General features: G+C 34.4%; 2 protein-coding genes across 2 annotated transcripts; one reads left to right on the top strand and one right to left on the bottom strand.

Annotated features, from left to right (window-relative positions):
• Nucleotides 1–2,185: 2,185 nt before the first annotated feature.
• LOC125656177 (NF-kappa-B inhibitor alpha-like) lies at nucleotides 2,186–5,145 on the bottom strand. Its single transcript, XM_048886771.2, has 2 exons — nucleotides 5,060–5,145; nucleotides 2,186–4,956 (listed from the first exon to the last, which is right to left on the bottom strand). Exon 2 carries the CDS (start codon nucleotides 4,951–4,953, stop codon nucleotides 4,018–4,020), a length of 936 nt encoding a protein of 311 aa, XP_048742728.1. The 5' UTR covers nucleotides 4,954–4,956; nucleotides 5,060–5,145; the 3' UTR covers nucleotides 2,186–4,017.
• Nucleotides 5,146–19,658: 14,513 nt separating this feature from the next.
• LOC125655982 (NACHT domain- and WD repeat-containing protein 1-like) lies at nucleotides 19,659–57,800 on the top strand. The gene is given in 28 exon segments (XM_048886533.2): nucleotides 19,659–19,837; nucleotides 20,106–20,461; nucleotides 20,935–21,137; nucleotides 21,885–22,000; nucleotides 22,244–22,455; nucleotides 22,593–22,718; nucleotides 24,127–24,252; nucleotides 24,494–24,708; nucleotides 25,798–25,940; nucleotides 28,769–28,871; nucleotides 29,130–29,348; nucleotides 29,911–30,238; nucleotides 30,581–30,733; nucleotides 34,864–35,013; nucleotides 36,968–37,181; nucleotides 38,264–38,420; nucleotides 38,709–38,886; nucleotides 39,486–39,836; nucleotides 41,019–41,240; nucleotides 41,749–42,010; nucleotides 43,772–43,892; nucleotides 50,337–50,508; nucleotides 50,592–50,713; nucleotides 53,277–53,511; nucleotides 53,751–53,912; nucleotides 54,384–54,550; nucleotides 56,552–56,684; nucleotides 57,063–57,800. Coding segments are annotated over 28 exon segments (5,172 nt in total). The 5' UTR covers nucleotides 19,659–19,775; the 3' UTR covers nucleotides 57,227–57,800.
• Nucleotides 57,801–72,089: the final 14,289 nt, after the last annotated feature.

Raw genomic sequence — 72,089 nt, 5'->3', positions numbered from 1 at the left:
ACGTTACAGTTCTTTTTAAATAATAAAATTCTATGGTATACCGTTTACCTTCGTAAAAGGTTGTCGCGCGGAATCCCCCTTTAAATAAAAGTAGAAGACCTCACTAAATAAATAGCCCTCAGATGTCTATATTTCGCATTCTTTAGTGGACCTGAAACAGAACTATAATCCCCCCCCCCCTGATGTAAAACGTATAGTGGGGGAACTTAACAATTTGTATAATAATCACAGTTTCTTTAAAATCATCCGTAGCTTTTTTCATTTTTACACAAACTGCTAAAAAATTTACAATTCTCCCTAATTATCTTTCTCGAAAATTGATGTGATTTTCATTGTTGCATACAGAAATTTTAACCGTCCCCAAAGTTGGGTTTCCATGTTGAAATAAAAAATGTAAATGTAATATTACCAAGACTCGTAATATCAATACATGTTTTCCCTGGTAGGTTAGCTAAATTATTATTTCAAATATATCGATTTTTTAAATTATTCAATTACACTGAATATTTATTATATGCTAGATAAGTAGGTTATAGTTGGTAATGATGGAAGAAACACTGACAAACAGACAGCAATACGAGGAAAGGAGAAATTCGCTCCAATTTCACCTGATAATTTCGCTGTAACGAAACAATTTCTTCCAGATATTGTACATTCATGCAGTGTAGTGCATCGAAGTTAGCTCTTTTTTAAAATTCTGAATTAAAACATTACTATTTGACTTCTGATAATTGTGAAAAGAATATACGAGGGCTGTTCGATATGTAATGTGTATTGTACCACAGCGTGATAACGCGTTGCACGATTTCGTGGATGATGATACTCTTGCATAGCTCTATTCAATACCTTTTCAAAGGTATAAACACGAGTCTTCAACCCCAAAAAGTTTTAAACTTATAGTCATTTCAATAGAGTCAGTCGTTGACCACTGTTGTAAAAATGGTTGGGGAACGGGTTGAGAATATTGAAGAAATTAGAGCTTATATAAAAGTTCGCACAAAACACGGTCATTCGGTAATGCAGATTTATACTGAATTTGGGGAAGTTTATGGATCTGATAAGGTATCTTATGAGACAGTTCGGAGGTGGAGAAAGAAAATTCTGACTGGCACAGTGTCTGTCAAAGATGCAGCAAAATCTGGCCGACCTGTGACTGTAACAGACAAGGCAAATGTCTCAAAAGTCAGGGAAATAATTCAAAGTGATGGCAGATACACGATTCGTGATATTGCCAAAGTTGTTGGCATATCGTTATCGAGGGTGCATTTCATTTTGAAGCGTATTTTGAAAGTACGAAATATTTCTGCCATATGGATACCACATATATTGATGGATGATCAAAAACGGGTACGAGTACAAACCGCTAAGCAATTGCTCAAATGTTTCCCAAATTCAATCAAAGACAATTTGCAAACATTGTTACTTGTGACGAAACATGGGTTTACTATTTTGAACCAGTACGAAAATGGGTAACAAAATATGGCTAACTAAACACGGTAGAAGGCCTGTAGTTGCCAAAAGAACCACAAGCACAAAGGAGGTTCTTTATTGCATATTCTTCTCATGTGATGGTATAGCCGTACAAATTCCGATGCCGAATGGCAAAAGTGTTTCAGGTCGGTATTATCGAGATGTTATACTAAAAAAGCTCAAGAAATATTATCATAAATGACGCCCTGTGTCAGGATTTAGGCGTCTCGTCTACTTCATGATAATGTTCCATCACATACATCTCAGCTTGTGAAGCAATTTTTGAATTCGGAGAAGGTTACCGTCTTACCACACACACACCATACTCTCCAGATCTAGCCCCATGCGACTTTTTCCTTTTTCCAAAGTTTAAAGTTCATCTGGTTGTCGTTACAAGTCCCGACAAGCCCTTGGCTCAGCCATCAGTCAGTACCTTAGCGGTCCACCGAAATCAGCGTGCCGTGACGCATTTCAGAAATGGATTCAGAGTTTGAAAATATGTATTTCAAACCGCGGAGAATACTTTGAAGGGATGTAATGTTTATTTCACTATTTGAATCGAATGCTTTTGATATATCGTGGGAACAACCCTTGTATATGATATTTCTACCCTTTGTACAGGTTGTCACAATTTACATTACATTGTATATGATACCATTCCGTGCATCGTTAAAACGTAGTCTAAAGAATATTGAATAACAACAACAACTGAATAGTAAATGTTACATACACTGCCCCATGTTATACACAGAATTTGACAGATGTCAACATGAAAAGAACAAAATGAGTTCACTTTAAAATATGCTACAAGTTTTACATGATATGCGGGTGTGATCGGTCGACAGAAGATGTTTACTCCTCCTAGGCGCCTGATCCTACCTCTGGTATATCCAGGGGTCCGTGTTTGCTCACTTCTCTATTTTGTATTGCTTATAGGAGTTATGAGATTGATTACTGTTCGTTATCTTCAACTTTCATATTCTTAATGACGTCCTTTCTGGGTATAATGATGATGTCAAAACGTTGAGTATAAAATCCTTCTGACAGCTGGGCTTGTCTTGGCAGTTATCCTGTGGATTTCCCTCCGAAGTATAAGTTTTGAATTTGCTAAGAATTCAGGTTGGGATTTGTACACAATGTCGTTGAGAAATCCCCATGAAAAGAAATTTAGGGATTCGGATCAGGGAAATGAGAAGGCCAAGAGATGAAATTTCCATTGCATCTTTCATGTAGCCAATCTGTGGTTTTAGGATTTAAACCTCTTCTTATCAAACATGGCAAAAATCCTTTTATTAAAAATATATATATATCAAAGTACCCAGTACTATTTACATTCTAAGTTTCTCCTGCTTCATCTTGAAAACACAAAGGTTCAATTATCCCTCTAGAATTCATGGCGGCCAAAGCAAATATTTTTCTTAAGAATAAGATTGGTTTTCACTCCGCGAGTATCGAGAATTTCCCTCGTTCACTATCTCTTGTAGGTGCTGCTTCATCGGAAAATCAAATGTCACTGACAATTGCATCATGTTCCTTCATCCATTTTGCAAATGTAAGGCGACTGTCAACTTCACTTTGCTTCAATCGCTACCTCACAGTTATTCGATATGTAGACAAAATATTCAAATTCCGCGAATATTAGATATACTATACGACACACTGATACTCGCATCACTTATGACTTTCCTAATAAATCTATGCAGTGTTTCTTTTATGGCCCTTTGTACTTGATGGATTGCACCCCCCCCCCTCCCGATTTCTCACCGACCTTCGCCTGCCTCCATTGTTCTGTTTCTTTGAATATGGATTTTGTTTCCTCATACTTCTTCACTATCCTTAAAATTTTATGCTTGGTGATTCGACTTTAAAAAAAAAATCAATCTTTTTTCAATATTCTTGTAACAGCAATTAAAGACTGTGTTTGGTAATACAGTTTTAAGATAAGGGTAGCTCGCTCCTTTGATAAATCTAGTTTGAAAGGCATTTCTTAGCAATATTACGATGTAATTTTGTAACGTGACAATTCCAATTATGCGGGCCATTTTCTCGCACTACTCTGTTGCTATAAAATCGTATTTATCCAACTATTAAATACAAGATCAAAGAAATTGGTCAAAGCATGTGTTTCTGGCGGCTATATAAAATGGTATATTTTTGCGACAACCCGTATGTTGTAATTTACTCCTTTAGTTTATGTTGAGATGCATCATTGTCTTGATATCTTTACACGAGGTAGTTTGGATTCAAACTTCTGATAAATAAGTAATAACATTAGGAACACTCTGAGATGAACAGTAACACTGAATTTCAAATTCTTGTACACTGCACGCATAATTATTTTGAATCAAATACAAATCTGTGTATTTTTAATTAATTAATCTATGTGGATGCACTCTGTGATTTTTAAGCCCGTGTACTTTAATATCTTTACGTATTTTTCTACTTTTCTTATTTCTTGATAAAAGCACACAGAATACATGTATAACAAAAACCGGGGAATAATGAAAATTAAAAGGAAATTTTTAATAGAATATGATAAATCATTTACTATATAAATGAAATGTCGTATTCCCTTAACGCTTTAGTCATTTCATCATATCGGTTTTGTTCGGCTAATTGCAAGGCAGTCTCTCCAGCATATGAAGTAACAGTCAAGCAAACATTTTCTAAGCGCAGCACACAGTGCAGCAAATCGGAACTGTGTTTATCGACAGCATAATGAAGAATGGTTTTGTTGTACATGCCGTCCGTAGCATTTACATCAGCCCCATTGGATACCAAAAGTCTAACTATCTCAAAACGTAGATTGAAAGCAGCTAAATGTAGACAATTCTGACCATTGTAGTTACGTGTCTCTATACATTCCAGAATAGATTGTCTGTTCGCTGTTCTTAGAATTATTTCCACTATGTCCTCAAACCCTTCCCTGCTAGCAATATGTAATGGTGTTTCTCCATGAATATCACATTGACATATGTTTGCCCCCTTTTCAATAAGGAGGGCGGTGATATCCACCATTCTTTTCAATGTGGCAGCGTGTAATGGTGTCTGTAAATGTAGATTTGGAGAATTCAGCCACTCCTTGTCACACGTGGGTGTACGCTTGATGACGTAGTCAGCCGTTTGTGGTTTATTCTGCCAGATGGCGTTATGTAACTGCGTGTCACCATCCTTATCGCGGTGTGAAAATTGTGACGTTTCCTCTTTGTGATGTACTAAAGATGTAGGACTTGGAGAAATCTGAAGACCTTTTAAGGGCTGGCTAATTCCAGGACTTTGGGGCGTTTGTTTAGAATTCACTAGGTCTAGAGAAGAGAAAATGTCTTGGTCCGCACTTGCATGAGGAACGCCAGAGAAGTACCCCGACTCAAAGATAGTGGGTACACTGGATAGAGATGGGTTCCCGCAGCCGTCCTCCTCTAAACTGGTACACGCCGGGTCATCCTCACTGGGGGCGCTATTTAGCGTACATTTATCCTCCATGATCTATCATACATATATATGAAATTTAACCAATACTCAACAAAGAAATATTAAATTATCTATGAAAATCTTAAAATATATATGATTGTAAGAAAATTTGCTATACCAGTTTGTTTTGTTTACTTCTCCAAACAACGAATATGACAGTTAAAAAAAAAATTGAAAATTTTCAGCGATAAATATAGAACTTGGTAATTCTATTTGCGCTTTCTATTTAATCGTGTTGTATGCATTTTAGTACATTGTTTATGACTACACACCGGGGTTTACATAGTATGAATCTTTTCTTGGTATACAGAATATTTTCTCGCGTAATTAGATTTTCTTTTCTCTTAAAATTCAGTAAAACGTGTAGAACTTTGCCTACTTTCGTTTCCGCATATAAACCAATGCTAAATACTTAACATTCCTTTCAGGGTCGTGTCGAGAGACTTCGCTCTTGTACGCAAATTGTACCAAGGACGGAGAACATTTTATTTGTAAAATTGTATTACATCTACCTCAGAATCAAGCATTCAATGGGTTTCATTCTTTCAAGGATTATTAACGTTTTGTCTATTTCCCCGTAATGACACCTATAACGATACATACAAGATCTAAATTGCATGCAAGATTCGCGCTACATGTGCTTCGTTAACTAGATCAAATAGAAGATAATGTTATCTGGTTTGTCTTTTGTTAAAGAACCTCTAGTTTTTTGTGTGTGTTTTTTTTCTCATCTTCATTTTGTCTAAATGGTGAATTTTTCATTGCTATTTTTTCATAGTATTTATTATTATTCAAAGTATTCAGTGAAATCTCAACTGAATCCCGTGATGCATGTATGTAGTGTAAACGATTATCACGTGGGTTCATTTTCTCTCGTTTTTAGTAAACTAATATAAAGTTGCTTCTTTAATTCACAATTTTGAGTAAATTTTCTTAGTTTTCAACATATGAGATATACTAATTTGAAGAGCAACGATTTAACATCATATTGGAAGACGTATTGCGACAATACATGGTCATGTACCGTAACTGATACACATTTGGTTTGTTTTAAACATGTAATTGTGTCTCCTGACACCATCTCTCTCTCTCTCTCTCTCTCTCTCTCTCTCTCTCTCTCTCTCTCTCTCCATCTATCTATCGTCTATCCATCTATCTCTACATCTATCTATCCATCCATTTATCTATCTGCCTATCTATCTCTCTACATGTATCTACATGTATCTATCTATCTGTCTATCTATCTATCTATCTATCTATCTATCTATCTATCTATCTATCTATCTATCTATTTATCTGTCTATCTCCACTTACTAGAATTTTTTCATAAATGTCTTGTCTCGTAATCATTTCACTCAAAATTATCTCTTTAGAAAAGCGAAGTTCAGTTCAGAAAAATTAAATATATGTTTTGAAAACAATTTCCCATATTCTTGAGTACCTGGTACATCGTGTTCATTTAGTAATATGTGTACAGCAAATAAAATCATTATCTAGCTAATATGCTAACTCCACATGATATTTTTTTAACATCAAAAGATCAATGATACACCTAAGCCAATAATGAAAATTGGTATATAAATTACATGTGATTAATTGTACCCTTGTAAATCATCATTGACGGAGATTGTGTTAAATCCACCCCTCTTTATTAACTTATCGGGTGTAAATCTTTGACGGTTCATCTTTCATATCTAAGCAGACAATTTAATCCAAGTTTAATTTGTACCATTGAAAAAAAATCACTATTGAATCTGGAAGGAACTCATTAAATTCCCATCAGTTTAAGAGTTTCAAATGACTAATTAGCTCACAGATTTTTAGCAATCAATGGGGGCTGTACTTTTGCGCCACCCGTAAACCTTGTTTTCACCTCAGTAAGGCCTTTTCATATTTAATTCTTATAGTTTATCACCTCGAATTTGAAGTTTGCGACACCCATTCAAATAAAACTTAAATTCTAACGAGTCTCTCTCTAATCATAATGAATTAATAACCTGTACAGGAATGATGTGGCGTCAATTTTATCAAATCTTGTTTAAAATGACAAGGAGTTTTCTTTTGCCTACTCGACGGACATTTATACAATACATCGACAAAACAAACATTATTTAGTTGTTATCATTTCACATACATCGTCCATGACGGTTTGATTTCTTCCAAAATACACGCATTATATAAAAATAGTTGTACACAGTTTTTAATATAAAATAAATAATTGTAATAGAACCAGAAGCCAAATTGCAATCAAGCAGGTGTTAAGTACAATCAGGCAAGGGGTCAGTTGTATATTCATATCATAAGTAGGACATAAAACAGACTGTTTAATGCTTTTCCAGATAAAGAAATTTTTGTAGAATTATATTTATACAATTCAATGAAAAGATTTGAAGCGAAAGGGAAATATGAACAGATTAGAGTAACTAGTCTTAAAATAGTCACTCATAAATAGCTATACAAAGAGAACGCTTTAGCTCGCAGACCTATGGCGAGAAAGATTTGATGAAATAAAAACAAAAACAGAAAACAACTGTAGCACAATACATGTGATTTAAATCGCATTATGGGTTACATGCATATTTATGGATATGTGAACATTTTTATAACAATGGATGTCATGATTGATATTACTGATCTAGATTAAACTAGTTGAATCAGATGCAATTCATGTTGCATTGTGTTCCGAAACAAAACAAGCCTATAATTTTATTTACATTAGTTTACTTCGTTACAATCTTATCTTCCATACCTTACCACAGCGAGTTAGTTTTCTCGTTACGAGTTAACAATCTCGTTATAACAAAACAGTATCTCGCTATAGCGAGTTAGTATCAATGGAAATCATAAAGGGTCTCTTCTTTCCATACACTCAACATAACGATGAGAAATCATTGAAATCGCCAAAAGTTAAGTAAAAAAAGTATCTGGTTATAGACGATTATTTTACGATGACTATGGTGTAAGGCTATTAGTCGGCGTAAAAATGACGAAATAACATTCATTTCCTGCGCAATACAAATGAATAGGTGACGTTATATTTTCTTGAATTTAACAAACAGATTAAGTTAAGAATGAATGTAATTTTTATATACATGTATCGTTTTAATAACGAATTGAATTGTGCAACAATGGTTTGTAAACATGTCATAGCTACATCGATGTTTGAGCGAAATATCAGCCAGACTAGAATACTACATGTAATTCAATCTATCGAGAATACATTTATTTATACTACTTATTCCACCAATAAGTGATATACCTCATCATTCATGAAGTCATACCAGGCAGCAGGTAGATAACTGTCTGTCACAGAAAATTATTACTACATGTGCACCATTACTACACTGTATACGCACCTTATTTAAAGACAACCCAAGCACCATTTATTTCCAAATCTAAAAGACAATTATTTTCCGCTAATCTCCGTACCGCGAAAAATATTTTTAAAGTCTATATGATAAATTTCTAATAAGATTAATTTCAAGCTCTTCGATCTAACATATTATGATTGTTGTTTACTAATATAATGCAGCAGGTAAGCGCTCATTTTGTAAGATAAATGTCTCCTTTTGCCTCACGTTCAGTTCCTTCTCGTGATCGGCAAAATGTCAACTGCAATTTTTTAATAAATAGATTACCCTCACAATATATATAGATAGCAACAGTTCAGATAATATTTGCTTTTTAGTGCACGGTTGCCTTTGTACAAGGAGTTAGAGAAACCGGGGAATGTTACATTACATAACTTGGTATAAAAGTACTATCATACCAAGACAGTAACCATTTCACTGCAGTAGCCCAAGGGCTCCATCTACAGTTGTAGGTCACCTCTGAAAAGTAAACAGGAAACGTTCTTTCTGATACATGGTTTCATCACATTTTGTTGTTCGGATGTCAAGTACATGTACATGTAAGACCTGGTTCCCATATACATGTACAAAGACCACACTATCGTCACCCCCCACGCGATGCATACATTGTAGATGTATTCTAACCAGGGGGAAGTTATTCTATACCATTAGGATGTGAGCTACAATTAATCTCGATCACGAGAGTTTATATCCACATCCCTAACATTAGCGAGACAAATGACATATAGCTCTGCATGTTGAACTAATGTTACACTTAGACACATATAGACCATTGACAAATAACAGAATTATAAATATCACCAAGTCCCAAATCTGGGTCAATACATGTGTATTATTATCTTTTTCGTGTCTGACTGAGTGTACTAAAACCCAGATCTCCTTACACAATCAAATTCACACCATCTGTCAGGTTTGAAAGAAGTGAATGTATATACTTGTAACTCAGGAAGAAGTCGTTATTGTTTTTAATACTGTCTTGACATTTACGTTAAATCAGTCGTGTGACGCCCAGAAGTCGTATACATCGATGCACTGCTACATGTGAAAAGACGACGTGTGTAGAGCTGAATTCTTGTCACAAAATAGTCAAAAGAACTAAACTTGTACTCCCTGTATTATAGAAATGAACAATGGTGCCATTTAGTTATTCAGCAGATCTTATCTGAAAGATGCATACATGTACATATAAATATTGCAATTTCAAAACGCCAGACCCTAAAATCATAAGCTTATAATTAAGGTCTAGGAGAAACGACGTAATCGTGTTTATTTCATAGGCATAGTGACTATGTACAGTGTTTATTCGTACTTATATGACGAGATACATTTTTATAATTAAGGGCTTCGTTGTCTATCTAAAGATAATTCAAAACGCCATGCACGTATCACAAAGACCTGGTACCAAGAGATAAAAAGTGTTCTTTTGAAAACTGAAAAACGAAATATACAATATATTGATAGTTCATAGCCGAACAATTGAAAACTTCTTACATATGTTTTATTTCACCAAGGGAACAGGTTCGTTGAACTTATTTGACTTCATTTTCTTTCCGTTTCGTTACAATCATATCTAATTTTAAATATTCGGTTAAGAATGCATCCTTGAATTTGGTATCGATTAAACTCATGATTCTATTGTGCAAAATGAAACATTGTGTAATGAAAAATAAACCTTGGTCTATTTCATTGTGTATGAAGTGATGCACAATGTTAGATATCGAATTGCAATATCACGTCGCCTAACTTTTCTTTCTTTCCTTTTTTCCTTTAAAAACCGAGTCCAAGTGGTTATTAATCTCCTCTCATTTTATATCAAATCCAATTACATGAAATTTAACAAACCTCTAAACTTCGGCACTCCAGTTTTATGTTTTGTTTGAAATTTCGACTGGAGTATTATGGTTTGTTTAAAGTTTCATAATGTTAAAGTACTTTTATTTCAAGACGTTTAGAAAGACTGATCGATCGTCCCCCCGTAACTATTACCGAAGTCGAGACGAGAATTAAAGCTGAAGGTGACATATCAAACTGCACATAGTGCACGGACTAGTTTCCCCCCATTAGATATTTAATCGAAATAAAATCCACATATAGGCTGTCTTGTGTAATTCTGTGGATGCAATGATGTATAAGTGATCATCAAAATAAAAAAAATCTCTCAAACTACCATTTATTTTTCAAATTCAGTACATTTTTTATGTATTTCAAAAACATCAGTTTTGTCTTGCACCTAGAATTCAATTTTCACAAGATACGTATATTTACAATGACAATGAACTTTATTCACGTGCACATAACCGCGTAACATTGTAGAGGAAAGACACATGTACATGCAGAAATGTACAAAATATATGATATACGGAAAACATTTCGTGCATGGGGAAGGAATATGACACCTTGTTTTGAAAGCAAATTATCTTCTTTTTCTCATTAATACATTGTAAGTTGCTATTAAAGCCTGGTAAGGTCATATTAAGAGCATGATTTTAACTATGTCGTATTAACGAGGTAACATGTCTTTTTGAAAGTCCCAATACCGAAATAAAAAGTTTTAATAACGACTTTTTATCTCGTTAATACGACTACCTACATCGTGATTAGAAGTTTTCTTTTTTTTCTCCATGTTCCTAATTTGACATCAACGGGAAGCTCTAGGTCATTGGAAATGGAGAATCTCAACCTAACAATCGAAAACAAGTTTTGAAGCTATCTGATACTGCATCTTCTGATTCAGATGAGATTATGCGTCATTCCCGGTAGATTTTGTTTGCTGCCTTAGGGTTTTTTCTTCTTCAGACAAATAAAGTTTATAAATGTAACTGTAGTGAACACAAAATGTGGGATGGACAGATTTTCAATATTCATAGATTTTTTTTATTGCCTGTGTGCGAATAACAGTACATGAATATATAATTAAATCTACCTACCCTTACCTGAATCAATAATACTGTGAAATCACACCTACACCAAAACACACAGACAAACACGCACGCACACAACACAATATAGACGGCAAAGACATATCATAATGTAGCTCACAAAATATCACGACACAATGTAAAACTGCATTATAGTCTAGGGTGTTAGATTTTGTCCGTAAAATCTGTAAAACAAAATCCATATCCGTAAAAACAAAAAACTTCAAACGTTCCAAACGTTAGTTAATGTATGAATTTATGAAATAAAAAATAGAATATTGTATGATAAGCTTTTATAACTAAGGTTTATGTAATCATTCATATCAGAAGAATATCATTCATATTACGAGAATCTGTATCCGTTGTCGGGTTTTAACAATATGATATAATTATACATGTACATTTGAAACAAAAACAACGATTTCCAAAAAGTTAAATTCTTTCAAGAACTTTAAAAATTTGTGTCCGTATATAGTGAGATTTCCGCATGAAATCAGAAATGAGGAAAAAGCTGAATTACAATGTTTCACCAGTGATCTAAATATAACCGAATTTCCATTTCCTTCCTTAGTTATAAATTTTTACGATGTAAAAATAAAATAAAACAAAAACAAAAACAAAAAACAAAAAAACAAAAAACAAAAAGAAGAAAAGAAAAGAAATTACATGTATCACTTTAATAGTGAATGGTAATGATATCGTGTAAGGCGTGTCCTATATATTACATGTATCACTTTTAGTGAATGGTAATGATGCATGTATCGTGTGTGGCGTATCCTATGTACGGCATGCATACTCTCATCGTACACTTGAGATCGCAACACGTGTACAGAGAAACTCCGAAACTTCGGAGTTCTCCAACGTTATCAGCGTTCTTGAATGATCGGAATCGACATCTCGACACTCGTAGACGAGGTGATCAACGCCGCATGCCCCCCTATCCGTTATTATACAGCAAAGGAACATTGTTTGGGCATACTTCATGCGATATCGTAAAGTTTTTACTACTCCCTACCCCCGACTTCATATTTCAATACTTATATTGATTCAAATACAAATATTTAACATCAAGTAGGAATACGATCAAGACTGCGTAGTATTTTTCCTGTTGACAATGCGCTATATTCTGGACCAGAGTGGGATAAGATTGCCCTGGTGGTGGTCAAGACATTGTTCCATGAGGAATTGAATGGGAGATCTTGTTGAAAAGTTATGATTTCTGTGAGCAAATGTATTATACACAGGTACGCAGTAAATACTTGTTTATTATCACAACCAACATTAACTGATAATAGTTTCTTTATTCTTTATATTAGGAGCTCTCATCCCATCAAAATTTATGAAAGACATACACCAACGATTTTTTCAATTTCTTTTTTCAAAATGAACAAAAAAAAAAAAAAAAAAAAAAAAAAGCAGCACAAGTATTGAATATCAAAGTCTGGTTAACCTGTCTATGCCTAAGTAAAATAATAATATCTCCTGCTGAGGGTGTCTGGCGACAGGGTCGTGGGCAATCTCACGGGCGGATACGCCTAATTAACGAAAATCACGAGAACTTTTGTGAAACGTGTCAAGAGTTAGTCCACGGTCTACGTACGTGCTGTATAGGTACATTGTTTTTAAATCAGTCAAAGACCGCATGAAGGTAACTTTGTAGAAATTAACACATCACAAAAACAATGCATGATTGGAGTATTTAAAAGTCTTTTTTTTTAATTGCATAGTACTGTATATAAGTAATTCAATGTACTTATTGTAAGTAGTGATACAAAACAAACAGGACTATCAAATAGCTTATTTTGCATATTTAACAGACATAGCTAATTTTACATATCTTAGAGTCAAATACAGGTAATAAAAGGGTAATGAATGTTAAGCGTAAAAATAAATATTATGAAATTCTGTGATAATTCCAACCTCTTTCTTCAGTAGCTTCGTTACATTGACGCGAATGAATTTAAAAAAGATAACCAAAAAATCAATCGAGAAGCAGAATGTTTATGGTGTATTGATATGTCCATAAGAAATATATATAGCACATGGAATTGTTATGCATTTAGAATTTAAATTGAATGTGGATTATGTGCTGAAACGTTCTGTGTGTGCACGTGGATCTTCGGCTAAGTAATGTTTAATCGTCTTCGAAATCAAGACGGAAACGAGTTATTTATCAGAGATAATTCTGTATCGAAAGCGAAATAGTATACATATTTTTTTGCTAGATTTTGTTTCATGATAAACTTTTAAAAGATAGCTGTTTACAAACCACATTGATGGAGGTTTCGATTTTTCTGAGTGGTTTTTATTGCACGCGGATTAACGTTGTCATCACGGTTAAGATTTTTTTGAATAAGTTCCGTTAAACGCCAGCTTCGTGACAACCTGAAAGTCATTCAAATTTTGCAGTAAATCAATCAAATTTGAATTTTACAAAATGGAACTTATCATTTAATTTCAAGTTCAAGTGGAATGTTACTTATTATAAGCTTAACAAGGGCAATGTATTTGAACAATCGTACTGATCTATTTTGGTGACACACAATATACAATAAGAACCCTCGCCATGAAATCTAGGTCAGGTTAAAGGAAGAACTTATTTTGATCAATTTTGATAATGATTAGAACGTGTTTTTATTACGTTAAAAGTTATAATGTGGATATGAAGTAGATTTGAGTGTGATTTTAGGAGTGAAGTGTTGAGTTGATTCTCTTGAATTTTAATTTGCAGAATAAAATTCAATAAAACTCAGAATGCTTCTTGTTTTGTGTGTATATGTATGTAGTCAGTTTGCAACAATGATTTATTGATGAAACGGCATTCAGTTTTGTTCAGTGAGTTTGCTAGTATACGGATAATGTTCGGTATCATTTACATGTAAGAGCAGAATCCCTTTGATAATATACACTTTGCAACTTCTGGTTCACGTAAACTCGACCCAAGTGTTAATATGTCACCTTCAGCTAAATCAAAGTACTGAGGGAGTAGCAGCGCACTTTAGTGATGTGATGGTAATATCTGATTGCTAACGAAACCCGTTATTTTATTGTGTGTACTAAAAGTACCTTAAACATTTCCGTGCATGAGAACTGTGTGTGAAAGGGTCGTTGTGCAGGTTCCAAGTGGGCTCTTGATAAGATTTGTTGCCTCTCGAGAAACGCCCGAAGTTCATTTTATGCACACACTAATAAATACCGATTATAAAAATCTAATTCAACGATACACCTGTACCTACATAAAGGCAGTATATTACTGTTATTCCCCTCAAGGATAAACACATGAAAGGTTATGTAATGCTCTGAACTGCGCAATTATTCGCTAAAATAAAATAAATCTTATGTTACCTAATACAGAATGATGTATGCAAATCCTTTGTTCATGGGTCCACAATCCACGTTTAAATTCATCAAGCTATCTTATCTTAATCTTGGCACAATATTAAAACTCCGAAGATTCATTCATACTAATTGCCTATCAGACTGAAAATTCAGATAAACTGCGAGTAGAGATAGCATCGAATATTTAAACAGGACATCAAGGTTTCTGATAGTGTTTGAGAATCAAATACATGTATAACAAAATTATGTCATGAAATAATTGTATGAAAATCCGAGATTCTTGAGAAATATTTCTGAGAATGGGTTCTATAAAAATAACACACAAATGGAGAGACTCGATACGTAAAGTGCAAATTACCCGACAACGCCACAGGACACATCTATTCCGAGTCTTTACCAAAAGAGGGAAAGATACACATAAATATAGATAGATAGATAGAAAGAGAGAGAAATTAGTAGACCCTACAAACTTGGAGAAGAATTCTCGGGACAGAGAGAGAACATCCATAGATCCATACAGGTTGGAAGAAAAAAATTCCAAAGACAGAGAAATTGGCAGACCATTTCAGACGTGGTAAAGAATGCGCCCACTAAAGAGAGTTACTACATGTCTGTAGTTTTAAGAAGATAGTCAGCGGCGGAGTCTGGCCACGACACTATTATGCTCCTCCACGAACTGTTTTGGATAATATTACAGGGGAAAAACAAAGTCAAGATATTGAGAGAGCTTTTTGCCATGAATAAAACTTTTCTGGATAGTGTTGAAAAGGATGGCCACAATGAATATAATTTCAGATTACATCTGCCTATATGAGCGGTGGAACGAAAATTTAGAAATTGAAAAAAAAAACCAACCCTGTTTTCTAGAAGACGTGGAAAAATAAAGATTAAAACACGTAAATCTTTACAGAAAAGTACAGCTTGTCATTAGAAGACGGTCGATATCAATTTTATATCCAAACAAGTCATGTAACAAACACAAGCATATAGCAGATATTATTAGCAGCTTTCAGAAGATGAAATTATGATTTCTGTAAAAATGGATTTATTCACAAACCAGTGATTCCGTGTAAAATTAAAATGTTTGTTTCAGCGTAAAAGGATCGATCTAAACCTATGTGTGATATTTCAAATGCTAGTAATCCAGTGGTAAATCTGGACGGGTAGGAGCGAATGGGATAGATTTTCCACTGCCATTCATTGGTGGCCCGTGGATAACAGACGATTAAGAAAGTGTATAAATTTAATTTATTTTAGTTGCTTCTATTTTGTGACCACCCCTTTCCAATTCCAATATTTAGGCCAGCTAATATGCTTAGAATTATTGAGATTTCATGACAGAAATTAACCACAAATGAGAGAGAGAGAGAGAGAGAGAGAGAGAGAGAGAGAGAGAGAGAGAGAGTCGCATAAGGTAAACAAGGTGGGTGTATTTAATTTGAATGCAGACTCTTTACTTAAACTTTCGAAAAGTGAAATCAAAGATGTCTGTTGTTATATCGTATGTAAGCAACATTGTAACGTTCGTGAACTAATTATGCACTTCGATGAACTCTCGGAATAAAGCCATTCAAAAGAAAAAAAAGAATGAAAGAAAGAAAAAGAAAAGCGCCGTGCATTTATATCGCTGCCTTGTACATCAGAGAAGTATTAGTTTAGAATCAATTGACATCGGAAAGAAAATTATATACCATTGTTCACTTTAATAACGAGCGAGTCCAATTATCGCTAAACAGTTATTAGTACAAAATGAAAATCATGACTGAAAAGGAAAAACAAGTTAGTTCTTTGGTCCGGAAAATTAAAAAAAAAAAAGATTGAACGTTAATTGTAAGTTTCAGAAAACTTCATTTTCATAAATCAATACACAAATTCGAATGTAACTCACTTGCAATTTCAGTGAGTAGGAGGTGTCAATCAACGGAAAATTTAAATTAAATGAAAATGGACTAGAGATGTAAACAGCGTTCTAATAATGACAAAAAGATTTAATTCAGTCTGAAAACGGTAGAATTAATAATTATTGCATACCAGATCTATGGTATTATATATATATATATATATATATATATATATATATATATATATATATACATGTATATATAATCGCCTCGATCCAAAAATTAAAGCTTTGCAAAATCTGTAATTCATGAACAAAATAAGCCTTGTTCTCTATCTACACATCATGGACATAGAAAAATAAATGTTTATTTCTGTATGTTAAGAATAAAAAAAAATTGTAATCACTGTCATTAAAAACGACATACAAAAAGGTTCGTTAAATATGATCAAATCAAGTAATTCCATATCACTATTACATGTAACCTACATGAATTTATGTGATCTTTAATATTTTCTTCTTGATGGTAATATCAAGTCTGCTCAAAGTATGAGGGAGACAACTCGATTTTCATTGCAAAATAGATAATGCATGGTCGTAGCAGTTATACGCCTTGTTATACTTAAAAGGTAAAAGAGAGTCTTGCTTGCTGAAAATCTGGAAGAGTCGATTCAAACTCCTCTCCAGAGTGATTCCATTCAAAAGCGAAGATAACGAACAGCGATTAATCTCTTTAATTCTATAAAGAACATAAAACTGAGAGCAGGACGAACACGGACCCCGGAAACACCAGAGGCAGGACCAGCTGCCCATAAAATCTGATTCGATGCAAATAAGTTTTGAATTGTAAAGAATGTTAATAGATCATCGAAAATTTTATTCTTCTCGGTTGGAATTATCGAATAATTCCAAGCTTTTGATTGGCTGAGATCCTCCAATCTAGAAAAAAATAAAGTACGTAATGTACACCTGCACGTAGCTGCAGAAATGTAGCACCCTGAAAAAATATTGGGACTGATCAGAGAGCTACAGATCCACCCCTTATAAAAACCTTCGATTTACTGAGCACCAAAAAAAAAAAAAAAAAAAAAAAAAAAAAAATGCGCACGGTTGAGGCCTTATATTGCTATATTTTTGCATTGCCTTCTCATAGATTTAATATAAAAAATTCTAACATATTTTCCTACTACACTTGTGTTCAAACATATACCTTCAAATATTCATCAAAGCCCCATACGACCCGAAAACTCACAACTTTTAATGATTTCGTTCGTTGACGTAGCCAACCTGCACGTACCGTCGGAGTGAATATCATACACAATTCTGGGTGTCGCCATATTTTCATCACGTGCCCATCAGCCATTCTGATTTCAGGACGGGGTCAAATTTGTCATATAGTGTTTATGTGTAGAACATTTAAATGACAAATTCTTTAAAGCTATATATATTATTGCTAATTTGAAAATAAATTGGTTTTTTGAAGTAGCAGTTAGCCCTTTACCAAAATTACAAATTTCATGATTCCAGGGGTAAGGGTTTTGATGGTCTTTGGGTGAGGCCAAAATGGTCAATGATTAAATTTTTTTGTCATTTGAAAGACTGTTTCTTTGATTTTGCTGATACTATATAAAAAGTAAATGTATATGAAGGAAGAACAGAGAGGGATGTACCAAAATTGAGAATTTCGCAACCTCATGGTCTGACACTACGACAGGCCTAAAATAGCCATACAGTGTTAAAAGTGTACATTATATTGTGTAAAGTCTTTCATCACTATGGGTACTATCTGGGGAATTTGTGTTTTAAGAAAACATCTTGTTTGATATTAGAATTTAGCTTAGATATGCAAAACAGGAACATTATTATAGATGTCATAGCCCATGGGACTAATGATACGTTAAACTATTTCTCAGATGACCCTTAAGGCCTGTGGGCCTCTTGTTCAAAGATTTTCCAATGTACTCCATTGTAAACTTTTAGATCCCTCTTGTGTCCCCGCCCCTGGGGTCATTGTGTAAACAAACTTGCGGATCCTTGTGTACAAATTTGAACATTAGGATTCTTTTTGCCAAGTTTGTGTTGAAATTAGCCTAAGAGTTTCTGACAGGATGTTACCTACGATATATAAAAAATTAACGACCAACGATGTCGTTTAACTCATTTGGATCAGAATAGCACACTTAAGGCTTCGACTTGGGCAGACTATTGAAATAGATTTAAGTTAATATGACACGACTTTCTTGAAACAAGAGGTTTTTTCGTGGTTGTAATTTCTTACACATTCCTTAATAAAAACGTCATATCCATTTTGTGGCCCTTTTGGTCTCCAAGGTCATGATATGACCAAGTTTGAATTAAATAATCGAAGATTGTTGCATATGTCTTGAGGTTATTTTATGGGGAGAGCATTTCAAGGATCATAGCCTTAAAAACGAAGATTTTATACAGTGTACGAGTTGTGGATTTACCGGTCCACTTGTTCTTAAGAGTCGGATTCAGTTTCTGACCGGGGAAACATAGTATACGGCTTGGTGTCCGGGGCTGTCGTGAGGCCCCAGTGGGTCCGGGGCCAAAACTCTTTAAAAAAAACCGCGTTTTGACAAAATAAGACGTATATATTTGAGTGTTTTTGGACATACTTTTATCAAGAAAATGGATCATAAAGTAAGGGGCTGGTGTTGCGTCTGTCACACCGAGACTAAATCCGACACTGGTTTGTAAAAACAATCCTCCGTCCCTATTCTTCAGTAACAATCATTAGCAGCCAGAGGGATGGAATCGATACACACATGGAATCTATACACACATGGAATCGATACACACATAGCTCCCAAATATCTTCATTAAGGTATTGTCCTCTTAAAAGCATGTCATAAATTAAAATCAGTGATCGTTTTATATACATGTATAATAACAATTTTATACCCTTAATACATGAAACAGCTCTTAAAAAAGGTTTTCTTCTTCATTAATCTCTCCCAAGTGTTACATGTACCTTGGCGAATGGACGGAATAAAAAGAAAACCATGTTACAAATCATTTTAAAATTTAGAAATAATATTGACATACATATACATGTATAACGGTCTATTTAATTAAGCATATTTCCTGTTGTATTAGAAGGAGGTTATATATTTAATCAAGACAGCACTCAACGCCATACAATTAGATTCAAAATGTGAAGAAGAGCTAACGATTAAATGTCAAGGGACTCGATCAGCGATGTGTTCAAAATATAATTATTGACCCGTAGCCATAACGAAAACAAACAAACATGGCGAAAAATAAGCATGGTCACTAACAGAAACAAGATTTGGAGTTTTTTAAAACGTGAAAATGTCGGATTGAGAAGGTGTGGATCTCATAATGTATCGGAAATATCTACAAGAAATCGCAGATCGGGAGAAACAGGCAGCAGCTCAACACACGTAAGTAGTCAATAAGCATACCAGCACTGTATAATCACTGTACACACACAAATGCTGGCGGTGCTGTCTCACCATTTCAATGCCATTCTAGAGTCAATACCTAGCATTGGCATTTGTTCTGGCTATAGTCATGTAATAGTAATATACACCTTGTTTGTAAATAGATTCACGGTTACACATGGTTGCATGCGGATCTAAGAACTGGGAAGTGCAGTGCACTTGGTTAGATTTTAAATGTTTCATGACATTATTGTTTTCTTTAAATCAGTGCACCTACGACAACTGCCGAGGTAAGCTCATCTGAGACCGACTCTTCCCAAAATACCAATGCTCAAAACACAGGCAGCTTAGAAACAAACAATGCAGTCCCATCGCCAAATAATCCGCCAAACCCGGGACCAAACAAAGCCGAGGCAGGTAAAAAGCTTACAGCAGAAGAGAAGAAAAAAATGATAGACGCACAGAAAAAGATGCTGGAGGACTTAATGGCCACGGCCAACGCAACAGAGAAGATGATCTTCAGTGCATTTCCATTTCAACAGGCTATCATTTGTGGGAATTTTTTCGTAAAGTTTCCAAATACAACAAAAATCATTCGTATATTCACAAGCAGCACTTTCACAGGTAGGTTCACATTGACTGTCGTAGTCATCACCAAATTCTAAATGTGGTTAAGCAGAGCCAATATTACAATCATTACAATTTGTAGAGCTCTCAAAGCAAAAATATTGGAAAGGTAAATGATACTCCGATGTACATGTATATATACACAGTAGTTTTAGTATTTTCACATTTGGTGAAACACGTGTATCTAAATATGATTTTATAATATTTACATTTCAAATGTTTTTTCTATCAATATCTTTACCAATTGTAATGATAGTCAAATATAATACGTCTATTTGAACAGCTGTGAATCCCGACAGACATGAAAAGAGAATGTAAATATAAGAAATAAAGTTCATTTTTGAAAATACATGAGGGTATGAACTGCAAGGGTGTCAAGGGAAGAATTCCTTGAGTCGAATTGTCATTGACCCTTTGCAGGCAATCAGTATGTCACAATTAAATTTTAACTAGATGATATTTTCTTGTAGATACAAAGTATGAGAGGAATAGCTGGATGATCAAAGCGTACCCCAAAATAAAAGAACATTGCTTCAGTAAGGGATACGAGTTTCAAGTAGTAGACATGAGATGGGGAGTGCGCAACCAAGCAGCGGACGATCACATGACCACAGAACTGTGTATTCACGAGCTCCGCGAGTGTCAGAAGATATCGAAAGGACCGAATTTCATTGTAAGTATTGCCATTGTCTTATTAACCAAAAATAACTACAGCGGTAGCTTGGTAAATTTTGAAGAAATAAAAATACATTGTGAACGCAATCCTCCTCGTGAACCAAATTAAACCCTCCAATATCTTTAAGAGCCATATTTGTTTATAATACCATTTTTATTGACTAGGTGTAAAGGTTTTATTTCCGGAATTTAAGAGGTGGATGTATATACAAAGAATGACAAAAATAAATAACATATTTCACTCCTTGATATACTCTATATCCAATATGTAGATTATGTAGATCAAACACGACCATATTCTGGGGATTGATTGACTGTGTGTCGTTTTACTTCGTTTTGGGAATAGCTCAGCCATTTTACGGTGGAGGAATTAAATATAGCAAATTGCCATCAGTATGTGTGAATGAGTATAACATTAGAAGACCATTGTGTATGAAAGAATGTAGCATTACGACTTACAACAATATGAGTGATTTGATGATTTGCTTATACTGAGGAAATTATTTGCATGCTACATGTATACCACGTACAACTGCAAGAAATACATTAGTAGGACATAGGATGCATACACAACGGCCATATTACCCTTAACGTTAGCCTGTTGAGTTTAACATAGAAATACGCTTTTTTTCTTATTTCTATTTGAAAAACGGCCATATATGAAATATGTGGTATATAGTTGTTTATTCTCCACCAATTTTGAAAAAGTGGAACTCATTTCTTGAAATCGATTCATTTTTGACAGTCTCTCTTCGCCCATAAATACGGATACAGATCACCATTCCGGATTATAGACGCAGAAGAATTTCGAAAGATCAAAGCGGAAGTTAAAGATCCGGCGGATCTGAGGCATCTTTCAAGGTTGACTTTTTCAAAATAAACCTAAAAAAAATACGCAGTTGTATAAGTCTTGTGCTCGGGATATAACTGGAGACAATTCTTTCTAAGAAGATGATATTACATTCATATATACTAATACTTTATAATGCATACTTTAGATATCGGACACAAATTGTCTCCTGATTCCGGTGTGAGGATACACAGCAGGAAGCGATTTAAAGGCAAATACCGCTGTTTTAGAAAATACGTTGTTTTACATTGCAGATGGTATGATCTTGATAAAAATGCGGTACCAGAAGTTTACATTTTAAAGTCCATCAGCAAAAACATCCCAGACTTTCTTTCCAAAGACATCGAGGCAGTGAAGGCAGGGAAATCCCAATGGTGGAATGAAAGCGAGAGGCTATTGGAAATCATTGCCCAAGCAGCAGATGTTGGTTTGGCCGCTAAAGATGCAATAAAGTATAAAATATCAGGTTTGTTTCTTTTTGGTTAATCAGGTTACTTTTATTTCTAATAAGTGTCATCTTGATAGTTTCAATATACATGTAAAACGCAAAATATGATTCTAGAATATTAACCCCGAAGAAACCGTCCACTTTATGTTTTGTAGTAACGGAACTAGAGACAGATTCCGGATTACGCATACCTGACACCGACAAAAAGTGTTTTTGGTTTAGGAAAGAGTTTAAAGATATTGAAAAACAGGAGCCAAGTTATACGCTATCTAGATACATCGGTAAGAACAACGCAAATGTATTGATATATATGGAATAGTTGAAAACAAACATATATCATCGATTCCTTCGTTTATACGCCAGTTTCGAGATAAGAACTCTTCTGTATAGGAGGTACATTTAGTGGTACTATGAATGCCTAAGTAGGACAGAGTGCATACTCCAGCGCAGAAAACGATGAAAATACACATTGTAAACAAGTGTACCTAAACAGTACTTAATACGCCCATGAGAAGGTTATTATTATAAGATGTTTGTTTTATGACATTGATTAGCAAACATGGCAAAAATGACAGGAGTTGTAGAACTTTACTAAATGTAGTATCAGCCATCATCAAGCTGTGTCATAGTTTGTCTTCTAACATATGAATAAAGGAATGTCAGCAATATATCAGCTGGTCTTGTAATTCTTAATATCTATGCAGGGTAGCTTATTCGATATATGGGTTAACCTATAAATATGTGGATCATAGGTTTATATCTCGCAGAATTTGAATTTTTAATGTAATAATAAAATGTACTTTTGCAAGAGTGTTTGCAAAATCTATTAAATCAACTCAAATTATATGAATGTAATCATTTTCTTTTATTATGAATTTCTTAGGTTCTTATACCTCCTTAAACCTCCTTCAACAAGACACCCTTATGTTAAGAATCAAAATCCTTAAAACGTCCTTAGCTTTAAAACTGTGAGAGAAGTTAAAAGGACAAACCATGTACTCACTCCCTCAACAGCGTGTGATTTTCTAAATAAACAAAATATATCCAAATTCTTGCCACATGCACTTCTTCGATACCCATACGAATACTCTGTAAAATAAGAAGGTATTGTGGGAGGAGTTAGCCGAACAAATTGTGTACCCTCCATTGAATAACATTAATTTCTGTTAAAAGATGTAAATGTAGGAAATATCAAATGTTATTAAAAGAAATGTTTTTCTGAAATAAAAAGAAAAACAATGTAATGATGTGGTACGTAAAAGCAACGAAATAACGAGATATAATAAATATTTGTTGTGATTATTTGCTCCCTGAATAAGTCTGTATCAATCGAATACGGGGGATGAAACTGCCTATATAACACTGTCTATGATCACTCACACAGTGATGAACATGTGTCCGACTCACCACGTGTAAACAAATTGTTTCTGGCCTTACTGTGTACGAGAGTTCTCTAGAGGGAAATAACCCAGAAGCAGCTAGCTTATTTAGAATACTGCTAGATGTACATGTAAGTCTTTAGCTGCTATTTATTAGCGCGCGATGGCCAATAAATTGAAAATGACAAGTATTGAGTTTAGTACATTTCTTTTCTGTTGAAACATTTACATGTACATGTATGTTTTTGTCAAACGCGACATGATTAAAAGTTAAATTTCTTGTTTTGAATTTCATGTGATATATTTACAGAGTGTTTGGGAGACGAAAAGACATGGAGCGGAGCCAGAGCAAAAAACAAGGATCTACGGACACAAATGGAGAGTAAACTAAACTCGAAAAATATTCTGACGTATGAATTGAGTTGGACAGAAAAAGGTAGATTCTGTATATTGAAATAGAAACAGTCCAAACAAACGTTGCTATTATACACAATGTATGCTGGTTTCAAAGTATTTTATCAAGCAATCATGTGACTCATTTTATCCAATGATAAACACATAAATTAGCACTAAGCACTCGACCATTAAGGTAAAAGTTATGATTTTTTTGAAATTGTAATACAGTGTGAATTGATACATTGCTGTATTGTGAAACGAGCGACAATTTTCATGTTCAGGAATCAACCCGGAAAACAAGGAACATAGCGAATATTTAGAGCGAATTACAGAGGATTTTCAAGACCGGATGATAAGTTCTATAGATGACGCTATCAAGGAAAGAGAAGAAAATAAAAAGCTGGCATTGCATCCCGAACATGAGGAATATTTGAAACATGCAGTGCTAATTGAGGAAAAGTGTTCTGGTGTCAAAGGTCGGGATGAAATTGTTCAGGTAGGCAGGCTACTGAAAAACAAGTTAATACTACAGGCGTGTCAAAAGTCTCGTTAAAAGTCAGCATTTCACAACTTCTATGGTCGTTATAGCGATCTAGTCTGACGCATTTAATACCAATTGTTAACGCCGTTCTTAGCACACTGATTTTGATTACGAATTACTCCGTTTGCCTGACCAAGATATAGAGCCCACGGCAGGTGTAACCGATCGACAGGGGATGTTTACTCCTCTTAGGCACCTGATCCCAACTCTGGTATGTCCAGGAGTCCGTGTTTGCCCAACGTTTAATTTTTAATTCCTTATAAAAGTTGTGAGATTGATCGTTGTTCGTTATCTCCACCTTTTCATAGTTTTGAACCATGCATTTCAAGGTTTTTTTTTTGTGCATTTATTTTTTTGTAACCTGAAACTGCACTTTGATTTTGCGTAAATTGAACATAAAAAGGAAATCAAATTGATATACTAGTATATGAATGGAATTTAAAAAAAAAAACAAAAACCCACCCCAGACTGGTCATGGTATGAAGGGATAACATAACAATATTTTTATCGAAATATTATCAAGACACTTATGTGTAAGAGTTTTAAGGAACACAAATGTAAAAATCTTAATTCAATTTACAAAATGTTATAGCAAATTAAGTTGAAGGTTTCGTTTTTGCCATTTTATCAAAAACAAAATTTGTGTAGTATTGTTATTTATTTGTATACACATGAATGGTGATTAGAAATAAGATTTCAACAATTGGTTCTAATGAAAATTAACATATTGATACATCATCCCAGATTTAGTAAAAAGGTACCATAACACAGCTGGTCCTAAATTGTGGTATAATAGTCCCGATAGCCAGATATTTCAAATATTCTAAGCAAGATTTTGGAGATATGAGTAATCTAAGATAAGAAAAATCACAAAGCAGACAGCTTTTCCTTCGATGTATTGAAGCAATTTAGGAAACCAATGCTCCTTACATGCTAATATTATAATTCATATGAACCTTTCAAACACGTTTAGAACAATTGAATGAAATTTTGTCTATTATGTATGTATTGCGTTAAATGAAAATTTCAAGTTTGCAATTACAGAAAATCAAAGCGTACGTACTTGGGGACAATAAGGAACCCTTGGTTATACATGGTGAGTCAGGATGTGGAAAAACTTCAATCATGGCGCTGGCTGCAAAAGAGGCCTACTTCTGGATCCATGGGAAGGGAATGGTGATTGCGAGGCGAGTGCTTATTGACATAAAACTAGAAAACATGAATCGAAAATCAGTAAAATATTTTAATTTGTAACATTCAGACAGGTAAAGTGATTTTCCATTCCTAGAAATAGATCAAAATTTTGAATTCTTGGCCAATATACAAAATTTTTATATAGCTGTACAAAATATTGGGTTTATTGATTTAGATTTTTTATAAAGAGGTTCGAGTTTTGTAGCATTGTCATTTTTGGGAAGATTTCTATATTGAAGGGGACTTTTATAAAATTTAAAAGAAAAACTGGGGTCGTAGTGTTTGGTATTGAGCTACAAAGATTTACTAACGATTGATTGATTTGTCTGTTGGTGGCAACACAATATAAGCAACACAAATTAATCATATCAAATAAATACGCCCGCAAGTCTTCTAACAATATAGATAAGGTATAAAAAAAAAACTTCAATGGCTGTTTTTATAGGTTTTTTTTTTGTCGCATCGACCCAGGGATTCGGGTTAGAATAGGTCCTCAGTACTCCTTGCTTGTCGTAAGAGATGACTAAATGGGGCGGTTCTTCGGATGAGACTGCAAAAACCGAGGCCCCGTGTCACAGCAGGTGTGGCACGATAAAGATCCTTCCCTGCTCAATGACCATAATCGCCGAGCATAGGCCTAAATTTTGCAGACCTTCACCGGCAGTGGTGACGTCTTCATATGAGTGAAAAATTATCGAGAGGGACGTTAAACAAATTTCATTTATCCGGTACTGTAGTTCCGTGGGGATCCGGGTTAGAAAAAGGTCCTCTGTACCCCCTTGCTTGTAGTAAGAGGCGACTAAATGGGGCGGTCCTTCGGACGAGACTGAAAAAAACCGAGGTCCAGTGTCACGTCAGGTGTGGCACGATAAATATCCCTCCCTGCTCAAAGGCCGTTAGCGCCGAACATATGTATGTACATTTAGGCCTAAATTGTGTAGCCCTAACATGTAACCGGCAGTGCTGATGTCTCCATATGAGTGACAATTTCTCGAGCAAGACGTTAAACAATATGCAATCAATCAATCAATCAATTTACCTCCCATCAAGGATTTTTCACCCATATGGAGATGTCACAAGTAATTGTAGGTGAAGTACTGCAAGTTTAGACCTATGTCTAGCGCTTACGGCTGTAGCATTGAGGGTTCTTCAAAATTATATGAGATAAAACAGAAAATGTAAAATCATGCAGATTTAGAACCGATTAAAGAATCTTTCCGCCCTAGTATGTAGTCCCTGCCACATCCTTTCAAATTTTTAACTGACACCGTTTTTAACTGTATAGGGTTAACTAATAAATTATATTTTTGGACCAATGAAATCAGTATTGAACCAGAACATACAGACATCGCATCCTGCACAGTTGTGTTCAAAAGCCGAGGTCTTCCTTAAGAAAATCTCCACGATTCACATATACTACAGTAATCAATATGTAATCAAAATTTATTATCGGATGTGTTCTACGTTAAGATATCTAATGTTAAATATTTGTATACAACGATCGATTCCGAAATCGTAAAAAAGCAAATCCATGTGGCAACAAAGTAGAAATAAGACGGGCATGTTTATAGAGTTATATATCGTTCTATTTGTGGTCGTGTCAATACTTCTACAAACTTTCCCGCTTAAATTGTGCAACATTGTTTACCTATAGCTGGGCCTCATACGTAGTCATTTTATCATTATTAGCTCACCTGAGCTGAAAACTCAAGTGAGCTTTTCTGATCACCCGTTGTCCATCGTCTGTCCATCCGTCTGTAAACTTTTTATACTTTCGACTTCTTCTCCAGAACCACTGGGCCAATTTCAACCAAACTTAGTACAAATCATTCTTGGGTGAAGGGATTCAAGTTTATTCAAAAGAAGGACCATGCCCCTTGAAAGGGGAGGTAATCACAAAAATGCGAAAATAGGGTGGGGGTCATTTAAAAATCTTCTTCTCAAGAACCACTGGGCCAGAAAAGCTGAAATTTACATGAAAACCTTTTAACATAGTGGAGATTCAAGATTATCAAAATCGTGACTCTCGAGTTTAGAATGGGGCCACAATAGGAGATCAAAGTTTTATATACAAATATATAGGTCAAAACTTTAAAAATATTCTTCTCAAGAACCACTGGGCCAGAAGAGGTGAAATTTACATGAAAGCTTTCCGTTATAATGGAGAATCAAGTTTTGTAAATCATGACCCCCGGGGGTAGGATGCCCGGGGCTACAATAGGGCTTCAAAGTTTTACATACAAATATATAGGGACAATCGTTAAAAATCTTCTCAAGAACCACCAATGGGCCAAAGAAGTTTACATTTACATGAAAGGTTCCTGACATAGTGCAGATTTACGTTTGTATAAATCATGGTCCCCAGAGATAGGTTGGAGCCACAATAGGGATCAAAGTTTTATATGTGAATATATAGGGAAAATCTTTAAATATTGGGCAAGGTGATTCAGGTGAGCGAAGTGACCCACGGGGCTCTTTTATCTTTTGAATTTGACAATGAATGTGCATCGACGCGTTAGAAAGTGTAAAATTTGAATATTCCATATTTTGTGTTTCTCAAAGAAACATTGCATCGTTTGCATTTCTCACTAAAGACACGTCTGGTAAAAGTGTAATAAACTAAATCATTATTAAATTGAATGTCCTTTTCTCAAAGTATTAGTCCGATAGAGGTCTGATTAATAGGAATATTGTATTTCTCACAAACTGCAAATCAGGTAAGATCTATTTCATGTCCGATGATACCCTAATAAATATTACAGATTTTAGATGCGGAAATCACTTTCATGCAATTACCTATAATTTGTGACTGACTTTTCAGATTTCTTGGAACAACCCAGGAGAGTTCCAATGTACTTACCCTCCTACAATCCATGGTCTCTCAGATCAATCGATTTTTAAATTTACAGGATGTCAAATCCCAGGTACATAATAGATCTACTTAATCACTAAAGAGAGGGCTGCATAAGAGCAACAGTTTCTCAAAAAAATCGTCTTTGAATCCAAGATAAATAAAATTGTAGGGAAGTTTCGTTGATTTTCAGTTGCTATTAACATGATTCTTACGTATTCTTTGATTTGGTCTGACATGCTGTAATATAAAACTAACCTCACACCTCGAACTCATAAATCATCAAATTTCCAAAGAAGCAATACATAACTGTTCTAGTTTCTTCCTGCAGGATTTGCAGACTCTCGTGACGAAGTTCCGTCAGTGTTTACGACTATTTGTCATCAAGAAACAGACAGTTGTGATTTTCTTAGACTCCATTGACCAACTTGATAAAGCTAACAATGGCAGAATAGTCACATCATGGATACCAAAGAATTTGATCAAATTCACCAAAGTTATAGTATCTACCATAGATCAACCAGAGTTTGGAGTCTTTCCAGAGATCAAAGTAAGGGCACGGTGATGGAATTTGTCAATAAGTCTTTCCAGAGATCAACGTAAGGGCACGATGATTGAGTTTGTCAGTAAGTCGTGTTATGTTTACATTGTACATACACGTTAAACTGCATTTTGTTAAACTTTGAGAATTAAAATCTCAATCAATATCAACTTTACTTTCGCTGAGATGCGCAAAACTGAAAAGAATTTCATGCAGTGATGTAGTTATCAAATAAACCCCACAATGCATCAGTAAGATGAGAAAAGGTAGATTATATTTCTAATGGAATAGAAATAAATATATTTGAATCTTTGTAAAGAATAATGTAAAAAGTAAGGTAATTGCAAGACAGTTATAATTAAAATATTTGTACTGATGTTTTATTGTAGTATTTTACATTTTCCCAATAATCATTCATAATCATTGTCATTACATAGTGCGAGCAATCAGATTAGTACTGGCGTAACTCTGAGAGGATTATCTTATCTAAACAAGTTCATCAATACGAAAACTTTCATCGAATGAATCAAAATCATAATACGACTTTGATAATCTGTAACTCTTTTCCCAGACACTTGCACCGGAAGCAAACTTCATTCCCGTTCCTTTACTGACATCTTCAGATCGGAAAGAAATCCTGGACAATTTCTTTCAAGAGGCTAATCGAACATTGACTGATCCACAACGAGCGTATGTGTTGGAGATGTTTGAGAAATGTCCTTTACCACTGTATATCAAGTTGGGGTTTCGGGAGGCCATTAATTGGACGTCATTTAGACCAATGGAGGAGTGCCATTTACAGGAAACCATTCGCGGCTGTATAAACCAGCTACTGGAAAATATAGAAACAAAGCATGGTCACATGTTTGTTTCCAGGGCTCTTGGATACGTCACTGCAGGTTACGCTGAAGTTTATGTAGATATCTGAATCCCCTTTATAGAGAATAACATCTTAGTGATGCATACCCTTTCTCACTACTTTTAAAATGTATGAATTTGAACTGTATGGCATCCTTTTATGGTGTTCCTGCATGCATGGGTGTCATTAAAAACCATTGATATGTTATTTTTGTAATTTGAATTTTCACTCCTAATGATACTTCATTGAGAAATAATATTTTGGAAAGGGATACCTCTTTTCGTGTATGAAGACATCTAACGTTTTAATTTCATTGAAGAAAGATACGTTTTTGAAATTCGTTCAAGCAAATACCATATTATCAAAATTTATATCCTTGTAGCTAAACATGGTTTGTCAGAGTTTGAACTTGAAGATGTCCTTTCTTGTGATGAAGATGTTTTAAACGACGTGTATCAATTTTGGACTCCACCAATCAGAAGGCTCCCACCACTCCTGATAGTGCGTCTACGTTATGATTTGCGTCGGTATCTTGGTATGTACAGAAGTACAATCTCTCTCTCTCTCTCTCTCTCTCTCTCTCTCTCTCTCTCTCTCTCTCTCTCTCTCCCTCTCTCTCTCTTGATACCTTGATGGTCATGTTGGAATATTTCTATCTGTGCATCCGGAATTTTCCCCTTTTACACCCGGTATGATACCAAATGGTTATGGTCAATAACCAATATTGCTATGTTGTCCCATCGGTGATTACTGTCCCTGAAGTGGACATATACTGGTGATTTGTTTTTTCGATGTTGACAGAGGATTGGTGGTTGTTGGTCCATTTGCGGAGGATGGATATACATATGTACGCTGAATCTTTACCGGATCTTGATCTTTAGCTACTTTATCGATCAATACTAGTCATTGTTTCTCATTTTACTTGTGGATTAAAACTAGTTTTACATTCTGTATTTACATTCTACATTAGTTGTACATTAAAGAACTGCATAGTTTTTAAAAAGGGAGCAAAGAATCAACTAAAAAATTATAGACCGATACGTTTGACAAATACTGACTATAAAATAATTGCCATTATTTTTGCTAAAAGACTGCAATTTTTTTTATCAGGTATAATTAATGAAAACCAAACTGCTTACATGTATATAAAAGGACGTTATATCGGGGAGAATGCAAGACTTCTACTAGACATATTTGAATATTGTGAAACTGAAAATTTGGAAGGAATATTACTATTATTAGATTTTGAAAAAGCATTCGATTCTGTGGAATGGAATTTTCTTTTTAAAGTGTTGAATAAATTCAATATAGGACATAATTTTATCAAATGGACTAAAATTCTATATACAGAACCAATCTTTAAAATGAAAAATAATGGATGGCTTTCTAAAATATGCTCGATGACAAGGGGGATTAGACAAGGGTGTCCCCTATCAGCCCTCCCGTTTTCTTTTAGTAGCAGAAATCTTAGCGATTAGAATAAAAAACAATAACAGCATTAACGGTGTTGTGATAAATAATTCTGAAATAAAGAGTATACAGCACGCAGACGATTTAACAGTTGCGGTAAATAATGAAATTTCTATGAAAAATACCCTAGATGAAATGAATAAATTCTGTGAAAGTGCTGGATTTAAAATTAATATCAACAAAACTGAATGTATTTTGCTTGGAAGATTGAAAAATCAGTTTGAAGAACTTTTTGGTATTAGAGTTACAAGTAAAGCGGTCAGATGTCTAGGCATTTTTTAGATCACGATAAAGAAGAATGTTACAATAAAAATTGGATGAGAATATATAATGAAATGGAAAAACTGTTTGAATCCTGGAAAAGAAGAAAATTAACACTTTTTGGCAAAGCGTGCATAATAAATACACTTGCCATTTCAAAATTAACATATGTATCGTCAATTCTATGTCTTCTTGATAAAAATTTTATGAAAAAAGTACAACGATTAATCTTTAACTTCATTTGGGATAAAAAAAGAAAGAATCAAACGAAACACTTTGGTTGGAGATGTAACAAGAGGTGGTCTTTCAATAGTAGATGTAGAATGCAAATTAAAAGCATTAAAGGTAGCATGGATACCGAGATTATTAAATTCAAAGGGAGTCTTACCTGAAATTTTAAATAATTATTGTAGAAAACTTAACTTTGATATATACTATATGTTAAAATGTTCAACTACTGATGTGGAGAATTTAAACAAAACTAAATTACCACTATTTTATAAAGAAATGTTGTGTTGCTTTAATGAATGTAAAAGCGAACTTAACTTTGATAAAAAATTACCTAATGATATTTTACAACAACCATTATGGAATAACACAAATCTGTAATATAAAGGAAAACCCATTTTCTTCGATAATTGGGCGAGATCTGGTATCTTATATGTTAGTGATTTGTTTGATGATGGAATTTTTAAACCGCTAGAACATTATTCAAATATTAATGACAAATCTAATTAGCTATGTGAATACAAAATTATTATGACAATCACGAGAAAAATTCGAGTACTAAACGATTTTTCAAATTCAAGCTGTGTAAATAAACAAAATATCACTAATTTTAACTTCCTTATTGGATTTACCAATATACTTAAAACATCAAGTAATCTTTTTATAAAAATTTAGTTGAAAAAAAGTTTTGCAAACCCAATTTTCAGGCATTACTGTCTGAAGAATTCAGAATATTCGATGATTCAAATTGGATAAACATTTATAAATGTAAAATTAAAGATTTGAAAGACAAACAGATAGCGGAATTCAGTTATAAGTTATTGAATAACATATTATGTAATAATGCATATATTAGCAAATGGAAAAAAGATGTAAAGAATGAATGTACACATTGTAAGCAAGTTGAGACTACAAAACATTTGATTTACGAGTGTGATAATGTTTTAAATATATGGAACACTGTTAGCAGTTATCTATCATTCACAGTTCAATGGAAACACATTGTTGTTGGATTTTTTCTAGAACAAAATGATAAAACCAAATCCTTAAATTTACTTATTACGTATATAGCCTATAGAATATACAAACATAAAATGTTATGTAGATTAGATTCTTTAAGTGAAACGACTTTTAATATGTAAAATCATGTTAAAAAAATCATTATGTTTCTATACATCAGTATTGAAGTATATAAATACAATAGAGCATACATTTTTTGAACATCTTTATAAATTAATGTAACTTGACTGCTGTGAAGAGACCAGTATATACTATCCTTAACTATTTATCATTATAACTATACGGTCAACTTAGGACTACATTGTTTATATATTATTCCTTGAGTAATTTCTATGTTATTCTACTGTTGATATATCTACATCAACGTTGTATATGATATTTTTATGACTTCGAAAAATATTTGTTATTATACATATAGTGATATTATGTATTTTCATATAAATTAAATATATGCCTTATATATTGGGCCCCTGACACCATTGGTGAGAATTAAGCGGGAGTATCCGAGGACATTTTATCCCAAATAATATGTATACTTTCTAATAAATGATGAAATTATATAAAAAAAAAAAAAAAAGCAACTGCATAGTAGTCTATTTTTCCATTTTTGCATACACCCTCTGGCACAATAATCAACTAATTGCATGAAAAAAACCGCATAACAATTAGTATACAACGTCAGACAGCAATTGACCTGATAATTATAATTACTATATACATGTACCTGGTAACTTACGCAGGTGATAATGGAGTATTGTTACATGTATAAATATGGGCAGTTAATAGCAAAGAAGCTGGAGTCACCCTGTTGTCATACAGTTTAGTTGATAGTTTGCCTTTAACGTCTGTGTGTTGAATAAAGCATTAAAAACAAGAAGCAGATTAGGATAACTCTTTTATTTCGAATTCATTGAGATAATCTTATTTTCAAAGTCTGTAAAACATTTCAAGATCATGAATATATTCTTTATTCAAAACTACAACGGAAATATTTGGAGTGACTAATAACAGTATATCTAAGCATCACAAGTTTGCATTATTGCAGGTAGAAGTAAAAGCCGGGTCCCAGGCGTATTTCCCTTTTAGTCTACACTTTTTACTCTCTTCCATTTTTCACCATTAACAAAAATCATGAAATGATGTTTGAAAAGTTTATCTGAATAGTTCACCATATTTTACCGAAATATTACACTTACTCATTATATTCTAAAAATATCCAATATTCATACTTACAACTCGTTAATGCTAACAAGAAATATCATATTATACTGATTTTGACTACGGTTACCCCGTTTACCTGATCAAGACATAGGGCTCATGACGGGTGTGACCGGTCGACAGGGGATGCTTACTCCTCCTAGGCACCTGATCACACCTCTGGTGTATCCAGGAGTCCGTGTTTTCCCAACTCTTTATTTTGAATTCCTTATAGGAGGTATGGGATTGATCACTGTTCGTTTTCTCCACCTTTTCCCGAGATTGTTATATTAACTGTTTCGAAAGAACACCCTACAGCTTTGCAGATTACTTCTGTACTTTCTGATCAAAGATGGTACCTATGGCTTTACTGTGTTTGCTTGTAGGTTTATGAGTTTATCAATCAAATTGATCTAATATACATATGTATGATTTTTTCCCGATGTATCACGAAATAGATTCATTTCATTATTTTTACAATGAATTTAGTAACTCGAGGAGATTCTGGAGTCCAGATTTTGAGTTGGTATCATCGTCAGTTCTGGACAGCAGCGGAGGATCGTTACATCAAGGACAAAGCAACCAGTGTTTTGCTTCATACGGGCCTAGCTGATTATTTCATGGGCAGATGGTCCGGAGGTATATCGAATATTTTTTTTTCTTAAAAGCCATCATTTGTGTAACAAGCAGAGATGTATTTTACGGCAATATATGAAACAACCCTTGTTCAACATAAATACTTGGCTAGATCACTAATGTAGTTGGTGTATCTAAAAATATGTAAAAATGCAACAATTCGTCTCCATTAAAGATGCCCTCTAAAACGGGTATACATGTACCTGTATTTGGTATCAATCGATAACACAAAATTCAGCATTGTTTATCAGATTTGAAAAAAATACTTTCGCCGAGTTTCTCGGTAAATTATCAAAAGACTTTAAAAAAGCATCAATGGACTTTCCTCTGTATTGAAATAATAACATTTATTGATTTAAAAATAAATCCATTTCTTTTAGTGTGAAGCACAGTTGACGGTTGTAATTTTAATGAATCACAGTTGACGGTTGTAATTTTAATGAATTCCGGAATTGTTATTTCCGGAAATTCTTTTGTGTATTGGCTTTGCTGTTAGAATACTTCCTTTTCAAAACAGAGACAATCGCGTCACATCGGAAAAACTAAAAGAATCCTGCTTATCTTTGATAGACTATGAAAATTTTAAAAATTCACAGTAGATACGAGGTTATTGCCTTCTATTAATTTTGTGTATACCCAACACGGCATTTGATGTGAAATGAAACATTTCTTGAAAAGGTACAATGCTTATGTTCTGAACAAGGTTTTACCTGAATACTTCTCATTACCAGCGCTTTGGTGACTCTTGTGCGTCATTGGTAAGAAAATGCACAAGTCTTGCGAGCAAGTGCGAGATTACTGGGACATAAGCAAAACGTTCATAGCAACCCCCCCCCCCTTTAAGTTAAAGTACATTGTGTATCTTTAAATAGAATAGCCATTGGTCAAACTGCATTTCTTAAATATTCTAACACTAGTTTATCAAGGATGTTACATGGTTTTTTTTTTTTAAAACTCTACTACACCTAATTTAAAAATTCCAAACAACGATGTTCTCTGTCCTAAGTCAATCAATATTTTGTAATTTTCAAAATAGCTTAGATGCAGTTTGGAAACGCATTTGTTGTGTTAATTAGTGTTATAAACGTCTTTAAAAATGCAGTTTGGCAAATATATAACTTTTTCTAAAATATTGGAAAATGAGAGAGAGAGAGAGAGAGAGAGAGAGAGAGAGAGAGAGAGAGAGAGGTACATGAACGATTACAAAGTCCATGCCCATATGAACCTGTCCAAATTGTATGATAAAATAGAATGTCTTCATAATCTGATAGAATAATTCTAATAACATATGAATCCCATTAATTACAAGAAAAGTTATTGTGTCGGATGTGCATTTTGGTTTTACCCTTCACAGTTCTTCTTGCGATTGATGCTTTATATCGTTTAGATTTGGCAGATCCTTCACATAGTTTAATAAGTTCGTCTATTTTCTGGTAAGAATAATCAATTCCTAAATTTACCTTTAGAATTTTAATCAGTGTCTTGGTATGCAGTCGGTTATAATATGTATTCGATACCATAATTTATACTACGTATGCCTAAGTAATGTTTACGTGTGTTGTCCCGGTAACACGACTTTACGCGCCTTTAATTTGAAGAGTTCCACTAATGGGAATGATAAGTATTATGAAGATTGTCGTACGACGTAATCTTAAGCACATTATGTAAATTATGTAAAATCTTTCATTTTTCAAATGAATTCTTTACATCCATTAAAATCTAGATAAGATGTAGACAAAGGAACTTTCTGTACCAGCATATCACCCCCCCCCCAAACCCCCACCAAAATAAAAACCAAGGACCCCTCCCATAAAAAAAACAACCCCAAGCAATGCGTTAAATGTACTTTGTTCACTTGTAAAGATAAAACATATTCAATGTGTATGTCTGTCATTGGATGACATAAGACAGTAAAGGTATTTGCGGGTTTTTTGGGTATGGTTTCTATTACTTTCAGACACTCCAAAACCATACGAGGATAGAAATGGCCAGACTAGAGAGATACGCTATGTTGCAAGTCAACCAATAGTACTTGGGAACCAGATCAACGAAAGAAAAATGAAAAGTCTTCCCTATCATTTTGCAAAATCGGGCAACCTCAAAGATCTCAAGAAAGAGTGCCTTCTAAATTTCGAGTTCCTCCTTCACAAACTTCTTTGTCTTCCAACAGAGTAAGTTTGCCTTTTCAAACATCACTCTCTCTCTCTCTCTCTCTCTCTCTCTCTCTCTCTCTCATCAAGAGATATACACTGTACCATCAAGTATATACCACCACGAGAACACACACACGTATATCAATAGATACCTAGGATGGGTAAATGCGCTTTATCTCCTGTCTTTCTTCCTCTAGAATGGAAATGATATCGCCTTAACTATATCTTTAGCAGTTTTTATTTTTTGTTGCCTATAAGGAGTAAATGTCTTGTTTGTTTGTAGTATGAAGGTACATGTATACGAACAATATTGTAAGTTAAGTAGTTGGCAAAACAGATCATGAGTACACTCCCCTTGCCTCCACCTCACTGCAGTATTTCAAATGAAGTCCTTATATTTTTTCTATCTTGTTTCATTTATATTCATGATTTTATGGCAGATTAGAAATCAAGGTATGTTAATAATCAAAGATTAGTACATGTAAGTATCATATGATTGAAATATTCCGAGTTTCAACAATCTAGAAAAAATAAGAAACGTTATAATCATTCTCACGTGCCTTCAAGGTGAATAAGACCTTTGATTTTTAAACATATTTTGCGAACTTCGTAGTTGATGCGATTGTTGATTATTTTTGGTCGTGGAATGATGACAAGCGTTCTTAATTACTTCAGATTAGGTCTTGCTCTTTACATGTATACAAAAATGATCAAATAGATTTTTATTTCGTATTTTTTGGAAATGATCATTCAAAATAATGGCACAATTGTTGGAATTTTTAGGTCAATACGATGCTTTAGCTACCCGAGACTCGGTGAATATTTTATGTCGCAGGTAAGTAAAGCATCGTATTGACCCAAAACTGTCAATGACTGTATTATCTAGTTATACCATTGTCTCTGTAAACAATATTTACCAATGCTGTACCGGAAAGTCTCCACTGTTCAGTTCTCTGTTTGTTGAAGATCAGATATTTTTAACTACACTAAAATTCGGAAAATTCCAAAGTGGTAATATGTTTTATTGAAACATGACTCCATGGGTTTACTGAGATACTGCTAATTCCACACCGTGCATCACATGATTGTTATTTGTACAGGGACCTGCTGGACGACTTTACAGTAGCTCTTGACTTGTTCCCAGGAGAAAACCATCTCGACACGCTGTCGCAAGCAATAAATTTGTCGTCTGCAGCGCTGTCATACGACCCTCGACAATTACCTTCACAACTTCTGGACCGATTAGAAAACGCAGAGGTTTGTCAATGCATGGAATAGCTTGCATGCAGTGCGGCTTAATGTTCCCGATATAATGACCGGATGATCTAGTAATGAACTACAATCTGTTTGCCTTTCTGTCAATCCTGTTCATATTTTGAAATCGCTATAAATAGAATCGTATTCATAAAAGCTAAGTCATCTACAATGCTTAACAATTTTCGAGTGCATATTAAGGATACAAACATAAATTGATGATTTAAAATAATTAGTTTTAAGTTATTGTAAGCCACAAAACATTTGTTTGAAAAGGTAGTGCTTTTCCAGGGTTTGGACGACTTGCTGGCACAGTGTCCAAAAAGTATGTACCCTTTCATGGTGTGCTCAAAGTTCATTATGAGGAAGCCATCGGGTCAGCTGGTGAGGACACTAACTGGCCATACGTCTACGGTGGGGTGTGTGGATTTGCATCAGACTTCATCTGGAAGTCTAATCGCTGTTAGTTGTAAGTACATGTAAAACTGACCATACTGTGGTTCTGTAATGTATGCTTTCGAACGTTAGATTTGACAGAAAATTAATGCAGAAAAATTTGTTTTGATTCTGAATATATAAAATGGTGAGTTAAGTTCAGGGTGAAGTAATTGACAGTTTCTCGAAAATTTCAGAAACAGTATGTATAAATTCCCTTCACGATCACCATCCAATTGTGATGGATGTCTTGGAACTTTATTTCGAAAATCAAATAGTTACTCTTCAACCATATATGTCGGAATAATATAATAGATCTCCATTTAAAGGTGAATTGCAATTTTTCTTGGAAAAACAAACTACACATTTCTAAACAGTGTATTTCAAATGGGGCACGTTAAAATTAAAACCGTTTACAGTAAGTAATCGCTATGACTGGCAATTCTTAGTACCCGGCTTACAGTAATGGGTACTCTTAGTCATTGTGTATTCAAAATTACTGGTTATTATTCATAACAGCTAGTTATTCTTAGTGATTGTGTATTGATAATAACTGCCTATTTTTACACATATACACATAAAGGACAAGTGATAAGCGAAACAGGTTTATGCAGTGTGGTATCTTGATTTCAGTGAGTCCATCAGACAATGAGATAAAAACATGGAACGTCTATACAGGCAAAGAGATAAAGTCAGGTTTGGCACTGAAACCGCAGATACGGAAAATAGCGTTTGCTGCAAATGGGGAAATCATCCTTCAAATATATGATAAAACCATCATTGGCTGTAATTCCGAAGGGGAATTGAAATATACCATCACAATGGCAGGAAACATAAATTTAACGCCTGCTGGAAAAAATAAAAGCATCCTTATTTCCGTGGATAAGACAGAACTTGCCTTATGGGATGCTTCCAGTGGGAAGGAGATCAAACGCAGATCAATGCCATCACAGTTTAATCCTGGGAGGGTGGAGTATATGACAGGTATGGACACACACACATACACACATACATACATACACACACATATATGCATGCATACATACATACATACACACACATATGCACACACACGTACACACATTCACACACACGTACACACACACATATATGCACACACACACATACACGCTCTCTCTTTCTCTCTCTCTCTCTCACACATACCTATACAGACACACACACAGAGGCACACATACACACTCACACACACTGAGAGATAGAGAGCAATAGTAGCTCAAATCTATTGATACCCTCACATGGCTTTGTCAACAAATAAATTATTTGAAACTGTGGCTTTGAGTTTTCGGTTCGCATGAGAATTAAGTTTGACGCTAACATTCTCCATTCAAGACTTGAGGCATACATGTATTTTCAAAAACTGAACAATATTTTATGCTTTGGTCGTCAACTCTACATTCAGTTGCATCGACGACATTGTATTTAGCGATATTCTCTTTCATTCATATGTCAATTCGATATATCCCAGTGAAATTGAAATACATTTTTGTACATGTAAAAGAAACCAAATAGTTCTTTACATCTGCTTAATATTTGGACATGTTTTACCATAGACGTGAAAGGTAAACTAACAACTCAACTTCATATCAAACAGGATGACCTCAGCTTCTTCGTCTTAAACTTTCCAGGTTTATGTAAAATGTATCACTATTCCTCTATCACCTGCATACGGTGTTCATGTCTCTCAAATGATTCGATATGCGAGAGCATGTTGTGCGTCTGCTCAGTGTTTCAATCGAGACGGACCAATGACAAATAAGTTGGTGTTGCATGGTTTCAATAGTATTGAGTCAACATTTCACAAATTCTGTCATCTTATTTGCAAATTCAACCTTTCCCTATGACGAATGCTGTCTGGCGTGTTTCATACGAATTATTAGGCCGTTCTTTAATTATTACATTCTGAATTTTAACTACGCATTACTCAGTTTACCTGATAAAGATATACGACTCACGGCAGTTGTGATCGGTCAGCAAGGGATGCTTACTCCTCCTAGGTACTTGGTCTCACCTCTGATGATTCAAGGTCTATGTTTGCTCTATTATAAATGTTGTATTCTGTTTAGAATTATGAGATTGATAACTGATTGTTGTCTTTAGTTTTTCCAATTAATACGTGGTTTTAGATAAGAGTGGTTTTCACTTTAGGATCAGAAAATTACGCGGCTGTTACAAGCGATGTAATGGACAAGTTGTGCATTTACAACATTCGAGAAGACTCGTTCTCCCCCGTTGTGGAAATGGGGGAAGATTTTGATATAAATGCTATGGCCATAACACAGAATGAAACTGGGATAGTGCTATCAAGGGGAATAACTGATCTCGTGATGATGGATCTTTCCACCCTTCAAGTGCTGCAAAAATTCGAAGGTAAGAGGCTTGACTGTTGGTAGTGTAACACTTCATCAAATAGGTTTAATATATAAGAAATGAAACCCTTTATTTGTTCATCCTTTTATCTAGCTTGTGTTCAAACGTAAATGCATTATATAGATATAGAGAATTATTGTGGTAATTCAGATACTTACCCTTTGATATTCAGCAGCGTTGTCAAAACCATGGTAAACATGTCTGCATTTAATAAGAAAATACGTAACATGTGATATATTTCTGTAGCAGAATCAAAAGCTACTGTAAACCAACTTTTTTCTCGCGAGCGAGAAATTTTCGCTGGTATAATGAGAAACGAGTCATCGCGAATATTTCTCGCCACGAACCAGTCCACTAATGTCTCTTGTATTTGTTTAAGACTAACTTATATTATAAATCGCGAAAATTAGTTGTGAACAACAAGTTCATCACTGGTAAATCGCGAAAGAAAGTAATCGCGAATGTAAGTTGATTTGCAGTATTTGAATAATGTTTGTTTTTGTTACAGCATACGAAAAGTACAGCGTATTGAGCGCAATATACTCGCACTCAAATTTTCTACTAGCCTGCCATGACTCGGTCGTCATTTTGTCGGATATCACAGGAAGTGACGTATCTACTCACTTTCCACATGAAGTGGCCTTGAGTGACGTTAAGACATGTGACATGAAGACATTTGTTACCATAGCAAGTGATAAGATAATAAGAGTATGGGACATATCAAAGGAGGACATTCAGAAAAAACTACAAACTCAAGAAAACAAAATTAGGTATTATTTTGGAGATATTTTGCAGTGTACATATGTATACTACCATGTAAAATTTAATATAAATCAATTTTTGCCAAATTGTACTATACAATAATGACTAGTACTTAGGTCATTTGAGAAAACTCAGGTAACCTATTGCAGTGGGTCTGCGTCTGTCGTCGTGCGTTAACAATTGAATATTTTTAATTTCTTCTTGATAACTTCCAATTATTTTCAAATTTAGTATGAAGGATTATTGGGACAAGAGGGATATAAATTGTAAAATTCAGGATTCCTGCACCCTTGGGGCCTGGAGGCGGGAAGGACAGTAAAAAATTAACCATTACAAAAATTCTTTTCTACAACCGCACATGTGTAAGAAAACCTAAATGCATAGTGATGTAGAGCAGGGAGGCTTCTATCAAATTTGTAAATTTCATGATCCCTAGGGTAGAGGTTCTGATCTCAGGGTATGCCCAAACTTGGTACATTGCATTTATGCGCAAAACATTTAAAGAACATCTTTTTAGTGCTATTGATACTAAATCAAAACTAGATGGATATTTAGAAAGAACAGGTAGTCCTTTACCAAAATTGTGAATTTGATGATAAAAAGGGTAGAGGTTTTGATATCAGGGTATGACAAAAATGGTCAATTAGATTTTTGAACAATAAAACAATTTTAACTTCTTAATAACTGTGGTAGTCTTTTCAAATTTTGTATGAAGCATCGTTGAAATTGAAATTTTTTGGATTCTTGCACCCTAGAGCCTTAGGGGCGAGACAAATATTGACGAATTTTCATAAATTTTCTTCTCTACAACCGCACGTGTGTAACAAAAACTAAATGCATAGTGAAGACCTCTACCAAATATTGACCAATTTTCAAAAATATTCTCTACAACTGCACATGTGTAAGAAAAAAAACCCCAACTAAATGCATAGTGAAGACCTCTACCAAATATTGACCAATTTTCAAAAATGTTCTCTACAACTGCACATGTGTAAGAAAAACTAAATGTATAGTGATATAGATCAGGAATATTTCTACCAAAATTATAGATGTCATGATCCCCGGGGGTAGAGGTTCTGACTCCAGGACTAGACTTGGTACATGTTAAAACATTGTATATGTGTAAAGCAATTATATGATACCCCTTTTTAATGCTATTCATACTAAATTGAAATAAATAGATATTTAGAAAGAATAGGTAGTCCTTTACCAAAATTGTACATTTCTTGATCCTAGGGGGTTAAGAGTTTGGTTGCAGGGTGGAGACCAAAATTATTATAGTGATTATATTTTCTTTATCATTTGACATACTTATTGAAGTTTGCTGATAGGGTATAAAACCTAAGTGCATATTTAGGAAAATCAGAAAAGGATGTACCAAACATGTGAATTTCGCAACCCAAGGGTATTGACTGTGGGATGGGTCCAAATTAGTCATATTGTGTTAATGTTACATGTATTATATTATGTAAAGTCTTTAATCACTATACTCAATTCCAAAGGCATTTTAAAGAAGATTTAAACTTATAATTGTACTTTTGTTGAATATTAGTACATAATGTATTTAAAAAAAAACAGGATCTTTTTTCCTAGATTTCATAGGCCTTGGAACTAGTGATACTTATAACTAATGCTCAAGTGACCGATAAGGTCTATGAGCCTCTTGGTTTTAATTTTATAGTTAAATCTAATATTAATAACTATATTAATAACAATCATTTTTGTTTTTTACCAAACATTAATATGTGGAATACAATGTCTATACACAGAAACATCATTCCTATGAAGAATACTCGGTACGCTGTTGTTCATCGCTCTACGGGGAAAAATCCATCTCTCTTTGAAGTTTATGATGTTCTGAAAGACAAAGTCATCAAACGCATTGCTCTTGTAAGTGTCAGAAATATCCTTTTGTAAGTGTCCGAAATACTCTTTGAGCTCATTTGTGTCTAGGATTGCATTGGCTACTCTCCTGTAGGCCAGTTGTCGTTCTAGTATATATAACATAAATTCAAACATTTGAATGTATATGATAAATCTTTGTTCTTTAATTGAACATATGAAATATTACTCATTTGATTACATACTAGGTTTGTCCCAAAATTCCGTGGACAAGCGGCGTTTCTCAATTATCTAACGTAATTGAAAAATGAAATTTTTACAACATGATTGATTTATTGTATCTTGTTTAACGTCCCTCTCGAGAGTTTTTTCACTCATATGGGACGTCACCAATGCTTGTGAAGGGCTTCAAATTTATGCCTATGCTCGGAGCCTACGGCCATCGAGCAGTGAATGTTCTTTAGCGTGCCACACCTACTGTGACACAGGGCATCCGTTTTTAATGTAATCTTCGAGGAACTCTTCGGGGCGAACGCACTACAGCTGTACCTCTAGGCCACCAGGGTGGTATTACAACACGAAGAACAAACATTTTGTTATGAAATTATGTGAAAAGTTTAAATATTGATCAACATTAGTATGAAAAATTATGATATCAGTGTAGAAAAGCATCAATCGGCATAATGTAAAACATAGGAAACTAAACTAAAATAATTCGAACGGAATTAAAATCGCGAAAAAAAGATTGCATATAACACACGCACGCACTCATGAGTTATAACGACCATAGAATTTGCAAAATGCTGACTTTTAAACGTGACTTTTGAAACCCCTCTAGTAGCCTGCATTGATTTTAAAAGCTAATCATACGCAGAACTAGCTGACAATGGAGAAGCTGAAGTTTGTCACAAAGTTGTCAGTTTGCCGTTACCAACTATGTTTAATTAAATCGTTAAATTCAAAGAATTATTAACACTTGCGTATGGTGTTTGTCTCTCAATGGATTCGATACACGAGAGAGCTTGCTCTGCGTATGATCAATTTTTAAAGTTGATGCTACGTGGGTTTCGTTTATGTCAACATTTCGTAAATCATTATGGTCATTATGATGATCTAATTTGAAAATACAATATCTCGTTAGGTCGAATGATGTCTGACGTGTTTCATATAAATTGTGAAAAAATTCAGTGACATCATCCATTGTGTTTAGTCATTGAATAGTTTGACTATTCAATTCTTAGCAGTTGAATAGTTAACTATTCAATGACTAAACCGTGGAATAGTAAATGATTTACTGTTGAATAGATAATTACTCAAATGTTGGTTTGAAGCTTGCAAATAAGAAAACTAAAGATTGACCGTCAGTTTTGTTATATTTTAAATTCTACAGAAATACACACTCTTAGATTTGCAGTACACGCTGAGCTGATATATCCACATAATTACTTATACCACTTTCATTGAAACACATTTAATGTATTCCATTGTCACTTGCATATGGTGTTAACATCTCTCATCTGATTCGATACACAAGAGTTTGTTCTACATATGGTCATTTTTTAATTCGAAGCAAGCTACTGACAAACACGTTGATGGTGCAGGGGTTCCAACAGCTCGTTTAAAGTCAGCAAATCGCCAATTCTATGATCGTTATAACGATCTAGTTTGCCAATGCAACTTATCATTGGATTATTAGGTCGTTTTTGGCACACTGATTTTGACTACGGATAACTCCGTTTATAGGGCTCACGGCGGGTGTGACAGGTCGACAGGGGATGCTTACTCCTCCTAGACACCTGATCCCAACTCTGGTATATCTAGGGGTCGGTGTTTGCCCAATACTCTATTTTGAATTGCTTATAGGAGTTATGATATTGATCACTGTTCGTTATATTCACCTTACATTGCATTTTACATGCATGAATAATCCAATGCATAACGTCGTTTGCTTCTGTTGACTGCTACTTGTCAATTAAATCAGAACAACGACTGATTATTTCACATACAAATTGTTCTGACAGTTAGCGAATTTATTCAAAAACTTCTACGTGAGAAGAAAAAATCTCTCGCTGTGGCCTTCAATTCGACATTTCGATATATCGATGACGTTTTGTCTATTAACAATAATAACTTCTATTCATATGTCGATTTGATATATCCCTGTGAGCTCGAAATAAAGGACACCACAGAGTCGTCCACCTCTGCTTCATACTTAGATATTTTATTGAAAGTAGACATTAATGGCAAACTGACAACTCAACTGTATGACAAACGGGATGATTTCAGCTTCTTTATCGTCAACTTCCCATATTTATGTAGCAATATTACATTATCACCTGCATATGGTGTTTATATCTCAACTGATTCGATATGCAAGAGTTTGTTCTGCGTATAGTCAGTTTTTAAATCGAGGTAAGCTACTGACAAACAAATTGATGGTACAGGGGTTTCAACAGTCTCGATTGAAGTCAGCATTTCGCAAATTCTATGGTCGTTATAACGATCTAGTTCGTCAATACAACCTATCATTGGGTCAAATACCGATTGTTAAGCCGTTCTTGGCACACTGATTTTGACTGCGGATGACTCCGTTTACCTGATCGGGATATAGGGCTCACGGCGGATATGACCGGTCAACAGGGGATGCTTACTTCTCCTAGGCACCTGATCCCACCTCTGGCGTGTCCAGGGATCCGTGTTTGCCCGGCTATTTATTTTGTATTGCTTGTGGGAGTTGTGAGATTGGTCGCTGTTCGTTGTCTTCACCTTGCATGAATGGTTCCATGCAACAGACCATGGCTGAGTTAGATCATCAACTACATTAACATGAGTTCAACCATAGTACGATCGAAGTGCCTATGGTCGAAACCGGAAGAGTTGTTACTGCGCATGTCTGGACTACCAAACAGCAACCTATGCTTACAGAATAGTTAAACTTTAGCAACGAGACATGTGCATTGAAGGTCTGGAAGCAGGCTAGGCATGTGCAATTATGTTTCGAAAGTCAAACTAAACATCTACCATGGTTGATGATCGGACTAGCCCCATATGTGTCACCTGACTGTGTTCAGAGTGCTCTCATTGTATTTCAGCAAGTAAATAGTTGAAGAATGGGTTCTATCAGCAGGGGCTAGATTCGGGAATTTTTTTAAAAGTAAGATACGTATATACATGTATATAGTACGAAGAAACCTTAGTGAACATCTATATCAGAGTTTGTTTATTCCAGAGATCTTTACGTTCCACAGTTGATAAATGATAACCTCACCCAAAGTTTGAAATGAATTTGTCGAGTTCGATGTGTAAAACTAGCTTAAAATCACAGAAAAAAAGAAGTACAATAAACAATGCAATCATTCTGACTGTTAAATTTAATATTACAATTAATATACAAATGTAGTATGTATGGAATCTTAGATATAATCTCAAGAACGTCCTTGACAGTTTCTTTGTAAAATAAAGATCACTTCAAGAACGTTCCTTCTAGATGCAAGTACATGTACGTCATCACTCTATTCGTAACACAACACGGGAACGTGTTCGAGATTTGTGAACTCGGCCCCCTTTGCCAGATAGTACAGAAGAAAACATGATGGCGACAGATGTTCACAAATCATATTCTACGTATTGATATACCTTAAGTACTTAAGTTTGTATCCTATAATTCTGTAATAGTATATATTCGAAAAACATGTATATATAAGAATGATACGATCTGTCAAATGAATAGTACTTTGAGGGGAACCAATTAACACCCGACGAAATTGCTGTCAGTTGACGCGTTAAAGGAGTTTATCATGGTAAATGTTTGAATTGATACATGTACAAGGAAAGTGTTTTCAATTCTTCTTTTGAAAAGTTTTCAAACCTTCCAATTCCGTATCTATGATAAAAAAGTTTGGACATTTGTAAAGTAATCATACTTCAGTTCTTAACTCAAGTGCATATTAAAATTAATCATTAACGTTTGCTACTCATTCTTTTGAGTTCGACAGCGAGTTCTTAACACTTCCGAATCATGCCGCCAGTTCTTCTTAAACTCAAATTTACAAACAAAGGAATATTCTTTGTCATAAAAGAGTTCAGTCTTGTTTCCCTACTTATTTCAAATTGAAGTCTACACCCTGTATTTCCTACATGTATACTTCTACTATTGCATGCAAACTTTTTAACTATATAGACCATTTTATACCATTTTATACTTAATTCACATACATGTTCTTGTACTTTGCCTTCTTTCAACTATAATCCAGCTGGACATTACTGGTGATGTTGATATACATGTAGTTGAATATGAGGACTTCAAATCGCTTATTCTAAAAGGTCCCAAATACAGAGAACCTCGGTCTTTCAATTGACGACAGAACTTCGTCTCTATTATGAATTCTGTCGAAGATTATGCCAGACGATGGACTACATATGAAAAAGAACTTGATACATTTTCAGGAATATTAAACACATTAACATAGAAGTACGTATCATTTATCCTTTTGTGTTTAGTAAACCAGAAGTGATAAAAGAATTAGATAGGTTACACGAAGAATATGTTTTGATTCCAGCTGACAAAGCATGCAACAACATCGTCTTTGTTTGTAAGGCTCATGATTACAATTGTATTTTAATCGAACTTAGCATTAATTCCACTTTTGTTAATCATACTCATACTCTAACTGCACTTTCAAAAAATGAAATTCTTCAAAACCATGCTTCAGTTTTAGACACATTTAATATCCCAGTCAATGGGTCGGATGAATATGAGTTACCGTACTTATTGTGAATTTCTAAACGTCATAAAAATTATTACAAATGAAGATACATTGCTAGATCCGGTAAGTACTCTGCCAAACCCCTATTGTTGCTCCTCACGCACATATATATTAACAGTTGTGAAGGCGAAACTTCAAACGTACTTTGCCAGAAGTGGTGTAAATCAAATGTGGAGTCTAAAAAAATCTAAGGAACTTTTGATAAACTTGAGATCGCAAAGATTTTGTCAAATCAACAACATAAAAACATATTACTTTTCAACACTTTACACGACCATTCCTCACGATAAAATAATGACTAAGCTTTTGATATCATAGACAGTTGCTTCGTCAACAAAAGTGGAAAACGGAAATATTCATATCTAGTGATCAGTCATCCAAAAACTTACTTTGTTAAACACCATTCTGATTCCATGTACAAGTACTCCGATGTTCAAATAAAAGATATGCTAGAGTTCCTCATTGACAATATCTTCGTGGTCTTTGATGATCAGGTCTTTCAACAGTCTGTACAAATTGTGTTTCTTTGTTAGCTGATCTGTTTTTATATTCTTATGAAGCAGAATTTATTCAAAAATTTCTACGTGAGAAGAAACAATCTCTTGTTGTGGCCTTCAATGCGATATTTAGATATATCAACGACGTTTTATCTACTAACAATAATAATTTTCATTTATATGTCGATTCGATAAAGTCCCGTGAACTCGAAATAAAAGACACCACAGAGTCGTCCACTTCTGCTTCATACTTATATATTTTATTGAAAATATATATTAACGTAAACTAAATACTCAACTGTATGATACACGGGATGATTTCAGCTTCTCCAACTGATTTGATATGCAAGAGCTTGTTCTGCGTATGATCAGTTTTAAATCGAGGCAGGCTACTGACAAATAAGTTGAGGGTGCAGGAGTTTCAACAGCTTCGTTTAAAGGCAGCAATTTTCAAATTCTATGGTCGTTATGATAATCTAGTTTGCCATTACAACCTACCATTGGGTCGAATGCTGTCTGACGTGTTTCATACCGATTTTTAGGCAATTCGTGGCACACTGATTTTGACTACGAATAACTCCGTTTACCTTAGCAAGATATAGGGCTCACGGCGGATGTGATCGGTCAACAGCGGATGCACACTCCTCCTAAACACTTGATTCCACCTCTGATGTAATTAGGGATCCGTATTTGCCCATATCACTATTTTATATTGCTTGTGAGAGTTATGAGATTGATCATTGTTCGTTATCTTTACCTTTCATGTGCAAAGATCATTGGTATTCCTTTTTAGAGATGCATATGTGTATATTCTAAAAATTTGTTTTTGAGAATAATATTTTCTCTATATGATAATCGCCCTATACATGTACCAATGTTGTGTCAACACTCGTTTATTGGTAATAAACATGAGTCTACATATTGAACTGACTATTTCTATTGTTTTCACCATGTATATACACTCTTATCGTAGGCATCGTTGTACACCGTCATATAAAAGCAGAAATCCATCAATGGCCCAATATTTAACATTTACATTTGAGCAATCAAAATCATATTCACTAGAGTTTATTGTGTGCACATTTCATCGTGAAGAATTGTTGTGGACAAGATAACGTTTACTATTAATAAAGGATAACATATGTGCTTTTGATTTTTATTCTTGTTGAATATAAACAACAATAATTTGGCTTTAATCAACTAACGTACTGATTTTTTTCTTCTTGTAGGATTGTACAGTTTCTGAGGAAACACTTTTAGATGATGACGACACTCTCATTCTAATGAACTCTAATGATAAAATCAAAGCGATATCCTTGGGGTAAAATACAGTTGTCACGGTGTTTGAAGGCCTCACACCGAAATCATGTGCAACACTGCGTCTGTTTAATAGTGGCAAAAGTATGATGAAAATATTTTCCTAAAACAAAAAATGAAAATCTTTCTGTTGATGTTTCTACTTAATTGCTGGCTATTTTTTCCAGAGATGATAATGCAAACTCGAGGAAGAGTAAACCTGAAATGTTATGACGTAAACACAGGAAAGGTCACAACAATCATTCCCTGTGGGACCGAGGGAAAAGCAAGCCTTATCAATGACATTATGGTAGTTTAAGAATTTTTACAAATTATGAAAAAAGGGACTGGATTAAATGTGTAATCATACATGAATGCGTGTGTTACAGATGTTAGTTTATTACAAACATCATTTATTCAGGGTTACCAATGAACATATTTCATTAAAAAGTTTTTTATATCTTATATAAAAAATGAAGTGCACCTGGTATTTTGATAGATATATTATGGGTATTTTTTTTATTTTGAGGGTATGTTGTCAGTTTCCAAAGTATATTTCAAAAACCAATGAACAGATTTGATTCAAACTTTGTGTATATATTATGTATATAATGAAGTTGTGCTCCTATTATTTTTTATCGAGAGATTATGGATATTTTCATTTTACGGGCGTGTATTCAACTTCATCGACTTAGTAATTCTCTTTTACATTTTGTAAAGATCTGTTCTTTCACAGAGACTACTGCATTAGTTTAGGAGAGGGTATAATGGAATCATCAGTCCATTTTTCTGCCTATCTGTCCATCTATTTGTGGGTAATTTTGTTAATCAAAGATGTGTCGTTTTCTGGCTCATGTACGCCGAATAGTAGTCATCCATGCAGAAATTATGTTAAGCATATCTCCAATATTGTGAATAACACACTATTGCAGAATATATAGTATTGCATTTACACTAATTGTTCTAAAGAATTTGAATGTCAAAAGAATGTGTTTATTCTTCAATGAGCACAAACTCACTATTTCGCGCCATACATTGTACCCTGCGGGGTATTATTCCTGCTAAGACAGTCCTAGTTGGTAACAGTCTTTATGCTTAAAAACATTTTCGATAATGATGACTCTTCACCCATCCTTCTGTAGTGTAAAATTGTGCTTTGATACAGTAGTAATAGATAAAACAACCTGCTGTCGCATGACAGGAAAATTTAACATAGTTTGGAATCTTTAAAACAATTTAGCCAGAAGCGCCGAAAGCATGAAAACTTTTCTGGGTGAACCTCACCGCCCCTTACTGGGCCAAGGTTAGACAAAGCAATAATTCGAAGACCTAAAATCAAAGCCAAGCCCTATATATACTCATCACAAAAATATTAACAGGTGTGAATGACAAACTTCAACCGTATTGTACCCAAACACATGCCAGAAGTGATGTAAATCAAATATCAATTCTAACAAATTCCAAAGACCTCGTAAATTTGAAATCACAAAAACTTTTCTCAATTCAACAACATCAAAACTTATAACATTTCAACACTTTACACGATCAGTCCTCCCGATGAATTGAAGACTACAATTTTTGACATCATGGGCAGTTGCTTCTTCAACAAAAATGATAAAGGCAAATATAAATACAAAAATTACTTTATTAAACGCCACTCTGATTTTACGCAAAAGTGCTCTGAAGTTGGTATTAAAAATACACTGAAGTTCCACATTGACAACATCTTCGTAGTCGTCTTCTAACAGTCTGTTGGAATTCCCATGGGCACAAGTTGTGCTACTTTCTGACCTGTTTTTACATTATGAGACAAAATGTATTACATAGGATTATACATGAGAAGACAAAATATCTAGATGTGACCTATTTGACATTTAGATATATCGACGGCGTATTGTCTAATAACATTGATAATTTTCATTCATATGTCGATTCAATATCCTGTGAACTCGAGATAAAAGACAACACAAATTATTCCATGTCTGCTTCGTACGACGTTGGTTTCAACAGTCTTTTTTCAAACTCAGTAATTTGCAAATTCTATGGTCGTTATAATGGTCTAGTTTGCCAAACAATCATGGTATTGGGTCAGATGCTGTCTGATGTGTTTCATGCCAATTGTTAGGCCGTTCTTTACGCACTGATTTTGAGTACGAATTACTCCGTTTACCTGGTAAAGATATTGGGTTTACGGCGGATGTAACCGGTGGACAGAGGATGCTTACTACTCCTAGGAATCTGATCCCACCTCTGGTATATACAGGGCCCATGTTTGCCCAACATTTAATTTTGTATTCTTTATAGGGGTTATGAGACAGGTTAACTTAACCCTTTCATAATCAATCATTAGTTATTATGATAAGAAGATCTTTTTTACTATTTCAATTCAGCGGTCCAGAATCTGAATAAAATTTACAATTTTAATGCTAATTTGATCAGTTAGGTTAGAGTAAGTCAAAATTCATTTAAATGGTGGCTTCTTTAGCAGGGATGGGGTATATTTTAGGGACTTAAGTCCTTACATACAATCGCCCTGAAACTTAACCCATAAAATTAAAATTCTACAAGTGGCATCATGAATAGAACAAAGAGAATATATGCACGGTATGTACATGTAGCAATTTACTCGATTCAATCGTTACATTAAAAAAAACTGACGACAAGGTAGGGTAACTTGATCCAAACTTCGAAAATCAGCTGATGTTCGTAACAACATATATTACGTCACAGATTCTCAAAATCATTTCAATTGAAATATTTCCTGCATTTTCGTGAGATATGAACAAAATGAGTTAACATTTAGGAATAGCGATACTATATCTGACATTGTACCAGGTAGATAATATGAATTTTGATTTTCTGTTCTTCTGTAGGTTTCCCGAGATGGCCATATTGTGGTTTGCGTCACTGAAGATGATCGATTTCTTATTTGTGATGTTGAAAAGAAGAAAATAATAAAGGTATTCAGCAAAGAGATGTTTGGACCAAGCGTGACTGACCTGGGTATAGATGTTGTAGTTTCTAGTCAGGGGGATTACGTCATAGGATCGATACAATTAGACAAAAAGGAATTTATCACTGCGCCCTTTGTTTGGAATAAAAAAGATGGTAAGTTGCCGATATCTATTTCGTGGTAATTTTGATATAGCATTTTTCACGTGCGTTTTGTTTCATTAATTTATGCAAAGTATTGTTTGATATAAATATAGATTCCAAGGCTCACTTATTTCTATATTATTGCGCTACTATACATAGGTTTGAAAATACGTGGATATTTGAAAAGGCCAGCATAATACACTTTCAGTATTTTGAAATGAATTTACAGGGGGTGCATGTATATTTTACAGACAAACAAGAAATACTATTTGACGAAGCGGCTTTTAAGATGTATAAGGTACAAGGCAAAGATTTGAGTGGGTTAGACATGAATGAAATGCTGCTAATCAAAGACGAACTCTTGGCTGTAGCGTACCAGGATGGTGCAATCAGACTATGGGACATAAAAAAAGGTTTGCAAGTAGATATTTAGTTTAGAATTGTGTTTTTTATGTTGTCAATATACTGACTTTATGACGCAATTATGACGACATCCACTGAGGATTGCCGAAGTCTTTATTTGCCATTAATTTAAAAAAAAAATATTTTTGTGTATTTCTCATCGACATTACGTCAAGACTTAAGGAATGTCCAATTATTATTATCATTATTCATTTATAAAGCGCAAAATTACATATAGTTTCTATGCGTTGTACAATATTTGTGCAAATAATCAATGATAATAAACCAATAAAAGACCTGCAAATAAAGACTAAAATATAAAATGAAGTAAAAAAAAATCTACTTGAAATGTATATAATATTTTTTTTAATTTTTTTTATTTATTTATTTATTTTTTTTTTTTTTTTTTTTTTTTATATTTTTCTGTTTTAGGTTTATTATGATCTTGCTTTGAAGATACATTTTTAAATCCCTTTTGATAGGATGTCTTCATATGAAATTAAGCGGACACACAGAAATGGTAGACTTATTTGGCAATCCTAACGGACCTTATATGATGTCATTCTGTGATTTGGAAGAAGAAAACCTCATGAGGATTTGGGACATTGAGAGCTGGGAATGTCTGGCAAGCTACAAACCAGATGCGTTTGTGAGTAATGAATCATAAAAGTAAAATGATGTTTGGAAGTAATGGAAATAATTTCTATAGTTTTATGTCCTTCGATAGTTATTATACCACCCCACCCCCTCCTTCGTGACCAGTAATGGAAGTTCCGTACTTTAAGTATCGTGACCTGGGGTTCATAGGTTTCAACCCTTTCATATCATTGCAATGTCAAACATAGATAGTGTTCCTATGAGAGTAAGAGACGTTGGTCTACTGGAACTATGATGACATTTAAAACCGGGATTCCCTGTCACGTCAGGCGTTGGCACGTTAAAGAGTCCTCACTGCTTCAACTCTGAATGTATTACAAATATGTACACTTCACATAGAGTTAATGACATTTCTATACGGATATAAAATGCTAGAAGAGACTAGAAACAAAAATACCCTTTCCTCTTTTACGATGCTCGGTCGGTCGATAGATATTATGATTTTCTTGTGATCTCTAGAAAACACTTTTCCCGATGGTCATCAAACTCCATATTTTACTTGGTCATGACTAGTAGATAATCACAATTTATTTTCAGGTCAATCGATTAAAATGTCACAGTTTCACCAGCATACATACAGTACTCGTTGTCTGACCAATGATCGCAGAACTCTTTTACTGATAGCAATCAAATTCACAGGCAATTTGGTTATGACTAGTAGACGACCCTATTCATCTTCAGGTCAGAAGAACAAAGGTCGTGACATTTTCTAGCATACATACAGCAGTTATGGTAAAACAATATCAGAGAATCTTTTGTTTGATGGTCACCAATTATACACATATATAGGCTATTTGTTCAAGACCTATAAATGATCCTTATTGATTGATATGTCAAAAGTCATGGAATTTTTTGCGTATATAAAACAACTGTTTTCCTCATGAATCATTTGCCCAATACTTATCAAATTTCATTGACAGCTTGGTGATATTTAGTACAGGGTCCCTATTAATATGCAAATCAAAAGATAAAAGGTCATGATATTTTCTAATACACATACAGATAGTGTTGTCCCATCCAAGTAGGTTGGTTATGAGTTAGTAAATAATCCCCATTAATGATGTTCAAAGTCAAACATCTCTTGCTTTTCTATCATGCATACAGCAATTGTTGCTTAACCGATAACTGAACATCCTTTAACTAAATAGTCATCAAACATTAAAGGCATATTGATTATTACTTGCGGAATTCACACTGGTTTCAGGTCAAAAGGTTGCCATGTTTTCTAAACGTAATTCAACTGAAGGGTGCATATACGTTTTACAAAATTTCTATTCAGAAAGGTTTAGTAATACTTACTTAATAGTGGTGTATTGCGTGGAATTAAGTATTCACGTAAATGCAATTAATACCAGTATTTGTTTTACGAGACTGGATGTCAGACAAATCGCTGGTCGATAAATCAGATATATTGACTTTTTCTTGAATACCATACACACTTTTGAAAACATGAGAAACAGTGACAAGGTGATGAATGAAAAGGTGAAGGTCACTTTCATAAATCCTATAAGGAATACAAAATTAAGAGTTGGGCAAAACACGGACCCCTGGATATACCAGAGGTGAGATCAGATGCCTAGGAAGAGTAAACATCCCCTGATGACCGGTAACACTCTCCGTGAGCCCTATATTTTGATCAAATAAACGGACCGATCCGTAGTCAAAATTTGTGTGGAAAGAATGTGTAAGGATTTAATCAAGTCCCTACCCTACCACTTCATATAAAATATCAGGGTGCATGCTACCGAGAGAAGGGACAGAGAATTTCTTGTACTTTGTTGCAGTAGAACGGGATTACTTAAGAATGATTCAGAAACATATCAAGATAAATCCGAAATGAAAATTGCAATGACAATTAAGAACGACATTCAAATTTACTATTTTTTCTTGAATAAATGAACACGTGGAGGAGGATTTCTTACGGTTACCTTGTATATTGATTCAGCTTTTTATTGATATATTTGTTGATTTACTTCTGTTAATTTCCCTGTAGTTCTACTTTATGAAACCAGCCAGAGATGGTAAATCCTTCCTAGCTGAATATGAGGGAAATGTTTTTCACTTGACATTGAACGGATTTGACAAAAACGAAATGGAAAAACAGGAACTCATCAAAGAGATAGATGGTTTGTTTCACAGTTTGGAAATATTTCATTACATTTTTACGTGTGTAAACATTTACTATCATCAAAATTAAATGATTATCTTTTTTTTTAAAATTTGTACCTGTTAAACTCTCCTGGTATGATATGTATATGGATTCTGTATATACCACTATATTGTACCTGGAAACTACAAACAACATGAATTGAGTAATTTAAAAGCATACAATTTTGAAAATGCAAATGCACACGAAAGTACTTGTACAATTTTGACATTTTTTGCAATGTGTTGATTTGATTTTTTAAGTCAAAAGAATAATGTAACGGGACATGTTTTTGCTAGAACATATCAATGTTTTCTACACTGAAACCTAAACCAAGCCTTTCTTTTTCGCTATGCAGAACTGGATGTCACATTGCAAGTTCTAGATGAAAACGACAGGAGAATCACTGACGACGACCCAGACAAAGAAGAAGAGGAAAAAAGTGATGATGACGATGATGAGGACGAAGAAGACGGTGGTGATGATGAGGACAACGATACCAAAGACGATAAAACAATATAATCCTACTTATTCCAGATTATGGGATAGTTTTAACATTATAGATATTGATAAAGATATTCTTTATTAGAATGTAGAAAAGTGTATTGTACATCAAGGAAAGCTGACACAACCAGGTTGTGTACACAACTTCTTTGAACATGATATTCAAGGAGGATTGTGTAGTCAACATCACACTACTGTTGAATTCCTTCAAGAATAGCCAGACATGATTAAAACTCGTCTGAAGCTAGTTGAAGATAGAATACTAGTTGAGGCAGTATTACACAAAGATAAAATCTTGCAAGTTACCAAATTGTATTTGATACTAAGGGAAGGGTCTGGAGCTGAAAAGTATATCCAAGGTTTCTTTCTTTGAATTTAACATTTATGGAGGTTTTCAATACACAGTTTACAAATATAACTAGTCACAGAGTTGTCTTTACACTTTCAACCATGGGTCATGTTCCATTAAACAAGATTGAGACCTTTTGTGCTAAATTATTAGATGGCATCATATTAACATTTAGTACCAATTCCATATATTTTCCAAAATGATTTTTATCATATACTTTCGTAGAATAAAGTTCAATTGCTGGGTATATTATCCAATTTTACTTTCCATTTAAGTCATCCTCGTATGTAGGAGAAACTAAGTGTTCACTTAATAAAAGAATATCGGGGTAAATATTTCAAATAAAGAACGGTGGTAGCCAACTTCATTGCAAGCACCTTAATTACCCTAACCACTCCATATTATCGACGACGGTCAGAATTCTATAAAACATTTACCTTCATACAAACAATCCAACATTAAGTACCCCTTTTTGTAGACAACGAAAAGATCATTGGATCAAAGCTCTGGGTACTGTATTTCAATATGGGTCAATGATAATGTATGAAAGGTGAAGAAAACGAACAGTGATCAATCTCATAACTCATATAAGCAATACAAAATAGAGAGTTGGGCAAACACAGACCCCTAGATATAGGTGGGATCAGGTGTCTAGGAGGAGTAAGCATCCCCTGTCAACCGGTCACACCCGCCGTGAGCCCTATATCTTGATCAGGTATATGATGTGGGAAATTTGACTAGTCCACAAGGAAATATCGTGAATGTGATGAGACTCTGTCCAAATGCTTAAAGACGGAAACGCAGTCATGGATATCGTTCATATAAAAGAGCAAGTATAAATGATGTCACGTTTGATTAACAGACTATTAGGTCCACATCATGTTCACACAAAAGTTTACTCTGTTCCACTGACAGTTATACATGCGTTATTTTAAGAAGTCACAACTAGTCCATACTTGGATTTTTCAACAATAAAGACTCAACTCTATGCTTATGGATGTTGTCAACCACAGGCTCTTTAAACCACCGTGGATCATGAATGATATCTTCAGAATCATGCCGCCAGTTCCTCAAGTTCAAATTTACAAACAAAGGAATAGATGTCGTCAACATCAGCAACATTTTTCGTCAAAACAGAGTTCAGTCTTGTATTCCAACTTATTTCAAATTCAAATCTACACCCGGTATTTCCTACAATAAAACTTAATATAGCTTTCAAACTTTTTGATCGCAAACAAACTTTGCAGTGCCTAGATATAGACCATATTGTACTTAATCCACCTACGTGTTCTTATTCTTCGTCGTCTTTCTACTATAGTTTGGTATCAAAGTCATCAATTGATTTCCCTTGTTTCTTAATCTTTTTTTGATATTTTTTTTTATAAACCTTCATATTCACAATCTTTTTACACAAGCAAACAACAACATATGCATACATGTACATATCTACGCATACACATACACATGTACATACAGACACAAATACATATACACACATAATAGATTATTTTCAATTACATAAATGATTCATAATTAATATTAAAGTATACATTATGTATAGATGAAAGTTTTGGGCGTTTTTTATAGAAGAAAAGAAGACAGGTTAGAGATAAGAGTTTGAAAGGAAGGAAGAAAGTCATTTAAAGAAATTTCTTAATATTACTACTCCAAATTTATGTAAGTGGAATATCGTCGTCCAATTTTCGGTCAATGATGATAAATTTTGAAATAAAATTCACGGACCCGCACGGACTATTGATAAGCAACGAGACGAAACAATATAATGGGGTTTAAGAATGAATATTATCAATGAAATCCTATTCAAATCTGCAAAGGCATGTCATTGTTATCAAGCTAAATATCTTACCTACATGTACCTGTTTTGACCAATTTGGCTTGTATGGTCTTGTGACAATATCCGATACGATGTATCTGTTTTGTAAAAGATACAATATCCAGATAATACAGACTCTTCGTCTTGAATTCTTTACTTAATACCCAACGCTTGTCAAAATAAACCTGAACCTTCAATCTGGTATGCCATGTTCCTTCCATAGTGTCATTATCATCTTAAAGATGAATAACTAATTCTATTTATGGACTCGGAACCCATGCAGAGAGGGTTCGTTATCGCACCAACACCTTCCGCATGTCCTAGATTTTAAAGATCTTACTCAAACAATCTCGACTCTCTCTAACGTCTTAGGTGGTATGCAATCTAGGTACAAACAAGGGTCAATACGATGAATGAACAGGTTAAAAAAAATTGGGGGTGGAGGTATTCCTCATGTTCACTTTGCATCTATAAATTTAGCAACAGAACTCTCTGTGGGAAAAACTGAGATGTAACGCCCCACCAATACTTAACTTTTCAGCCTACTGAGAAACAAACACCTGCCCATATTTCATATTATATTAGGGACTTGGAGAAAATGCTTAGAGCTGATAATAGATACCAGAATATATGTAAAAAGAATTCCACAATTGTGTTATATTGTCAATTTTTATCCCCGTTTTCTGCTTAACAGAGTTTGGTGAAATTTTCTCATCCTTCATACCTTTACCACACTATGCATGACTGATTTGTCGTTGCTTCTTCCTGTGGATGGACCGGTAGGGCTGCTTTGATTGGGTGGATGGACCGGTAGGGCTGCTTTGATTGGGTGGGCTTGTTTTTGTTGTTCTCTTGTGGACACACGACTGTTTTTGCAAGACGGAAATAACTGCGACATGACCGGTATAGCTGCTGTCATCATTTATTTCATAGAATCAGTAGTCAGGTTGCTCACAGATCCCGATGCAGATGTATCTTTGTACCCCTGAGGTCTCACGTCAGCCACCTGTGTAGCTGTGTTTGTCATGCCGCGAAATGGGTCCCCTTCAAACGCTGTATGTTGTCTTCTGTCTCGAGCTATTCAATCTTCCGAAGCAACACTTGTTCTGTTTCGAAGTACATGTTGTCTTCCATCCTTGCCTTGGTCATGTGGTGGTCTTCCTTTCGATGTTGTGCTTTGACCTCTCCCTGTTCCTTTTCACGAGACTTCCCAACCTTTCTGCGCTCAGGACGCGAAGGACCCTCCTGATCTATGTTTCGCTAAGGTTCGATTGAAAAACGTAAGCAACTGAACTTTATATCAAAGTAACTGTATTATTCATCACTGATCTAACGATCTGATTCACATTGCTTCAGACACATAGAACATGAAGACATTTATAGTAACAGCATAATTATGTTTTAAATTATCCTATCATATGATTTTATGTAAATGTACAATATAATATTATAGCATATATATATATATATATATATATATATATATATATATATATACATGTATATATATATATATATATATATATATAAGATAAGATAAGATATTCTTTATTTCCTCCAAGGTAATGGAGAGTTATAAGTAATTGACAACTAGAACATTATATAATTAGATATGAACAGGAACAAACAAACATAATTATATATGTACAAAGTTACATTTTACGACAATCAAAAATAAAGAGATTTTTCAATTTGAAAATATGAAAAGAAAACACAGAAATCCTCCGTAAAGCTTTAGCGCTTTCATTATATATATATATATATATATATATATATATATATATATATATTTGTGTAATAGAGATGTATCTTTATAGTTCCAAATAACGCATACATGTATTTCATTAATGTTGATATTAATGAATAATCACACAGTGTATGTTCTCTGGTGCTTTCCAGATCTTGCACGATATTTAATGTCATTTGTCAAGTGGTATTATCTGAAAATCTTGCGGACAGATGCATGGTGAATACTCACTTGATGACCAATTTATCTCATTGGCATACCTGCACCACTGCTGCTTTCCCCCATTTCAACTATCTGCCATCGCTTTGCAATGAAGATATGCGGAGGACCCAGAATTCCCATGTGCAAGATTTTTTTCTCGCTCGAGAATTTTTCACTCATATGGAGACGTCACCAAGACCGGTGAAGGGCTTCAAATTTAAGCCTATGCTCGACGCTTCCGGCCATTGAGCAGTGAGGGTCCTTTAACGTGCCACACCTACTGTGACATGGGTCATCCGTTTTTAAGGTAATCTCCGAGGACCCATGACATTCACACCTGATGCCGAGCGTTTTGGCAATGGAACTGTCACTACCTGTTTTAACGACTTAGGTCTGTCGCGGCCGGGATTCGAACCCCGGCCTTCCGCATGCGGGGCGAACGCTCTAACCTTTCGGCCACCGCCGCGGTCCATGTGCAAGAAAAGTAAATCTAATTTGTCAAACTGTACTGATTGATCAAAGAGCTATAGCAATGTGCACAACATTCTGGTGACTCTCGGCCAGCAGATTTGACAATAAACAATTGAATAGCTATATTCTAAATAAAGGCACAGAGTTAGTTGTTATACTGAATTCAAAATTATTGCTCTCTCTCTCTACGAACTTTTCACAAAGGAGTAACTTTGTTGTTGGTCTGTTGGAATATTTTTGCCATATGTATATAATGATATAACTTTTATAGCCTATCAAGCAATAACATCACATTAATTCGTCTTAATGCAAAGAGCAAACACACACTCTCTACTATTCGAAAAATATTTTGGCATGCCCCTCTGTCGGTTGAACTCTACCCCATCAACGTAAATTGTATTTATTGATTACTTAACCCCTTCAATGTCCATTGTGTAATGCCACTGTCAGTGGACCTAGAGAGTTTTGTCTTCAGTAAAGTATGATTGCACAGGATTTACCATACGAGTTACCTCCCTTGGTACCAATTGACACACATACACAGTAATCGAAATAAATTAATTGATGGGAAACTGTGCACTTATTTTAAACTTAAGGAGCACTTTGGTTTTGAGAACTATCTTAATAAAATTAAAAAATTTTGATATTAGAAGATCTATTTGTAAGTTACGGATATCTGCTCATAAATTAATGATTGAAGTTGGTAGATATTCTGGTATTACTAGGAATGAACGAATATGTAACAAATGCAACTCCGGTTTATTAGGTGATGAGATTCATTTTTTGATTAAATGTGAAAAGTTTGCTGATGAAAGAAAATCTTCTTGTGGTGCTATAGAAAAAACAGTTAAATTTTTTATCAAACTCAATGATGAACAAATATTCATTTGCATACTATGTTCTGAAGAGCCATCCATTCTAAGTATAACTAGAAAATTTATTTTGAACAATATATGACACTGTATTTGTATATAACTATGTGTTATGTAATCACTTCTTTCTTTACTTGTATATGTACATTATTTGTATGTATCTTCATGCTGCCCCTTGAGGGCCCTTAATTGGAAAATAAAATATAGTCATACAATATAGAAGTTATATCGCGCTTTCCACAACCGCGCTACCGAAACTTGATAATGACTCTCTGGGGTTAAATATCTCTTCTTGAGTCTAAATCGTGTCCCCAATCTAAATTATGAGACAGTTTGACTGAGGTCTTGCTCTGTGAATGTCTCTAAGAATGACGTCATTTTTAGCGATATACAAGACGGTATGTGGAGATACACTGTATCAGTAACTAGATAATATAGACTATATGAACTCTTCAATTTCAGGAGATAACATATTGTGTCATGGAAGTCATCATTTAAACGGAAAATTTAGTGACTCTTTTCATTTTAGGATTTTTATACCTAAACGGTAAGCAATGCAAAGTTAATAGTGATAGAAAGTTAGTTTAATAGTCAAATCACTTATTTGAAGCGAACAGTAGTGTCACCCAAGTGTACATTAATTGCTAGAACCTGCCAAAGCTGAAAGTAAGCCAGACATGAATTATGAAGGACTGCTCCGAGATTCGGTGAAGGCATCAGTCCAAATATTCAGCCAAGTCGAATCTCAGCCGAGATTAAAATCCAGGTCTACTTTGAACATAAGATTTTTAAAAAGTATCTTATGCGTGAACTCCCAGTGATCAAACATCCACAAGATCCATGATCGATTGTTTTGGCTGGCCTGATTTAAATAATCCAATATATCTAACACCCGATGCGCCCACATTGACATTCCAACAAATACAATGACTTAGCTTGCAATAACTCTGGTATAAAAGTTCCTCAGTATAATTTCTCGGAGTCTAAACTTGTCTATGCACCCATACATTCTGACACCTCTCTCTCTCTCTCTCTCTCTCTCTCTCTCTCTCTCTGTGCAATTTAACACCATTCTCCTACCGCTTGGAATAAAAAATTCATATTTATAGAATCTACAGATTGCCAAAATATTTACTTCTTAACCAATATTTTTTAAAGTATTTGTGATACAATTTTATTTAAGAAAATAATTTTCTAATCAGGAATCTAGCTGCGTGTGTCAGGCTTGATAAATACAAAGATCGCCTACGTTTCGATGTTACAAATATCAGAAAATTGGAAATAAGCATTTATGAATGTCAGTTTACTCGACGTTTACTTATGACTGTGTAAGTAACATGTAAATCAAATAAGATAGAAAGCAAAAACATGGAACTTTAAAATCGGCGTATCTCAATTCGTTAATTCACGCTTGTGATTGCACGCCATCGCTAAATCATGCTACATACATAACGGTAAATATTATTATAGCACATTATGCATAGGGTTACCCAAATTCCCGCCATAAACGGGTCTCACGTCTTTTTAATGTACGAAATACAAATTAAAACCAAACTGGAATATACATTTGCGATCTTGCACATTACTCTAAATTCCGAGTCGGTGATTGCAAAAAATAGGAGCATTATCGGTTTGCTTTAATCGGATACACATATCCTTACCCCGTTTTAATTTTCGATTGATGCTTATAATCAGGTTATAAGAGAGTTGTTTTTACAAATAATGCATGTACTGACAGTCTCTTTGGATACTGAGGTGATCACGACAGGGATTTCAGACAATCTAGACATCTCTCAAGGCTATGGTATTGATTACATGACCAAACATTCTAAGGAAAACATCAAGATGTGCATCTGACAGATACATTTATAATGTGGTTCAGTTACTCTGGTTAAAGACAGCGTTTAGATATGTTCTCATCTTATGACAAGTGCCCTCGGTCACCTGACCCTAGAACGAATGGTCAATGAGTGGTGGCGCGGGGACCAGACTACATGTGTATATCTCAAGGACATAAGATTAGGGGTAATATAATTTCATTTGATTTTGAGCAATGATATTGGAGTGTATTTGTAAAGTTATCTTTTCATATCTTGTACAAATCATGACCAAGATATGATGTATATTGTTTTCTTTATGACTCCGTATTCTTTGAATTGAAATTCAATCAAATTCGTTGTACAAGGAATTTGAAAGTTAACAAATCTGATATTGGAAAAATAAAATTTCACAACTATCTAAAGAATACTTCTGGGGGTAAGATATCCCTCCTTCTTTGTTCATGGTTTTCTGTTGTATCAGTGTACTGTACAAAACTACACCAAAACTACACCAAAAGTTCCACCCGCTGCAGACACTGACGACACTGACGACAGAAGCTCCCTTACCAACATAGTCTAAACAAATCGACAAATCAGATTTTCAGAAAGAGAAACTTATTAAAGAAATTGTTTCAAAAAAGAGTTTTGGAATACGCATGCAATAAACCATTCTCATAGAACGTCATTAGACGTGAATTAAGTAAAGGATGTCTCAATACCAGTTCCCATTATAATTACCCGTTAAATATTTAGTATTTTAAAGATTAAAATGCCATTTGAAAGGAAATGAAAAAAAATAAAAATTTTATCATAAAAAGTACGGGAAATTTTCTTGGTGTAATGATATTTTAATTAGATTGTAATGATATCATATATGAAGTCGTAATGAAACATCAAATTGTCAACATGGTTATGTCCACGGAACAGAGTGTTGAAGTTATAAAGTTGAATTTTGAATGTCATTCACCTATAACTGCATTTAGAGTATTTACATCAGGTAGAACTTAATAAAAACAGATTCAGTGGCCTGTTATGATCAGAATCAATAGAATACAGGAAAACCAAACTCTGCTAAGACACCGGTGTCACTTCAAGAGTTAAAAGAGTGATTGAAAAAATTCCTCACAGGTCAGTCCAGAAAGTGACAAAGGACATAAACCATAGTGCCGGGAAAACAATTGTTTACAGAATGATTCTATCTGATATGAAATTAACACCATATACTGTGCACAACATGCAACATCTTAAAAAACACTTGCAGAGTTTAATTAAATGGACACAGGAACATGGCAAATATTGTTGACAAAATTTGATTGAAGCGCATTTTTGGTCGTTTCTTGAGAACAGAAAACTCGATATTATTCATTTGGAGAGGCCAGTACATGAGGACACAGTCATAGTTTGGACTACACTCAGTTCTGGCGTGACCCCACCTTTTAGGACTCGGATGGAGATGTTCAGTGACCCCACTTTTTAGGACTCGGGTGATGTTCAGTGACCCCACTTTTTAGGACTCGGGTGATGTTCAGTGACCCCACTTTTTAGGACTCGGATGGAGATGTTCAAACTGTTAGCTGTGAGTGTTATCTATACATTTGCTCAGGAGAAAATGTGTTCCAGCTTTGTCAAGAAAATGCATTGATATCAGTGATATCTGGTGTCTTCAAGATGGTGCTTCAACCCACACCTCTGTATGTGGAGAAAACATTCAGTGACAATTTCATCTCTTTCGAAACAATGTATGGCATCTTCACTTTCCAGATTTGAGATTTGAGATTTTTTGATTGAAGTTATCTGAAGAATCGTCTTTACCAACCTACTCCCGAAACATTGCATGACCTGAAATTGGCAATCAAAATGGAAATGACAGAAATGTCATGTGCCGTTTGTGCTGCAGTGATTCAGAATTTCAGACATCACGTTGAATTAGTGCTGTCACATGTTATGTAATACATCTATTTTCAATATAGGCCTGATTAAAACAATGTAAAAGAAACACAGTTAGATTTAGACAGCAGTGAAACTACGTGTATATCGTTTTAATTTAGAAACAAACATGGTTGACCAAAGTATTGCTTATCTAGCTGACGTTCTTTAGATCTGGGGAAAATGGAAGGTCAGAAATATGCATGGTAAAAATTTTTTTATACATGTACGGTGTATTGTGATTATTATTAGACGTGCAGATGAATGCATCCCGGAAATACTTGACAAAAATAAAACTACTTATCTTTTTCGATGAATGACATTTGTCTTACAAATATAAAGCTTGCAATATAGACTGATGTGCAGCATAAAACATTGTAAGATACCAAGGTATATGTTTGGGATCCAATGCAGAAGCTAGAACCGATGCAAAAATATCTAAAAATACTATCTATTCAATTTTGTGAAATATTGTAACGGTAATTTATAAGAAGTTCTTCATGAAGATAATGGAGTTGTGTCAACGGTCAATGATGTTCAATCGGTGTATAGTAGTTAATTATTTTACTCTAAATCCTTTATACAGTGAAGAAACAGCTACTAAAATATATTCAAATTATACTGATGAGAGTTGGCAGAAAATGGAAAAGTAATTATAAACCGTAGAACCGTGATTTAAGGGTTTAGCAATTATTACGTAAGCCTCAGCAATGGGATTATTCAGATAGTTTCCGTTAAAAGAAATTCACCGCTTTGTGTAATTTTATCACTTTTATTCTCCCCAAAGCCCATCTATAACTACTTACTAGTTATTGGACAACTCGTGGTAACGCTTTGAGCACAAAACCGTGTAAATGGAACTTTAATGTACGGTGGAAAACAATAGTTGACGTCACAGGAAAAATAACACAAAATATCGGTAGTATACCGAGGCGTTTCAGTATAATGTTTGTAGTTCCAGGATCTCGTGTGCAACTCAGAAGACGTTTCATTTCAGACATTAGCAACTAAATTGTACATTTGACATTAAATTCTAAAAAGTATTTAATTAATGAAGAAACACTAATGATTCCCAAATCACAAACACTACTTACGTAAGACTTGCATGTAATTAGTTTGAAATCTCTTAACATGGAATATGCATGCGCTTTTTTGTTTTATGTGTTCTCCTTGAGTGTAATTCTGTAGTTGATTTTAACTTGAATTTGTAAAATTAAAAATAAATTGGATATGTAGTGTTTCAAGATTAATTAATTTATTTGTTTTAAAAGATATTTGCTGATTGCTCCCTTTGATATTGTTCATGTAATTGTTCTAAAACACAGACAAGTTATAAAAGACAGCAGATGCATACAATGAAATAAACATTATATACAGACTTGAGCAAGTCTAGATATTAATTCAATACATCGACAATATAAATTCAATTAGGAAAATTGAAAGTTTTTTCTCTCTAAAATATAATAAATTGTTAATGGAAATATAGACTTATCAAACACAAAATTAAGTAAATGGTGTAGGTAAATGATTCAAATGAAGTCAATATTAAATTGATACTAATAGAAAAGGTAATTCGACATTATGAACAGTAAATTAAAGATTGGAATGGACTTTACTTATTTCATATGATTTGAACATATATTGACAAAACCACTGGCAATAGAATAAGGATGACATTATGAAAACATCACAAGGGATATCTAATTCTTCCTTGAACCAATACTGACTTCCAAGGGGACCCTAAATTTATAAAACCATCACTACTATTAAGACAGGATTAAGTTCATGGCCTGAATCGATCTGTACTAGCAATATTGTCTGAAATACTCTAATTTTAGAAAGAGTACGGAATGTGAACCTTGTCTAGAGTACTGATTGCGAGGATTATATAGGTTCAGATATGTTCTTAACCAACAAAAAGCACAGAAGCAAAACCTCTAGAAATGGTTACCAAAACGGAGTATAAGCATGTGTGTTGTAAGATATGACTTAAACAATAAAACAATTTGTTTATCATTGTGATTTCAAATATGCAATGTTCAGTTGTGACAGCAATGGAAGTGACACATAGTAACTCGGGTCGAACTATTTGACATGAATGGTAATTATAAATGAACTGATATACATATCTTTACAAGTAATAATGCACAACGTCTTAGAAAGCTTGAAAAGTTAAGTAAATGCAACTGACAATTGTTTTACTATTATAGTGTGAAAAATATTTCGAAATGCTTGACATTGTTGGCTTGATTGCCGAGTAACAAAACAATGAAGATAAGATATACATGTACTAGTATCGCGTCGATTCTCTTCTTCTCCATGTGTTAAGTTACAGAGAGATCATGGCGGAATCCCTTTCTCTTATTATCTATTTGACAGAAATCACAACACACGAGCGAGTTATACTAATGTCCACTTTACACTCATCCTGGTTTGAATAGTAAACATTGATCAACCTCATAAATTCTGTCAAAATACAAAATTAAGAGCAGGGAGATACGGACCCCTGGAATTACCAGAGGTCTTTAGGAGGAGTAAGCATCCCCTGTTGACCGGTCACACCCTCCATGAGCCCATTATCTTGAACAGGTAAGCAAAGTAATATGTAGTCAAAATAAGTCTTTAAAGAACGGTCTAACAATAGATTAAAACGTAAGGATAACGAACAGTAATCAATATCATAAATACTATTAGGAATAGAGAATTACACAAATAACGCGAGCAAGGCAAACACGGACTCCTGGAAACACTAGAGGTGAAATCAGGTGCCGAGGAGGAGTAAGCAATCCCTGTAGAAACCCCTGTAATATCAACTCATTTGTTAATAACCTACCTTGGTTTGAAAGTTGACCATAAGGAGAACATGCTTGTATCAAATCAGTTGGAAGACATAAACACTATATGCAGATGATAATGGAATACGGGAAGTTAACGATGGAAAAGCTGAGGTCATCCTTTATCATAAATCAGGGTTGTTACTTTGCCATTAGCGTCATTGTAAAACATCCAAATACTGTAAACATACATTTTTATGCGCGGTACTTATTTCCGTTATGTTCGCGGTCACATAAAATTCGTGTAATTTTATACGAACAAGTTTCATGTAAGCCATACATGCAGCCCAGCGGAATATCATACCCGCAGACCAAACCAGAAATTATAAACCACAAAATTACGACTGTGTGGAATTCAATACGCCTTCAATATGAACGAAATGTGGACGATTCTGTGGTGTGTTAGATTTCAAGTTCACTGGAATACAAGTATATCGATTTGACATACATTGTGAATAATCAAAACGTCCTCGATGTATCTAAATGTCGTGGTGAATGCCACAAGCTATTGTTTTCTTCTAATATACATGTTTTTTTTAAAAATTGCATTCTGCCTCATTAGAATGCAAAAAAAAAAACAACAAAAAAAAAAACAAAAAAAAACAAAAAACAAAAAAAAAAACCAAAAAACAACAGGTCAGCTAATAAAGTAGTACAATTTATATCCAAGGGGCTTCCAAACAGATCTCAAAATACTACATCTATATTGTCGATGAGAAACTTCAGTATCTTTTTAATAGTAACTTCGGAGTACTTGTGTGTAGAATTAGAATTGATTTTAGCAAAGTATGTTTTTCGATGACTGATCACAAATCACAATCTCATATTTCCGAGTTCCATTTTTATTGAAAAAGCAGCTGTCTATAATGTCAAAACGCCTAGTCTGTAATTCATCGTAAAGCATGGTGGTATAAGTGTTGAAGAATAGTATGTTCTGATGCTGTTCATCTTGGACAAGATTTGGAACTCTAAAACTAAAACTCTTTTTTGGAATATTTGAGCATCAACATTTGATTTGATTTTGATCCACATTTTTCGCTTGAAGGGTGGAGATAACGAACAGTGAGCATCAACATTTGATTTGATTTTGATCCACATTTTTCGCTTGAAGGGTGGAGATAACGAACAGTGATCAATCTCATGAATACCATAAGCAATACAAAATAGATAGTTGGACAAACACGAACCCCTGGACACACCAGAGGTGGGATCAGGTGCCTAGGAGGAATAAACATCCCCTGTCAACTGGTAACACCCGCCATGAGCCCTATATCTTGATCATGTAAATGGAGTTATCTGTAGTCAAAATCAGTGTGCCATGAACGGTCTAGCAATCGATATGAAACACGTCAGACAGCATTTGACACAATGATAGGTTGTATTGGCAAATTAGATCGCTATAAAGACCATAGAATTTGCGAAATGTTGACTTTAAACGAGACTGTTGAAACCCCTGTGCCACCAACTTGTTTATCAGTAACTTGCCTCGATTTAAAAAATGAACATACGCAGAACAAGCTCTTGCGTATCGAATCAGTTGAGAGATATAAACTCCATATGCAGGTGATAATGGAATATTGCTATATACATGTATATATGGGAAGTTGATGATGGAGAAATCATCCCATTTGTCATAATGTTATTAGTTGTTAGTTATATCATGGTACAGTCCGCCTAAAGTTTCTCCTCACAGGAGTAAAGATAGGCTTGGAGGAACTTCTACTGGATCATGCAACATATCTCTGTTTGTAAGGCTTCCCTTTTCAATGATAAAACATGCGCCTAAGGCATTATATATTTCTACAGCGGTCAAAATTACACATTTTCAAAAAGTTAGTACATCTATGTATGGTGTCTACATACTTTTTTTCCTGATGTTGACCATTCAAGTTTCTCCCATTTATCCGCTTACAATCCATATAAGTGAGAAAACGAATGAAACCAAAGAAGAGGATCGGAACTCTTGGCACTGTGGGGGGGGGGGGGGGTGGTGGGGGGGGGATGACCGTCAGGGTACCGGGGAATATAGACGACACGATAGAATGGATAAAGATAGATAGGCAAGTAAATTGTTGTCAGTTGTAGAAATGGATAGTTATGGCTGGTAGAAAAACCATTGTTAAAGTAAGAAATTCCTAGGGACAGTCTCTGCCTCTTAGCTGACTAGTACTGTACCCGCTAAAGTATGCATATAGTTTGAAAGCACTGTTTTTGTTGAAAGTATCGATGAAAATCATATATGCATGTTATGATGATTTACATTTCTAATTAAGAATTATTCGAGGCAAGGATAAAGCATTCCTGTAGTCAATTAGAAAACAAACGGAATTAACATTCTAATCGTTACATAATGTACATGTCATATTTTTATTTCAGTAATATACATTCACAGGTACATATGCCTTTTACTTGTATATGCCTCGAACTCACACATATCATTTAAGTAACTCTAAAATACGTGTACTTTAACCATTTTCTTTGCCTTACTATCAGATATTTCTGGGAGAACGAGATGCTTTTAGAATTGTCAGGTCAGCATGGGACTTTAATTCAGTCTGTTGTGCATATGTATTCTTTTTTTGGTAGAATTGGTTCTGTCGGATTACAGAAAGTCGATATGCCTACCAAACATAATTACAAGAAACTAATGTATCCATTTGATGCCGTTTTCCGATCTGAATGTGATAAAATGTTATTTAACCATCAGTTGCAATACATCAATCATACAAATACTCACGGGCATATCTGTCAAAACGTGTTTGAATCTTTGGCGTGTTGCAGGGAAATTCAGCCGAACTTTACTTTGAGATAAGTAAACAGATGTGTT

This window comes from Ostrea edulis, chromosome 7 (genome assembly GCF_947568905.1).
Source record: "Ostrea edulis chromosome 7, xbOstEdul1.1, whole genome shotgun sequence".
NCBI lineage: Eukaryota > Metazoa > Mollusca > Bivalvia > Ostreida > Ostreidae > Ostrea > Ostrea edulis.
This window is presented reverse-complemented; position numbering and strand designations above follow the sequence as displayed.

Excerpts from the sequence above, each read along its gene's own strand:
- LOC125656177 (XM_048886771.2), bottom strand. The coding sequence starts at position 4,953 with ATGGAGGATAAATGTACGCTAAATAGCGCCCCCAGTGAGGATGACCCG.